The sequence below is a fragment of the Camellia sinensis genome, chromosome 8 (assembly GCF_055761805.1).
Source record: "Camellia sinensis isolate YWXY chromosome 8, ASM5576180v1, whole genome shotgun sequence".
Classification (NCBI taxonomy): Eukaryota; Viridiplantae; Streptophyta; class Magnoliopsida; order Ericales; family Theaceae; genus Camellia; species Camellia sinensis.
Window position 1 is genome coordinate 161504456 of NC_138968.1, and position 72089 is coordinate 161576544.

Genomic DNA, 72089 nt, shown 5'->3' on the forward strand with positions numbered 1-72089 from the left:
GTATGCCCAAATTATTGGGAGCTTAATGTACTTGATGAACTGCACCCGCCCAGATATAGCTTATGCAGTAAGTAAATTAAGTAGATATACCAGTAATCCGGGAGTAGAACACTGGAAAGCAATGATAAGGGTTTTAAGATATCTCCGATTTACTCGTAACATTGGGCTTAACTATACTAGATATCCAGCAGTACTTGAAGGATACTGTGATGCAAATTGGATATCGGATACTAGAGACTCGAAGTCCACCAGTGGGTATGTCTTTACTCTTGGTGGGGCGGCTGTATCTTGGAAATCTTCCAAACAGACTTGTATTGCTAGGTCTACTATGGAATCTGAATTCATAGCTTTAGACAAGTAGGGGAAGAGGTAGAATGGCTTCGCCACTTCCTTGAAGATATTCCAATATGGCCAAAACCGGTGCCTGCTATATGCATACATTGTGATAGTCAATCAACAATTGGTAGAGCACATAGTCATATGTATAACGGTAAGTCACGACACATTCGTCGTCGACATAACACCGTAAGACAACTACTCTCTAATGGAATTATTTCCATAGAATATGTTAAGTCTAAAGACAACATAGCGGATCCACTAACCAAAGGGTTAGCAAGAGAGTTAGTTGAGAATTCATCGAGGGGAATGGGACTTAAGCCTATTAAATAAGAGTTACCACAACGACAACCCAACCTAGTTGACTGGAGATCCCAAGATCTAGGTTCAAAGGGACAACCGAGTTGGGAATGACTCAGAAGGATCACTGGGGAGTCTAAACTCCTACCCATTTCTTTGATGAAATAGTGATGTCTGTAGCGATTTAGGTTAAGTAATACTTTTAATGATTCTTATATTTAGGTAAACCTAGTGGAGTATGGCAGGATACTTTTCATAAGAATCACATATGTGAGTGTGAACTGGGCCGGTTCTATAAGATTTGTGAAGGGCTACGAGTCTTTAGAGCACTCATGAAAGACTAAGTTGTTCAGGGCCAAAATGAACACAATAGTGAGAACTAAACTGTGTCTGGAAATATACTGTGTGAGTTCTATTGTCTTGGTTTACACAAACGGCTGAACAGTTCAAGACATCATGTTCACTGGTTAGCTAGTAAATTCGATAGTGTCTCACAAGGAAGGTTCAAAGCCAAAAGCTACCTATCCTTTGCAGAATATTTCTAATTTTCTGTACTCTCTGATTAGATCATGTTGTTGCATTTTCTCTCCGTCAAATTCCATTCATGTGGGGGATTGTTGAAAAAATGGTTTTAAATAGGCATATTTTTTAGCCCAAAAAAATTGAGTGGGTCCGAAGAGGTGACGTGTTCCTTGCTGCGTGGCAAGTCACACGGTGAAGACGGAACATCAAAACCATTTATGAGTGAATGGGAAGTTGATGTCGTTTTCAAGTTTAACATTAATTTCTTTGATAAAAATTCTTTTGAATTTTTTCAATAAAAAATTATTGTGGGAATTTAATTTAATTCTAAATTCAAATTTTGGATTCCTGAGTGGTTTCCTAAAGTTTGTAATTGTGGGAATTTAATTTAATTCTAAATTCAAATTTTGAGTTCCTAAGTGGTTTCTTAAAATTTGTACCTCTTACTTTATTTATTAAACTATTCAATTTGTTTAATATATATTTATATTCAATAGTTTAATTAATATAAGTTACAAACAGTTTGAAACAGTTCCTAACGGTCAACTTTTCAAATTGTTTGACCATTGGTTTTCTTTGTGCCAACGGTCTGACAAATGGTTTGAAATTAAATAGTGCATCTGTTCACTTGGGATTGCACCTTTTCGAGGCTAAGGATTTTTGCCTATATATACTGCCATGATTCCAACAATCAAGGGTCGGGAAAAAATCAGTCTAAGAAAATTTCTTTTGCTGTTCAGTTTTTTTTTAGTACATTATTCTTCATTTATATTTTTAGGAATAAATAAAAGAGAGTATAAGAACACAAGGTTTGGTTCGCCGAACAAATTGTTTGGAGTACTACTACAATTTGTGTAGATCATTGTATCCTGGGAGATAGACGCCACTCAACCGTAAGTACCGTAGCGGGGCGAATCTGTCTTAAGGACAGAGTGTCACACACTCGACTCGGTCTTAATTTTATTTCGGTTCGATAAATAAATCTGGTATGTTATTTATCTGTTTTGTTTGAATTTATTTCAGGTTATTTTATTTACACAGAAGATTGTTCCAACACCAACTTAGTGTAAATTTTCATTGAATCTTTCTCAATCCGGTCGTCCACCCGATTGACTGGTCGATCATCCACCCGGTCGTCCGCTAATGATCACTTGTGAGATTAGATGAAAGGTTAAACGATCCCTTGATTTGATGAAAAATGTATAGCTCTCTTCATTTGATACTAATTTGGTAAAATGGTTGGAACATTGTTTTTATCAAATTTTTATCAAATTTAAATTTGATAAAAGATATGAGTCCAAATTGAAAATGTTATGTTAGGGAACATACTATAATAGTAAAAAAATAAAAAATAAAAAAAAGAAGAAGACAAAAGTCAATACATAAAGTCAACTTAGTCTTTTTATTTTTATTTTTGTATTCATCTTTCGTAAAAAAAAAAAATCAATTATCAAACTAAGAAATTTTTGTAATACACACCCTTTTAGAGCATGCACAATATATAAGTTATGTCGTTTATGAGTTCGATTATCACAAATAATATAACTCAATACGATAAGAGTCATAATTATAAGGGTAAATTACACAAAAACCCCTTGAGATTTGGTTTGATTACATCACATCCCTTGACTTTATGAGAATTACATTTTCACTCATGTGCTTAATAGTATCATTTTACAAAATCCCTTACTTATATAAAAAGTAACAACTTCTAATAGAAAAGCAGATGAAATTATATTGAAAAAAAAAGTAAAGCAAATGGAAGAAAAAAAAAGAAGTAAAGCAAAGCAATAAAATAGATAGTATATGAATTTAATGTCTTTTTAATATCAACGCTAATTCCATCTAAATAATTTCGATGTCAGAGGGTCAATGCAATTTTTTAAATGTCAAAGAGTGATATTAATCAAAATCTCAAAAAATATAAATATAATTTATCCTAATTATAAAATAAAAAAATTTAATCATATCTCTTGAATCTAGTGGGAGGGTGTGTATCATAATATTTCACATCAAACCAACCGTGAGTTAAGATGGTTTGTTTGAATTTGGGACGTAGCTGGAAAAAATTATTAAGCTTTCGTTTGGGAAGTGGGTTGGCTTTTTGGCTTTTTGATTTTTTTGACTATTTTAGCCTGGGCTTAAAAGCCTGGTTTGGGAAGGACTTTTTGGCTTTTTAGAGTTTTTTTGTGAGAGAAGAATGTAATGATTCTGGGTTGGATGTAATGTTTTGTTTGTTATGGCTAAAATAGCCTATTTTATTTTTTGTGGCTAAAATAATAAAAAAAAAACCTACAAACCCACTTGCCAAACACAGGTTGATTGATTAGGGACACTACATAATAATATTCTTAGGGTTACTTTAATAAGTCAGGTAAAAGTTATTTTTTTAATTTTTTTGAGTCATATTATTTATTTAATTTTTTATATATTTTTAAAAAAATTAAAAAACTTAACTTTTAATCAATTATAAATCTGTATATATTTTTATATTTTTTAATTATTTAATATAAAATTATAAATTTTAATCCTTTCATAAGAGGGTGTTTGTTTCAGCTTTTCAGAGTCAACTTATGGCTTTTAGCTTTGAAAAAGTTATTTTAGACTGTTTGGTTAAACTTATTTCAAACAGCTTCTGATTCTAATAGTTTATTTTAACTCAAAAAAGTTGATTATGAAAAGTTACTCACCTTTTGCTTCTAATTATCAACTTCTGCTGTTGACATGTTAATTTATGGTTATACTCTTAAATTTTTTTTATTTTTTATTTTTTTAAAAATAGAAAAAGACTCAAATGAACTATAGATTATTATTATTATTTTTTATGAGAAATGTAGACAAATAAAAAATAAAAATTAATTGAAAAACTATTTTACAACTTATTTAATAAACACTACTCAGCAACTTAAATCTATAATCTAACTATTACACCAAACAAATTAACAACTTCTGATTAAAATCATAATTTATAATTTGTTAAATTATAATCTATAAACTGTTTTAACAATTACACCAAACAAGGCCGATATCACGTGATTGTACCAAAGAGCAACGAATAACTTCTCCATAATTGGGGTGTGATGTGTAAAGTGAGAATTGACAACAGCTAGGTGGGGCGGTCGTTGTGGGTCCCGACCTCGACGGAAACCTACCGTAGCAGCCACACTAGGTTTTTAAAAATAAAGATATACGTGTATATTGATATCAATTAATATAATAATAAATAATGTGATATAATTTTTAAAAAATTATATTTTTATTATTTATATAATAAGTAAGATCTAAAATTTTTAAGTAATAATATTATAATATATTAATATATTAATTGATACCTAATTTATATTATATATTAAGTAAAAGAGAGGTTTTTAACTCTAAAGGTTGTGAGAGTTTCAATATCCCAATCTGAATTTTTTAAATTTTTTATTAAAAAAAAACTCAACCTTTATTGATTTGGTCAAAATCTCCTAATCAGTATTTATTAACTTTTTTAAATCCACGTATCTGCATTTATTGATTTAGTCAAAATTCACTTATCAGCTTTTTAAATCCCCTCATACAAATAATTATATATACCCTTTTCAACTTCTCCTAGTCATTATAGTTAATGATAAAATTGTTAAATTATTTTTATAAAAAAATCTTAAAAAACATAATTTATATATTAAAAAAATCTAAAACAAATATAAATATCTATAATTATCTCGTGCATAGTACGGGTGATAGGATAGTATAATTTTTGGACAAATTACATATACCTCTCGAGATTTAGCTAAATTACAGATACTCCCTGAGCTTTGAGAAATTATAAATTCTCTCTGAGTGCTATATTTGCATAAGAAATTAAGGAATAATTTATTATAAAATATAAATCTCAGAGAGTAAATTATTATGAAAATACAAACCTCAAAAAAGTGAAATGTAATTTTCAAAACTTTAAAAAAATATTTATAATTTAACAAAACCTCGAACGAGGTATATATAATTTGCCCTATAGTTTTATAGAGGATAGGGTACTTGCCACATATCAATCCCTCACACCACGTGGGACTGACGTGGAATGAACTGTACGTGTGAGCCCTTCTCCTGTCTCCATTCGGAAAAATTATTTGGTGCTAATTGGGGCCACCCCGCCTCCCTGCTGCTCATCTTTCTCCATCGCCCGCCAAAGGGGTGTTTGGGAAGTCAAATTTGATTTGTTGATTAAAATTTATAAAAAAGATAAAATAAATTAAAATAATTAATAAGATAAAATATTATATTAAATTTATAATTATTTTATTTTTTTCCTTACAAATATCACATCTAACTATAAAAAAATTTAATTATTTTTTCAAATATAAAAATTTTAACCTACTAAAATAATTAAAAACTAAAATAACTTATTAAAATAGTCAACTTTCCAAACGAGACCAAAATTGTAGATCTATCTCTTTCACAAATCACAATATTCTTAAAACATTACCTAACGGTGTCCCCAGATCAACTAATAACTTCTTCTCCATTCTACGTGCTTTGGTCTCTCAACTCCATTAATTTTGATGACTTGTTTGACAAAGCAAAAGTTATTCAGGAAAATTACAAATCAATATTTATAAATTCATATTTTAATTATTAAAATTAGTAAAATTTATCATCAATTTTAAAAAAATTAGAAATATGCATTGAATTACAATTTTTTTAAAGTTATTCAGTGATTTGAGCATGGTTATGTAATATTTTAAGAATGTTATGATTGATAGAAAAAATAAGATATATGATTTTATATTGGACATAAAATGGAAGAACAGTAAAAAAGCTTGATATTTGAATAAATAAAAAAAATATTAATAAATATTGCATCATTTTTCTTTCCTTTTCTTTTCTCACACATATATACAGATATATATAACTTTTGATAGTTTTCAAGATCTTAATTATAAGCTCAATTGCAACTAGCGTTATAAACTATTAAGCTAGTTTTTTTTAGCTTTTTTACCTAAGTCACTACCTAAAAAGTTAACTTTTTTGATTAAAAAAAGTCAAAAATCAACTTTTTATCAACTTTTTAGAACATCACAATATGAATGGATTTCTTTGACAGATGATATGTGCACCTCAAAAATAATAAATAAATAGGAAGAAAAACAGCAAGAGGAAAATCTCTATTATTATTATCATTATTATTATCTTTTGGAGCCTAAGCCATTTATACTCATCAGAATTTGGATTTTTTTAACCATGCAACATATTATCTTTTGGAGGCTAAGCTATTTCTACTTATTTTATGCCCTATATTTATAATAATGATGTTAATGTGTCACTAACACAATAAATGGCAGGACATGAGTAATAAAGTTCTACACTACTTTCATGACAAAAAAGAATAAGGAAAAAAATTGACAAAAAGAGGAATTATTAGTGCATTTACTTTACTATATATAGTTATCACACTCCCACCACAAAATTATATTTTATCATTTTGTATACCAACCATTCAAGTTCTTATTTGCACGAGAGATTGTTAGTGAGAGTAGGTTAGACGAGTGTGTTACTATTACTACAAGAAATTAAGATTTAAAAGATAAAAATTTAGGGATAAAAATATTTTTTAGAGATAAATTATTTTATAGTTAAAAGTGTTATTATTTTATTTTTAGCAATAAAATTGAGGGTTTAATAATAAATTATTAAACTTTTAGGACCAAAAGTTGTCTCAAAAAATAAATTTTTTTGGAACTAAATTATTTTGTCCATAATAATGCATTTATTACTGACATTTCAAAATTTTGTTCCAAGAATTTTTTCTTTTTGAACTTTCGGGTTAACCTTGTAGCGACTGTTCTCGCAATAACCGAAATTAGTTTCTAAATACTTTTTACAACAAAATTTAAACTTTTAGAAACAAAAAACTTAGTCTCTTTAAACTAGGGGTGCAACTCGGGCGAGCTCAACCCGAGCAATCCGAGCCCAGCCCGAGTTTTTTTAGGGTTTTGGCAACTATATCTTGTAATCTGGACGGCCTGGGCAGATTTTTGATGCCCGAATTGTAATTCGGGCCGGGCTTGGGCAGAACCAATGGCTAACCCGAGCAACCCGAACCCGAATTGAATTTAATGTATTATATAAATTATATAATATATATATAAATTAAATAACAGAGTTATTCTTATTTTTTATTTTTTATTTTTTTTTTGGTTAATCTTTCACCGTTGGATTTGTATTTTTATGTGTACCCTCAGATTAAATTCTAAAGAAAACCCTACCTACCTATTTCATTTTTTGTTCAACTTTGAAGAATTTTGAAGAACGGCGCTAATCTGCTTTAAGTATCGTTCTTCTCCTCTTTCTTAACCTTCCTCTCTCCGCTAATCTACAAAACCCTATCGTCCCCGATCTCCACCTTCACTTCCTCCTTCTTCAGCCCTGGTAGATCCGCCTTGGGTAAGCTTCCTCATTCTTTGTTCTTGCATCAGGAATATGTAACTAATTTATATATAAATATATATATATATATATATATAATCTGGGCGGTAGTTTTGATCTTCGTTTCTTATCGATGCATGTACTACCATTGTTGTTGTTGTTTTTGACATTCGGTTTGGTTGATGATGTTTGTGGCGATTAAAAAATGGATGAGAAGGAAGGGAAATTGATGATGTTGATGCCACTGTTTTTGGGCTTTGAGAATGATGAAAGTGATTTTGGCTTTTGGGTAGTGTTGAGAGGCATGGGTTTCAGGTAGATGTATATAATATATACATAAGTTAGATTATCCATTTTATACAACCAAGCAGATTACCCATTTTACATAAGTTAATTTATATAATAATTTTACACAAGCAAGCAAATTACCCATTATATGTTGAAGTTTGTTGTGTGGAAGTTTTATATGTACTAGTGTTTGTGGTTATTGTTTGATTTATGCACCAGATGTTGAAGTTTGTTGTTTGATTCTTTCTTATGTATTCTATCTACAGCCTACAGGTTTCATTTGGTGGACACAAGCAAAGAGTTTCATTTGGTGACCAGAAAATAACTTTGAATAATTAATTACACGTATTGGTCTACCTACAGGTTTCAACACAAATGCTGCTAAATGTGGACACATCCAAATTTTGGTCTACCTACAGGTTTCTAGACTTGTGAATTTCGGGCAATTCGGGCTAACCCGAGTTCAAAATACAAAGCTTGGTCCGGGCTTAGGCAGCAATGCTCGGGTTCATAGTCGGGCTTGGGCAGGCTTGGGCACTGCCAAATACAATTCGAGTTGGGCTTGGGCAAACCCCCAACCCGACTGAACCCGCCCGAGTTGCACCTCTATCTAAAACTCTTATATGTTTAGTATATTATAAAATGGTAAATTAAACCAGCATGGGTAGTTTAATTTGCTTAATGATAACTGATAGAATTGTGTCTGATTTTAATTAATGTAACAAATTTATGAAATAAGGGATTGTCCTGTTGGTATTTAGGGTTGGATAAAGATCGACTCTAAAAGTCTTTCATAATTTAATTTGTTATAGACTTAACTATATAAGGCTCAATTTCCTTATCAATTGAGTCTCTCACTGTCACGATCCAAACCCGCCCCTAAAAGTTTGGCATCATAACTGGCCAGTAATTCGCAATTTCCAAAGGCCTAACTGGACAAATTAAACAAACGGGGCTAACGGAAGCCTAGATATAAGAAAATAAAACGTCCAACAAGCTATGAACTTATATGAGATAGAGACATAGTCATATATATATATACATGTACATCAAGGTGCCATAAGTTTGTCAAAATACAACCAAAAGAGGGAAGTCATTCCCATCAACAACAAATATAACGCCAGTGATAACTGACCATAACACATGAGTGAGTTCCAAAAGGGCGATCACCAGGTCACCCAGCGCTCCAACAGATGGGAACCTTGACGTGAGGCACAAAAGGGTACTCAACAAAACTGAGACAAAACCGTCACCACTATGTCCACTCCTGAACTGGATCACCTACAATGTATATGTAAAACGTGAGCTAGAGCCCAGTGAATAACAGTAGTGTAAAGAAGTTTTGAATGATGTCCTTAGTATAAAGCAAATCAAATCATATACATAACAGATACTTATCCCATACAGGAAGCATACAAGTATACCTGGTACATTCATAGCAAACTAAATCAGATGGTCTTAAAGACCGGATAGACGCTCATGAAGATAGGTAATCAAATGTGATGGCCATTAACATCATAAATAGGAGCTCCAGAAACTGGAACTAACAGAGATCTCTATAGCAACATAGACAGGTGCTAAGGATGCCACGAAATATAGTGTAAGTAAATAGGATCATCATTCGATAATTACAAAACAAAACATATCCCATCAAGGAATAAAATACATAGATTAAACATATCTTTATAACAGTGTTACTCACAGTTGGCTCCGTGATGCACGTGACTCGGACATGGCGTTTGACCTACATAGGCAGATGTAAGCATAGCACACTTTATTCATGATACAATTAACTATTTATTTTCATTATGCAGGAATTAGTCTTTTACTCTCTTTTCATGCCCGTGCAATGCAAATGTATGTCAAATATGGATGTAAATCACGTTAACGGAGGCCCGAGAGTGGGGTAAACGAAGTAGAAAAAATGAAACCGAGGCCGCCAAACAGCTGTATGTGCGGAGCCCCATGGTCGTACATGCGGGACTCTCACTGCACGTGTGTCAGCAAGTATAATTTATGCAGAATGCACTCCTTACCTACCCTATTTTCTGCACGTGCGGGCCTCCTCGCCGCACGTGCACCAGTGCTTCCCACACGTGCGATCACCTCTGCCGCACATACTGATCTAGGTGTCCAAAACCAAAAATTCTGCTCTGCTTTTGTGAGCTCTCCCTCTTCAAAACTCAAACCCAATTTGTCCAAATCAAAGCCCAAAAGTTATCAAACATGGTGTATAAACAAATACCAAGTTCAAACCAAGAATAGAACTTTAAGTTCAAACTCAAGTCCCATAATCACATGAACAACTTCAAAGTTGAGAAGACAACAAAACCTATGCATACGGGAATTCTATGTTTCAACAAAACCATGGAAATCTAACTTAAAATCATGCAAGACCAACTAAATGAGCTTGAGTAATGCCATTCATACTAAGATTTAGAGAATACCTCCTATTAGGATTTGTAACACAACTAACACTATCCAACCCCTCACTCTCTCCTTAAATTCCATGAGTTCAAGATGAAAATTAGTCTCATGCAAGAAATTAGGAAGAATTCTTACCTCAATAAGTTAATTTAGTGAAGTTACTTCAAGTTCTCTTCTTCTCCCTTTCTTTCTCTTCTTCTCTCCTTGTTCTCTAGAATGCTCTCTCTCCTTCTCAGATTATGTCTCTCTCTCTCTCCCTCTCCTTCTCTCTCTCTCTCTCTCTCTCTCTCTCTCTCTTATTTGAGTTCATCATAGATATAAAAAAATTACTAATTCTATTTAACATGATTTAATGAAATTAGAACCACATCACTTGAATTAATTATCTAATTAATTAAATTATTTCTTACTGACACCTAAGTTAGTTGATCCTTACTTTAAGGGAAATTAGGCTCTACCCACTTAGTCCATTAGTTACTTGGCAATCTTACAATTTAACGACTCAGACAGGTCTCTTTCACAATTAACGTATCTGTCAAACAAAACATGGTGCACATAACATATAAATAAACATGAAATGCACGTATAAATACATAATTAAGATTAACCATAAAATTAACGGCTAATTAAAAGGCGGGTGTTACACTCGCAATCTTTTTTAGGCTTAATTCTCCGTAAAATTAAAACTAATGTACAAGTGGTTGTGGTTGTGGTTGCGGTAGCGAGTAGAGGTGGTAGCGATGGTGGTTGTGTGATGACATTAGTAAGAATTAGTAGAAAATATTTATCACTTTTCAAAATAAAAAATATTTTCCATTGAAATAAGTTTATTTTTTTTGTTGACTATAAATAATAATTGTATGGGGAGCAGATATTCTTTGCATCCGGACTCCTTGCATCCAAGCTCATATTGCTCCGAATGGTGTCTTACTTCCTGAAACACAACAAGGGTGAGCTACTTGGTGGGTGGTTTACCGGAAAACCCTTTCGACAATCAAGTTAACAATCCAGAGAGAAGAAGAGTAGAGAGAGTGAGTAGTGTAAGTTGGCTTACCCTTTTTCTGAGTGAAGTGCCTTATCTAGGTTGCTACCTTGCTTTCCAAGATTGTGCACGCATTACTTGTGAGAATGTATTTGTATATATTAGGCATTGTATATATTAGGCATGTTTGTGATGTCTGTATTTCCTTTCTTGGTCCCATTCTTATATTTCTTTTTTGGTTAGTCGTTAGGGTTATATAAACTAGTCTTGATTTAATTGATACACAAGTTGAATATACAGAAAACTTACTTGGTATCAGAACCAAAAACTCTAGAAACGGTTGCCCTCTCTCAGTCGTGAGTTGTAGGTGATCTTCTCCCCCAATCGCTGCTTCAATCGAAGTGGAAATCGTGCCTCGTCTTGGCTGGTTGAAGTCGAGTGATCTGGTCTCGTATTCCTAGGTCGATCGACTCTAGTTCGTGATCATCGGTGGTTTCTCTCTCTCTCTCTCTCTCTATGGAATCATGATCGTGGTTTGGTTGACCTCTCTCTCTCCGGTTCGACTTTGGTCAATCGACTTCTGCTTCTACTCTTCGCGAGCCCTAACACTGTCGTCGTCATGTGTCCTTCTCGCGTATTTGCCGACCACAGTATCTCTCCCTCTCAGTTGCTTCGTGATTGATTCGTGTTGGTATCTCTAATTACTAGTTGTTTATAGTGATAACAATAGTGTTCTGCTTATTACTCTTTTACCCCAAGGTTCTCTAGAAATTACAATTTGATCCTAAAGTTTCTCGGTTCTTTAGTTTCATCATGTCGAAGGATAAAATTCAGGCTATCAACTGCAGGATCATTGGTGCCGACTATGGTTGTTGGTCCACCGTTATGAAGAATTTTCTTATGGGTCAAAAAAAATGGGGTTATGTGTCTAGGTCTATACCGCGTCCTTCGAATTCAAAACAGGACAATTATCTGGTTTCTTGTGACACATGAGATTGTGACAATGCCCAAATTCTAACTTGGCTTCATAATTCTATAGAAGATAGCATTGGAATGATGTTATCCAATATCCTACTGGTAAAGAGGTGTGGGAGTACTTATTTGGCGTCTATTAACAGTCTAACTTCGCCAAACGGTATGAGTTGGAGTCCGCTATTCAGAATGCTCGTCAGCAGGATAAATCTATTTAGGATTTTATGTTGAGATGATGGGTCTCTAGGATCAGCTTGCTCTTATGGAACCTCCTTGTCTTACAGCCCTCGATGCTTATGTGCAGTTTAGGGAGAAGGGTTGTCTGGTGTAATTCTTGACGGCTCTCTCTCTTCAGTACGAGGCTATCCGTGGTGGCATCCTTCACCATTCTCCTCTCCCTTTTTTGAATGCTATTATTCGTGAGCTTTTTTCCGAAGAAACTAGTCTCAATACAGCTAGTCAGACCGTGTCTCTTTCAGTCTTCTTAGTACAACCATCCTTATTGGCGACTTCATCTACTTCTCAGCTCAGTCTTCTACCAAGCCCAAAAAGGGGCCCTTAGCATCAGATGAGTGTGCTTTCTGCCATCAAAAGGGTCATTGGAAGTACAACTGTCCCAATCTCTCATTCTCTCTGCCTCTGTTCCGACGCCATTTTGGGTGAGGTAGTTCTTACCGCTACTTTCTTCCTTAATCACATGCAGACTCCCATACTCTCTGGTCAATTCCCTTATAAGGCTCTATATTCCTAACCTCCCAATTATTTCCTCCTGCGTGTCTTTTGGGTTTGTTTGTTTTGTCTTCATTTCCCGTAAAGATCGGACCAAACTCAGTGTCCGGTCTGTCTTGTGTGTCTTTTTGGGCTACAGTCTTACTTAGAAAGGCTATTGCTATTACGACCCTGTTTCTCATCGCCTCTATGTCTCCTGTCATGTTGCCTTTCTCGAACGTCTATCTTACTTTTAGCTTCCCCCTCTCATTGCTCCCGTTTCAAAAGAGAACATTGACCCATTTTCTTCTGGGGTCCCATCAGATGAGTATATCTCCACTGTTCCTCCTGAGGTCATTCCTACTTCTCCGCCTACGTCACCTATGGCTCCTTCTTCTCATTCGGCTACTTCTTCCCTTCCGTTGTTGGTCTATTCTCGTCGTAAGGCTCCCCCACCACCAGTTGTCTCTACTCCTGTTGCTGCTCCTTCTGCTTCTAACAACTGTAATCCTGCTACACACCGCTATCCTTCTCGTGAGCGTCGTCCTCTAAACAGGTTGGGTTGGTCTAATACATGTTTTTCTGCTTTCTATTGTACTTTTTTGTCTACTATTCACTCTTTTTCAGAACCTCAATCTTACAAAGAGGCTTGTCAGGATCCTCATTAGATTCAAGTTATAGAGGATGAGTTGTTTACTCTACAGAAAACTTGTACTTGGGAGTTGGTTCCTTTACCTGCTGATAAGAATCTAGTTAGTTGCAAATGGGTCTACAAAGTCAAGACTCATTCTGATGGTTCTCTTGAGTGTTACAAAGCTCGTCTGGTTGCCAAAGGTTTCTCACAGGAGTATGGTATTGATTATAAGAAGACATTCACTCCTATTGCCAAAATGACTACTGTCGGTACTTTGATTCTATCGCTGCTGTTCATTCTTGGTGTCTTTATCAGATGGATGTTAAGAATGTTTTTTTTAATGGCCATCTCACTGAGGAGGTTTACATGCGTCCTCCCCCGGCCTTCACCATTCCTCTGGACAGGTTTGTTGCCTTCGACGTGCTCTGTATGGCCTAAAGCAGTCTCCTCGTGCTTGGTATAATCACTTTCATTGGGTTTTATCCTTCTGCTTTTGAGTCTACTTTATTTTTGAGACATACCTCAATTGGTTTTGTTGCTTTCCTACTCTATGTGGATGATATGATCATTACTGGCTCTGACTCTTCTGCTATCTCTGAGGTCAAGCAACATTTCTTCTGCACCTTCGAAATAAAAGATCTAGGACCATTGAAGCATTTTCTTGGTATTGAAGTTGCTTCTTCTCCCAAGGGCTACTTTCTGTCTCAGGCCAAATATGCCAATGAGGTTATTCATCGTGCCAGTCTTACTGACACTAAGATTTCTGATACCCCCATTGAGCTTAATGTGAAGCTTGATGGTGTCCCCCTGGATGATCCTACTTTGTATCACGAGCTTGTAGGCTGCTTAGTTTATTTGATAGTTACTCGCCCTGATCTTGCTTATGCTATTCATGTGGTTAGCCAGTTCGTTTCTGCTCCCCACTCTCAGCATTGGGCTGCTTTGGTTCGGATTCTTCGCTATCTTCACGGTACTATCTTCCAAGGCTTGTTGTTGTCTTTTACTTCTTCCCTGGATTTGGTGGCTTATGCTGATGCTGATTGCGCTGTGATATGACTGATTGTAAGTCCACTTCTAGTGTCTGTCTGTTTTTTGGTGATTCCTTGATTTCTTGGAAAAGTAAGAAACAAATCATTGTTGCCCGTTTTACTACCGAAGCTGAGTACCGTGCTATGGCTCATGCTATTGATGAGGTTGTCTAGCTTTGTTGTCTCCTCTCTGACTTAGGCATTCCTCAGTCCTCTCCGACTTCTCTCTATACTGTGACAACCGAAGTGCTATTCAGATTGCCCACAACACTGTTTTCTATGAACGAACGAAGCACATTGAGATTGATTGGCACTTCATCCGTCAGTACCTACAGTCTGGCTCTATCTCGCTTTCTTTTTTCCCTTCGACTCTACAGCCTGCTGACTTCTTTACCAAGACTTACACCACTGCTCGTTTTAGGTTTCTTTTTGACAAACTCTCCTTGTTTTCGGATAAAAAACCTTGAGTTTGAGTGGGGGTGTGAGAATATATTTAGATATATTAGGCATGTTTGTGATAACTGTATTTCTTTTTTTGGTCCCATTATTGTATTTCCTTTTTGGTTAGTTGTTAGAGTTATATAAACTAGTCTTGATGTAATTGATACACAAGTTGAATATACAGAAAACTTACACTACCTTCTTTGTCCTTCGCTAGACGCGTGAATGTACTTCTCTCTATTCTCTTTACACGTGTACTCGTCAATATTGTCAAATAGTATTAGCCAAACCGCCAAACAGTATTGATGTGTACTTTGAACGGTCCTCCATACATGCATTCCATTGGGACACGTGGCTCATCCATACTTAGCTACCACTTGTGATTGAATTCTACTTCAGCTGTCCTCAACTGCGCTAACTCTGAGTGCTCTTATGTCAAGTAAACTCAACTTGGCTCTGCTAAACACCTTATAGCTCGGCGAAGCCCTTCAAGTCCCTCCGCGCTTAGTGAATATCTTCAGCTTGCCGTCTCAATAGCCTTCTGCATGCTAGCTTGGTCCACCAATTAGCTTAGCCCAACCCACGGTCCAACTCAAGATGAGATAGCTCGGTCCGAACTTATGGCCTCATCTCAGCTTTGCCCCAGCCCATTACCAAGTCACGGGCCATAACCCAAGTTTATCATCCAACTTGACTCATCATCGTAGACGAAGAATAGCTCGGTCCATTTGTTTGGCATAAATTCCCCTCTCGATATTTTTCATTGACTTTTTTTTTTTTTTTTTTTTTTTTTTACTAAAAACTATAACAGAATGCTGAAAATATTTTTCATAAAATATTATTTGAGAGCATCAAAATTATCAATAGGTCACCTACATGCCCGACTGCACCAAGCACAGAATCACACAAAACCAAAAGAAGATGGCCCATGCGAAAATGGTCTCCGTTATACAAACAAGTACATTAAAAACCAGAAAATCTCTCTAGGGTAACATTACTAACAGATAAGATGTCAAATTCCAAAAAAATCCTTCATGTGCCCCCACCCCTCTCTCTCTCTCTCTCTCCTCATTTTTTTCTCCAATCCTCTCATAAACTCGAGGCCTCTGCACCACTATATAAACCTCTCTGATTGATTTATTCTTCATCCCAAGCTCCATCCTTCATTCTCTTCTTCATTTATCTTGATTTGCTTCTATTAGTCTTTTTTTGGTGTTTCAACTATGGCCACTGTTGAGGTAACTCAAATCCCCAACCAAATTCATTTGGGAGTTTGATTAATATAAAAATTAGAATTCAATTTTGTGTAGCAATTAAACTCAACTATTCTGTTTATTTTTAGAGCTATTATTCTTTCTTCTTAGTTTTTGTTGTCTACATACTTGCTCATCTGATCGTCATATCTTATGATGTCATGGATCTCTATCTGCAATTGAAACTTCTTTTATGCAATATCATTCAGAAATATGTTTTTACAGATATTGATTAATAAATGTTTAATTTTTAATTTTTTTTTTCTCACTGGAGAACCCAATTCATTGGATCAAGAAAGGCATGCTAGTTTATAAAATCAAGAGTGCTAGCTGTTACAATAATTTCTTCTTCACTAGAGTAGTTAATATGATTTGAATCAATCCAGTAAATAGGGGGCGATTCAGTAGTTATTCTCAAATTGTTGGGCCTTGCAGGTTGTGTCAGCTACACCAGCACACCAAGAGGAGATTAAAGAAGAAACTAATAACAAGGCTGAAGAGACAACCAAAGGAGAAGAGGTAGTCACCACCTCCACCGCACCACCACCACCGGTGCCAGCGGAGGCTCCTGTAGAAGAAGCGAAGGAAACAGAGACGGCAGTAGAACCAGAGGAAACCAAAGCTCCGGCAGCTGAAGTTGAGACTAAGGAGGTGGTGGAAGAGGATAAAGTGGTGCCTGAAATAGCAGTTGTAGAGGAGAAAGAAGAGGAGAAGAGTGTTCCAAAGGTGGCACAAGAACCAGTTGAGGAGGAAGAAACTAAGGAAACTACAGAATCCACCACTGAGGCGTCGGTGCCGGAGCCGGAACCAGAAGCAGTCACTGAAACCCCAAAAGATGATAAAGTTGCTGCTGCTGCTGAAGAAGAAAAACCAGTTGAAAAAACTGAGGAATAAAAACCTATATGGAAGTTTGGCTTGGTGAAAAGTTTGTGATGTAGTTGTCAAAGTTCATTTTGAGTATTTCTATTAGGTGCAACAATAAAGATATATATATATATATATGTAGTAGTATATGGGGCTTGGAATCTAGAAAATGCATATGATCCTGGCAACTTGGATTGTCCAACGCCAACTTGCCACGGGGAAAGCATGCAATGGAGAGGGTTCATGCCACGTGGCACATGGTTATTGGTTCTAAGTGGGTAGATTTAGTTGTATTATTGTGCATGTATGGTTGAGCAAAATGGGTTATGCCAGTTTCAAATAATAATAATGTATGATGGTCTAGTGTTTAATAATAAGTACTGCTGTTCATTTTCCTTTCAAATTGGGACTTTTTTCATCGGGGAGAAAATTGAAATTGAGACCAAGTCTTTAACCAAATTACTAACCTACATTATGTTCTAACAAAAAATACAAATTGAAAAATTAAAAAATTCCTGAGATGTTTATTTGTGATTATGCATCAATTTTAACTAGTAAATAACAATCACAATCAAACAATCAAAGACGAATCGACACAACGATTTAACGTAGAAAAATCACAATTGGAGCACCTCCAATTGTGATAAAAAAACTATGGGCAAAAGTTACAAAACAATCCATCAAAAAGAAAAAAAAAGAATTAAACAAGTGTACTCTCAATTACCTAACGAATCCACATTCAAATTGAATCGACCCCACTGTGCCTCTTTCACCACCATACGTATTCACCTCGGAATTGTCTTGCTCAATGTTGAATCCGTAACGATGATGTCGAATCGACGACGATGAGCCACTTTGGAATCCACAAAAACTTCAGGCTCAAATTCTACGGAATCCACCGAAAAACAACTCTTTCTTTTTTGAATAAAATAAAATAAACAAACCTTTTGATATAATTCACTCAATTTATGATATAAACTCTCACATATATCAAAGAAAACAATCAAAGAAGCTGTCATGATCCGAACCCGTCCATATAGATTAAGCACTACCAAAAACTGGACTTTTTGCGACGGTGTCAAACGTCGCAAAAGGTCCTTATATCGTCACAAAAAACTTTTTGCGACGGAGCAGTGACGGAAAATAAGGGGTGGCAGAAAGGGGCATGACAAAAAGTATTTGTGACGGTTACAAACCGTCGCTTTCTTGTAGCGACGGCTAACTAATAGTTTTTGCGACGGTTTCGCTTGACACAAAAAAAAGGGAAAAAACGGCATTTTTAGTGATGATGTTGATTGCCGTCACAAAAAACCTTTTTTAGTGACAGTATTTGCCGTCGCAAAAAGTATTATTAGCGATGGTCTAAAACGTCGCCAAAAAAGTAGTATTAAGTTAATATCGTATTTGCAACAGTTTAAACCGTCGCAAAAGATTGGAACTAATATGTATATGCGACAGGTTAACCCGCTGCTAATAAAGTAAATGAGAATTACATTAGTGACGGTTTATTATTGTTGCAATAAAATTATTTTTTATAAAATCATATTTTATTAAATATTCCCTATGCAAATTATTAATATTTTCTAAAATACATCCACACCCACATCTATATCCACATCCAAATTCACATTCAAAAAATCATATACCAAGAATAATATATGTACCTTGTAACAATTGTCAACCAAATATTCTTTACAAAAATATATAAAACATCCTCCAACAATACTAATAATTTTTTATATTAAAGAACTTAAATTTTTGTATCGAAAACAAAACAAAAATATCGACATTACAAATAAAAAAACATATTTATTAATATCAATAGTAAACTCTAATATCGATATGCGGAGATATCATCACGTACTCAAAAGGGGTTGCATCTGCAAAAAGAAACCAAAAAAAAAATCATCATTTACAATATAATTTATTTCATGCTTGCAGAAAATGTAAAACATTTGATATTTATTTCAAAAAATAAATAAATAAATAAGATTATTGATATGCGAAGATATCATCACGTACTCGAAAGAACACACAACCAAACCATGACATATCTACACTACATTTTTTTGTATCAACTATTCTAGTATCTACATAGGTTATCTTACTCTACTTTTAGTACGTAGTAGTCACTTCAATGGTGGAATATAATTCCTAGAACACCAAATAAGAGATAAATTAAATGTCTGCTATATAAGGCAGAGATGAGAACCACGCAATATGAACATCAATCATAACAAGAACAGAGAGAGTATATTCAAGGGAAATACCCACCTGTATGAAAAGCCAGAGGGCATCCATCACAAATAATCAGATCCCCTCCAGCTCCACATGTTGCACACATATCATCACTGCTTCCAGTAGCCAGATTTTGTCCATTAGCCAATGACAGAGCTATATCATGAAGCGCCAGTCCGCTAGAAGTATAGATGTTCCGGCAGCTGGAATAAACAATGGAAAATATTAATTCAGCATAGCGTACTCACAATCACTGAACCAATGATTAGTTTTTTAAGGCTACTCATGGTGGGCGTCTAGCAGACCATCCAGCATGAGCCTCAAACTTCGAAGGACTAATCTACTCCCAAAGGAAAATAATCTCATAACTGAGACCTATAAATGTTAGGGGGAAAGGGGGCAAAGAGAAGGGGATCCTAGCACTTTATTCAGTAAGTGTTGGGCTAATAATTTACCTCAGTGTGACAACAACTACAAACTATTCCATTTTCTTGTTTGTAGCCCCCAAGTATTCTCTGCAATAAAAAATAAAATATATAAAATGAAGAAATTGAGAAAAATGTAAACACATCAGCAAAAGAAGAGAGTGCATCGAAAAAACCACCTGTCATTTGGAATAGTGAGCCAATTCAGCACCATCTAAAAGTCCATTAGGCATGAAAAGTAATCGATGTAGATCATTATCCCTGTAATCAATGTGCAAAATTTTAATAAGCATAAGACTTCAAGCCAAGCGGAAAAAACCCCAGAATTAGAAGCAGACTTCTATTAAAGTACCAAGAAAACTAAGACACTTGACCAGGGAGAGGGAGAAAAGAGAGAACAAGTTTTACCTTTTCTTGGTACGACCTTCTGCAGTTTTTTGTCTGTTTCATAACTGAACTAGAATGGTAGAAGCTTGGCCTGCACAAAAGATTGCAAAATCAGTGACAGAGAATGATGAATCTCATTTTAGTAATCAATTCAATGAAAAAGAATCTTGACTGCTTCAGAAATATGAAAATACCATTGCTACTTCTATATCTGTATCGTGACTAAGTCTGCTTAATGTGTCTTTAACGTTTACCTGGGTTAGAACATCCAATCATAAATTATTTGGCAATATTACCCATGGAAAGTAAGTATATAATCTTGCTCGACTGCAATTGAAACATTGTCAAGGTGCTCAGCTTGGCAAAAGATATCTAAGGAATTTTTTGTTATTGTAAACACATCCAAGGATTGATTACCTTAGGGTTTGATATATAGAGGAGACCAAGAGCCAAAGGAACTGCCTTTCGGATATTCTGCTCTCTATACTGTAAAAGATGCTCTAACAGCGAATAACCATTTCAAGACCCAATTCTTCAGCCATTGCTACCATAGCAATTCTAAGTACAGTCGGTCCCTGGTGGGTTTCTCCCCTCTTAAGATGTTGGGCACACTGACCCAGAAGGTATTGGACCTGTGTGAAAAAAGAACGGTCAGCTACTTTCATCAACATAACAGAGCGAACCCCAATTCGAATTGAAAGCCTTAGAGTAAGCACCTTGAGCACATCCCCAATCCCAACATAAGCACAGGAAAATAGGATCATGTCACAATGCGTCCTAATTTTCGTATTTAATGTCTTTGAAATCTCTGCAGTTCCCTCTACACTTTTCTGTTAAAAAACAGGATGGGATTTCAAAAAAAAGAAAAGAAAAAAGAACGATAGAAATAACAATTAAGTCCCAAGTCTATAAGGCGCAATCTGTTGTCACTAAATAATAACATTTCATAGACAACACCAAAATAAAAAGGAAAAATATCATGCAAATCAGAAATGGGGAAACTACTTCCAAATCAATGGAGTGCAAGTGACAGTTGTGTGTGCATGTTTCTGACTTGCACTCCATTGATTTAAAAATGAACAAACTATGATACACTACCAATAAAATTATAGTATTAATTAAAAACATTCTTAGCTTGTGATTTCAAGTTACCTGCTTCCCAAGATATAGAAGGTCGAGTCCAAGAGGCAAAAGACAAGTGAGGGGCTGCCCCAATTTAGACAAATTTTGGTGTTTTAATGCAGATATAATTGTCTGAGAAATATCTTCATCACAGGAACCAACATACACCAAACCCAATGAAATTGCAGTAAATACAATCACATCCAAAGGCATTTTCTTATCTTCAAGGACACGAGAGAATTTACTACGGATCTGACAAATAATGTATAATTAGTCAGCTTCAATTGAAAATAAACATATCATACAAAAAAAGTGGACAAACAAGTAAATAGGTGTTTTTGTATTCCAAAGATAGGAGACCATTTACTATGGATCTGAGAAACAGTAGTTTAAACAACTTTAACCAAATTTAACATACAAAGAAAAGGAAATGAATAGATGCTCATCAAATTTCTCTCTCTCTCTCTCTCTCTCTTTCACACACACACACACACACACAGAGTTATATATGTATATATAATTTCAAACTTCCACAACCTAAGACCATCATTTTATGGAAAAATAAATAGAATAATTCCGTTGATGTGCCTCGTGAATCATAAATGATGACAAAAGGTGGCCCATGTATACCACACATAGTATTATTTTCATGGGCTTCCAAATAGCGCCAAAAAAAAAAAAAAAAAAAAAAAAAGAGCAAGGAATCTCACTTGTGGACATTGGGCACCAGCATAAGCAAGGCCCAGACCTTAGTTGCAGGAATCGCGCAATCAGGTGACGAATCTCCGTGAGAAACGCGATTCCGCGTTTCTTAGAAAGAAACGTGTAAGAGTCGCGTTTCTGTAGAGAGAGAAACGCGATCCTGTCCTAGATAGGATCGTTGGTGGCTATAAACAAAAACCCTAACTGAGAGAAAGAGGAGAAAGAAGGTGAAGAACCTGAAAGTCGTCTGGGTATGTCCTGCTTCTTCGCTTCGTTTTTCTTCTCTCTCTGGCAGATTGTCTCTCTCTCTCGCTCTCGCAGATCGTGTCTGGCAGATCGTCTCTCGCAGTTCGCCTCTCTCTCTCGATCTCGCAGATCTGCTCCTTCTTGTCGATCGTCATCGTCTCCTTCGTCTTTTGCCTTCTCGCAGTTCGTCTCTCACTCTCTCTCTGGCCACCGTTATCTGACTCTAAGTAATATACTAATATATAAATAAGATAAAACATATATAATATATAAAACATATATAATATATATCATATATATAAATAATATATATAATATATTATATGATTATATATATTAATATATATATTTAAAAATAAAAAAATATATATTAACACATTATTATTTTATATATATCATATATATACATATAAATATAAAATATATATTTATGAGTATATATTATACATATTAATAAAAAAACACAAACAAATATATATAAAATAAAAAAAAAATTAACAATAACACATTATTTAAAAATATAATAAATAAAAAAATAATTAATGTGTATTAAAATAAAAATATTTATAAAAAAAATTCTAATGTGTATTAAAAAAATATATATATATATATATATAGTACCGCTCCCCGAGGCGCTCCCAACCTAAGAAACTTCTATCGGCTCACGCTTCCCCGCTCCCGCTCCCGCTTCGTGCAACTAAGGCCCAGACCCATTATTGCACCAATTTTGATAGAAAAATCTTCTTTATCTACATAATCAGCAAGAAGTGGCAATGCCTCAAAAAAGAAAACTTAGATTTCAAATTAAATATAACAATCATAGGTCTTTTTTGCAGAAAACATGACATAGAACTCACAAGATCGCATTCATGCTCGACACCGCAAGTTAAGATACCAACTGCTAACGATGCACTAGCAATGACATTCTTGTCATCACTGTGCAAATACTTATCAATTTGGGCAAGTCCAGAATCAACATCCCACAGAGCAGAATCATGCCCTACAATGCGTGAAAATGATAATCCTACAATAAAAGAATTTGCAACAACAAATAGACTGGTAGTAGAGAACACAATACCAAACTTGCTGCAGCACTGGCTTTTCCATGTGCTTTATTCTTAAAGACCCAATTTCCTGAAGAACCACCACTTGAAGCTTCAGATGGAACTGTCATTATGTAACAACCCACATTCATGTCCTAGTCATGTTTGCATGCATTTATATGTTTTGCCATGTTAAGTTTGCATTCATGAATCTTGTCTTGTTTTGCTTAAGTGTTGCTTACATGCTTTGTCCCTTCCCTGCTATGCCAAGCTTAGGTCATGCCAAGCCTAGGTCATGTTAAGCCTAGATCATTCCAAGCCGAGGTCATCTTCAGCCTAGAATTATTTTGGAACCACTTTGTTTGACCTCCACCTTCGCCCTGACATATTGGCCGAGATGTCATTATCTAGGCCGAGGTGTTCATCACCAAGGCCGAGATGTTACCTTTGCACCTAAGTGATCTTGTCCTGGAGTGGTATGACCTAGACCAAGGTGTGGCGCATCTAGGCCAAGGTGTGGCACAGCTTAGTCAAGTGTTGTCCTTCCTAGCCGAGGTCATTGTCACCTTAGTTGCCGAAGCTTTGCCCTTAGCCGATGTCATCATTTGCCGGAGTGCCTTGCCGGGTTGCTTGTTAGATACACTTTGTCATAGTCTTGTCTTGTCAATCTATCACCTTTTGAGGAGAACCAACCAGCCGTTGCCACGTGTCCAAGCTGAGTGTTAAGTCAGCCGGCAGAGGGAGAAAACCTATCATTTCTATATCTTTGTTTTGAAGAGGAGAGAGAAGCTCTAGGTGAGGAAAAGGAGTTCTTGAGAGGAGGTAGATTTCCAAGCTTGATCCCTAGAGATCGAACCATTAGATCCGTGTTTTAAAGTTAGATTCTTGATCTGCTCATGTTATTCTTTATGTTCATGTTATTGCATTGCATCATTGAATATGATTTGTAAGCCATGCATTGCTTTGAAGTTCGGTTTTAGAAAGAGAAAATAGTATTCATGTGTTCTTCAAGAAAAGTCATGTTTTGATCCGAAAGTTCATGCCAAGATCCATGTTTTTGTGTTTGTTTCCTTATGATCTTCAAGTATGGGTACCCAGGTCCATGTTTTCGAACTCATAGCATGAAATCCCAGATTTTGTAATAAAGAAGTTATGATTTTAGCATTCATATTCTTCATGTTCTTCACGGGTGGAAACCCAGACCTCCAGACCTCACTTCCCTAAGTGTAGTTGCCGAGATCACTCTTGCCTAGATCACACACCTAGGCCAAGCTTCGTATCTCACCTTGGCCTATCTTGCATGATCACTTACACCTTTAGTTTGTCTTGTACGCACCTCGACATGCAGCCGCACGCCGAAGCCTAGGTAACCACACCTCGGCCAGGAGGTGTGAGACCTCGGTAAAGACCTGGTTGGTACCCAGCATGTCTTCCTGACATGTAAAGCAGTGTTTTAACTTCCAGCATATTTTCCCGAGATCACTTGCATGCATGTAAGACTTATTTTGAGAAGTACATTCAGTAGACTTTGCCATGTGTTTGTAGGACTTGGACTTTTGCCTTGATCCCGACGTCCCAAGAACTATGTGAGTGGTATTTTTAATAAAGTTATGTTATAAAGATTTGATAAAGCCTTGTTTCGTTTTGATAAAAGCATTTGATCAAGCATGAATGATTACCCCTATTTTTATGTATCAAGTAAGCTTTGTTTTGATGACATTCTCGGAAAGTCCTTAGTGCCAGGGGACTATAATGCAACTGCACATCTTGTTTTGAAAGTCCTTAGTGCCAGGGGACTATAATGCAACTGCACATCTTGTTTTGAGAGTCCTTCCGTGCTAGGGGACTTTAAGCCTAGGTAGCACCGTCCTTTCGTGCTAGGGGACTTTAAGCCTAGGTAGCACCGTCCTTTCGTGCTAGGGGACGTTAAGCCTAAGTAGCACCCTTGTTAAGATATCGGCCACCGACGGACTATGAACGGGTGTACTCGATGCTGAGGTTATGTTTTTGTTTTGCCCGGAATGTCATCATCCCTTGTATTATGTAGATGCTATTAACATCCAAAGTAAGTAAGTAAGTAAGTTTTGTAAGATCAAGGTTGATGAACTAGATTCATCCCATGTTTTGAACAAGCTATGATATATGTATTGTTTTGACAAGGACCTCGGGAATCATTCATCTAACCCCTTTATTATTTATACCATTCACTGAGTATTCAAGCTCACCCTCCCTATGTATATGTAGGTAACAAGCAAGAAGTCGGCTTCGCCGAGATGTGTGTTTTGTATGTATGTCATGTTGGCAGTGAGGATGTCGGCAATCTGGAAGATTATGTTCCTTGACCTGTAGTTCATGTATTTTGTTTATGTCGGCTTGTGGAGCCCTTTTGTTAAGATGTAATATGTATTTTTGTACTTTATTTCATTTGTATTCAAGTTGTAAAGTTATGTAAAGATGTATGCCATTCCATTTGACTTATGCATGGCTCTTATGGACCACTTGTATTGTAAATTATTGCTTCCGCACTTGTGAGCCCCATATATTTATACTCTGATTGTGTGTGAATTTTTGAAAGTTGGCCTTCAGTAATCTCGGATTACTGGCTTTCACGGCACCATTTTACTAGGGGCGGAATGGGGTCGTGACACATTAACTTGTCCTGTGACGATAAAACCAGTAAATGATACATGAACCTGCCCCTAAATATTTGCCTCTAAAATTTCCTATGTAAATGAACCACACTTTTACATGACCAAAGCCAACATTCAAAAATGCATTAACAAATGTAGCTGCCAAGTTCTGGCTGGTTGAATTAACACTTAAACCAGCACTAGCCCGGCCGTGAAGCAAATGTGCCTGGTTAAATAATACCAGGCTTAATGAAGAAAACAACTTAGGAATAACATGTGCTTAGAAATTCCTTTTAAAAATGCAACAATTACTTCAACTATCAAAATCAAAGGTGATATCAAGAGCTAGTATGGATATCTTAGAAATCTCAACCTTATAAATATCCTCCGAAGATTTGGGCTCCATGACCTCTATATCACAAGCAAGCATAAGATAACCTTCACTTAACTTGCCATTGTTGTTAATTCCTTGCAATGTCTCCCTGCATTCATCATCTCCAGACATCTCTTCATCGAGAACAAAAGTTATACGCTGTATGAAAGAAATTCAATGAGCAAACAACCATTTAAATTCAATCAAAAAGGAAATTAACTAGATGTCATGCAAAAAGGGTAAATAGCGCAAGCCCAACTTCTAATAAGGCATTTGTTATCTTTACATTTGCCTTTCTACTTGCCGTAATGACTTTAACTGTGATTTAGGTGAGATGTTAGCTCCTAACCAAGCACCTAACTACATAGATTTTGTGTGTATCATACAACCTATCCTTTTTTTTCTTTTTTTTTCTTCTTTTTTTAAAAGGCATGTATAACACACCCTATCTATACAATAACTTTACCATCAACATCTCACCCAAAAAGAATATAAAAAATATGGCATGCCATATTATTTCAAAGCAATAGACAAGACTCCATATTGAGATATCATGTCTAACAGATGAAGCACAATAAAAATTACATGACTAGAGTCTATACAACACCTCATTCTACAACAATCAAGCTGAAATTTAAGAACAGGGAAAGATACCATTTCCATGAATAAACTAGTAGCTTATAGTATTTTCATGGGAGAGGCAATCTTGAGAGTTACAGACAAGAAGAAATCAAAATGGATACATGATTCATTAAGGAAATATATGAGTTCTACAAATCTTGAACCCACCACTATAATAATATTGGGAAATGAAACAGCAAAAGAAAGATTAAAATGGATAACAAGATTCCAAGGAGAGAGAGAGGGGAGGAGAGAGGGAATAGCACAAGTTAGAAAACAAGACTTACACATGTTGACCAAGAATGTAACAAAATTGCTTCTTCAATAGCAGATCATCACAAGTTGTAAAAATTTGCCAATAAATAAATAGTGTTAGATAAACAACAGAAAAGTGCATCCCAGGAACACTGATGTGACGTCTCTGCTCAGTTTTAACCATATGACTGTTTTCTTGGAGACTTTCTGAGGGTAAAAGTGAACGTCAAAATCAATTCAATAACTAAAAAGAAGAGCTTTTGCAAAATGAACAGCTGATGCCTAAAGCACTAAAAAGTAAATTAAAAGCTTGGAATCAGCATCACCTTTCCAAGCCTGGAAAGACTCTTCATTGACACTATGTGGTGCAGTCTTGAGTTCTTGGATTACACTATATATTGGCTTCCCATTCTCCAAGTATATGTGGTTACTCGGGTGTCTAGTTTTGCCACCAGCATGCAACTCAAACTCATAGGCACTGAGTATCTGCTTATACCATTCAATTGTATGGTAAACCAAACAAAATGCAAAAAACCAGCCAAATGACCACAAAAAAATAAATAAAAAAAAAAATTGAGATAAAACAACTTACCTTGGAAAAAAAAAGCATAATGAGCAGCCACACAAATATCCACAGCCTTTTACAATTCCAGGAAGCTTTCTCTACAATCATTTGAAATAGAATAAGAGTTCCACATATTTTAAAGATTGAGTGAAATTTTACCAAAATAAAAATGGAACTACCACATACCTCCTATGAAGTAGTAACATACTTGACCCGACCTCTTTCTAAAATCCCAGTAGATAAAAGCTTTTTAACAGTTGTGGGATAACTATCGGGAAGAACCTTCTTAGACATTTTCAGTTCCATATTAGGTTGACATCAAAAAGTTTTGCTGCTCTCATCAACAACCTTCCCATATGAACTTATTTCTGTATTCATATCATCTGATGCTGAATGATTCCACTGGGAAATTCCATCAGACCCAGATCCCACTGCTATTGCAGATAACTGATTACCATAGATCTCCTTACACTTGCTGAATTTGAAGATAATTTTCCTAATACCAGTGGAGCTGAAATCTTTTGGAATCTCACATACAAAAAGGGACGTCGATACTGCTCCAGAAGTATCATTTTTACTCTCCTCTTCTTCATTCAGGCTCTCCTCGGTACTTAAATTCCTAGAACAAGTGGACGAATTCTCACCAGAAACAACTTGGTTATTGCTCACCAACTTGGCCAGTTGACTACTAACAGTCTGAATGCTGCAAGCATTATCTGTTGGAGACAAATTTGGGTTTGAAATTTCTGAGAATATTTCATCGTTTGAAGCTTCCTTAACCTGCTTGTTAGCACAAGACTCCAATTCAGTATCACTTAAAGCATCCTTTGTCTGCTTCTTTGCCCAACCAGACTCCAATTCATGCTTGTTAGCACAAGACTCCAATTCAGTATCACTTAAAGCATCCTTTGCTTGCTTTTTTGTGCAAGGCTCAACTTCAGTATCGTCCCCTAACCATTCATGACCGCGCTTCGATTCAATTCTTGATGAATTCTCGTTTTTCCATTCCTCCATTGTCTAACACTGCCACCAAGACTTCCCCTTCCCCTTCCCCTTCCCCCATCCAAACACACCACCTTTATTTTTTTTCAAATCTATAAGATATTAACAGTTCCAGACTTCAGACTCCTCCACAACAGCACTCAAATTGCCCAATCGAACTAAGAAACAAAACCCTAATCCAAATATGATTGAAATTGCACACACACACACATACGCACACTGATTGAATTAGGATTTGAACTAGCCTGCAAATGAATTTGAACAAATCTACAATTAAGTGGCACCCTCTTTATCATTCAAGCAACAAAACCCTAGCCCAGCCACAAACCAACGTATCACACAATGAAACAACCTATTCAAACCAATCAACTACCACCCAAACCTTTTCAAACTCAAATTGGTGGAGAAAAGAATTGAAATTTGATTCAACATACCTATTACGTACCCCTGATTCCAAATTGACAGTGAAAAATCTGAATAAACAATAACAGTTCTTCGAGATCCAAAGGTATGAGCACGAACCACCTTTCGAAAAAGAAAACTTCAATACGTACATATATCGAATTCACAAAGAAGACTGGGACATGTATATGTATATGTACTGTTGGAGTGAGATCGAATTGAAGGGAATGAAAGTTAGGGTTTTCTTTGCATTTCTAATTGGTCTGTAAGAATAGCGAACGAAGAGAGCGCCAACAAGGCGAACTGAAATTTTGGGTTTGCTGTTGACATTTTATAGAGAGGGAGAGAGAGAGAGAGGAATAGAAGATTGGCGACAGTGAGAGCGAAAGCAAGAGAGAGATATTGTGAGGGTCTGTGCGAGTGAGAGGAAAGAAAATGAGAGAAGAGAAGGGTAACCTGGAACTCTTCCACGCTGGTACTGTTGGGGCTGCGAGATAGACGACTGGGAGCGAGAGAGATAGAGTGACGACTAGGTTTTTTCTTTGATCTAATGGAAGAGAATACTGAGAGAGTAGAAGAGAAGGAAAGAGGCAGGGTGCGGGAAGGAAAAAAAAAAAATCTTTTGCGACAGTGGAATGGATGGCGTCGCAAAAGCAATTAAACAATCGCAAAAAAAAAATGACGGGTAACAAATCGTCGCAAAAGGTACTAATTTTTGCCACGGTCTTCGATTTTCCGTCGCAAAAAATTACTTTTGAGATAACTTCGTTTGCTGTAGCAAAAACATGGTATTTGCGACGATTTTCAGACCGTCGCAAAAGGTTCCATGGCTAAAGCTCCATTTTTTAGTAGTGAAGGTCATAATCGGTCAGTAATCATGAGATTACCTATAGCCTCAAATAAGAATAAACGTATCTTATTAGCAATAAAGGGGCCAAAGCGGAAGCAGACTTAAAAATTTTGTTTAATGAGCTGTGTTTACATGACATATCAAAAACATTTTTCATATACATGATAATAACTCACACCACATATTAATAGTTAACATCTTGTACACTCAGGATCATTCAAACATATAGTCAAGTATACTAAAAACTTATACACATAAATGGTGTATCATGACCAATGGAAATAAGAAAAGAAAATACAAAAGGTTATAAACAAAGCTTCTTGCGTGAAGCACGTGGGTTGACTCGACAAAACTCGGGTTCCCTTCTCAAGCTCCACTAAGGCTGGGGTTGAACGTCCCTTTCCTCACTTACATACATATAAATAAGAGTGAGCTAATGCTCAGTGAATAATACCTAAGTAAAGGGATTATATGAATGAGGTTCATATTGAATACATCAAACCTGTAATTTCATATACAAACGACCTTAAGCTCATTTTGTGTTTTTGTTGTATACGTCAAACGGCCTCGGGCCCATTTTGGATTCTTATCGAACATATCAGATAGCCTCGGGCCATTGCATAACTTTGTCAGATTTATCAGACAGCCTGGGCCCAATTCAAATACTTCAAACATATTAAACGGTCCCGGGTCTATTATTTTCCATATTCATATTTATGCACATTTCATGTTCATGATAATGATCACTTTTTTATTCAAACGGCCTTTGTCCCATTACATTCATATTCAAACGGTCTTTGGCCCATTAAAATATTCAACGTAGCAAACGACCTCAGGCCTAATTCATGCATATCAAACGTATCAAACGGCCTCAGGCCCAATTCATACATATCAAACGTATCAAACTGTCTCAGGCCCAATTTATACATATCAAACGGCCTTAGGCCCAAATCATGTTCTTCGCAGAGCCTTATACAAAAATTAGGCATATCGAATACTCATTCATAATTCAAATCAACAAATCCATGAAGTTTATACAAAAGTAGCATTTGAAAAATAACATACTTGAAAATATTTTTACTAAGATATTACTCACAATGTTCCGTCGATGGATTTGCCGTCGCGTTTGACCCTACACATTTCATAACACATTGGGTCACAAGGAATTTAATCCATTCTTAAGTTGTTTATTTCTCTTAGGCCTCTTTCTTATTCCTTTAGTTCATTTACAATGCGCAATGCATGCCTAAGAGTACTTAGAAATGAAAGAAATTGAAAATCGGAACATGAAACAACTTTTCAAAATTCCTGAAACAGGGCACTCCGCTCGAGCACAGCTTTGGTCACTTGAGTGGTTTGTAAAACTATGTGAAAATACTAGTTGCATGAATTTTACGCTCGAGCGAGATTTCTGTCGCTCGAGCGAGGCGTCTCACAAAATAGGGTTCGCTCGAGCGTAAGGTTTGTCGCTCAAGCTACCGTGCAATTCTTTGTAAAACTTCTGGAAGCTTGATTTTTACGCTCGAGCGAGACTTTTTTCGCTCAAATGGACAGGCCAAATTTTGGAATTTCCAGCATACATTTTGAGCTTCAAAACACAACTCTACATGATGTAACTTGCATTTTATGGCCTATATGTCAACCACACAACTTCTATCATGATATAAATGTCAATTTCACCAGATTTGAAGCTCAAATTCTCATAAATTCGTTACTTAAGTTCAAATTTCTCCTTTATTTCATAGCTTCAAACTCATGCAAACAAATCTTATTTCTTGGATCTTTCATGCATGTGAAGTGTAGCTTCTATATTCATCTTAAATGGTACAATTGATGTTCAAACTCATGAGACTCAACAAAATTATGCATGTATGTATGATTTGGTGCCATATTCTTCATGTTCCAAAAATCACCTTCCAAACACAAATATGAATCCTTAGAATTGAGTTTCATACCATGGTAATTCTTACATGCATGTATCAAATGACTCTCAAATCAACATGAATTACATGTTTCATGCTCAAATATGCAAATTCATGGCAATCTCAATACATATTAATTTCAAATTCATTATAATCAACTCAATTCTTGTTTTTAATTACATATTATGCTTGAATTCACTTAGTTATGAACTTAAACTCATGAATTTGAGTTCGATTACTCACCTAGAAGCTCCAACCTTTCCAATTATAGCCAATTCTTGAGCTAATCCTCCTAGTTCTTGAATTCTCTTGCAAAAATGTTCAAGGATGAACCCTCTCTCTAAAGTCGGCTCAATTTCTCTCTAGAGTGTATATTTTAGATTTTGAGCTCATCCTATGACCTTAAGTGTGTTTAGCACATATATATACTCGATGATTAGCTTGAGTTAATCAAACTCAATTATGACTAACTAATTGTATTTAATTTAATCGATTCAATCTAGTTATTTTGATCCGAATCAATTTTTGATTAAATCTCATCGTAGGCTCTAAAAATCATGCTAATCGCAAAAATACGGTCAATTCCATTTTCTGCTGCCTCTACGGCCTTCAATTTAATCTTATAGCAGAAAATCAAATAGATTTTCCTACGGTGAACAGATAGAAATTCAAAAAAGCATATAATCATATAATTGGCATTCAAAATCATGTTAGGCACATAATCACAATCATAATTAAGATTAATTAACATAACACAGAACATGGTTATCACAAAAGCTCCAAAAGAAAACCCCAATACTCAAGAAGAAGATCTGAAAGCCGTATCCTAAATTCTGACTCAAATGTAGCTTTATAGCAAACGGGGCCACAGCGGTCGCTCGAGCGACAAGACTGATATGCTTGAATTACTTAAGTGTCTTCGCTCGAGCGATGAAAAGTTCGTTCGAGCATAAAAATCTCAACTCCGAATACTTTTGTAGGTGAGTGAAACTTTCGAAAGGATTTCATCTTCGCTTGAGCGCACAATCGGCTGCTCAAGCGGTCAAACAATTTCTACTACAATTTTGCTTTTTGCTTCCGGGACGCTGCCCCCTAAACCCCTGCGAGCTGACTGGGCAGCTCGATCCCCAATATAGTCAGCGAAGTGGCAAACATGATAGGATTAAGATCACAAACTCTTCTGCATAAGCACAATTCGGTTTATATTCGCAACTAAATACTCATAGCCTCACTGAAATAAAAGATCAAATAAAATTACAACTGAAAAGAGTTTTGTCAAACGGGATTGTCAAAAACAAAAACTTAACACAAATCTATGTAACAAAATAGAAATCACAATTCACGGGCCCAAATCTTTAACAAAATACAAGCTCACCAAGTCTTTATTGAAGTACTCGATACAGTACAAAAAAGAAAAAAAAAGAAAAAGAAAAAGAAAAGTTGTTAAGTGTTAGATACATTGGTCGATTTTGGTGCCATTCGATTTTAAAAAGTTGAACAATGTTACTGAATCTGCAGATAGTGTTTTTCTCAAACCAAAACCAAATAGAGTATTCAATGAAAAAACCGATTAATTAAAATCAGCCAGTTCAATCCGGTTTTAATCGGTTAAATTGGCTCATCTAGTTTTGTCCTCGCAATAGAATTTCAAAAAGAGGCCTCATATGAGCAGCCAGAGTTGAAACCAAGACTAATCTTTGTGATTGATTCCTAGCCCAACTATATTCGAAATAAAGCAGGGCTCATCTAATTTGGCAGCCCAATTCATGGCAAAGAGTATCATGCATTCCATCCACACCTTTTGAGTATAGATAAAAATACAATAATGTTATCACCAACATAAAAATAAATTAAAAAATAAATTATTATAGATTTAAATGTGAGGTAATAATATTCACATGTAGTATAAATTTTGTCTACACAATTTTATTTTAGGAAATTTTTGATTCTTTTACAGTCTGTTTTGGCAAACTTAGATATGAAATAACATTTGTAGGCTGTATATGGAAATTTTTTAAATATTTATCTAAATTCATAAAAAAAATTATTTATTTATGAGTGTAACAAACTCTTCCCCAACAGATAGTCATTCGATGAACTGATATCTCAGTAATTGAATGCTCAAAAATGGTGTGTATGCTGAGCAGTGCCACAAAATCAGCAACCGTGACAGAAAGAAGAAGCAGAGACCAGGTGTATGTAGCAGCAGTGCCATTAAGAGCAGCAAAGGGACCTGCCCACCTGATTATGTCTTCTGCTTACTCCCTAAACCTTTGGGATTTGCAGCACTTCATGGTCCTCATCAAACCCCCCTCCTCCTCCTCACCTCCTCTCTCTCAGGTTCTCTCTCCTCCTCCATATTCCCCACTAGGGTTTATCATATTTTCCCCGACTTTTTCAACTTTGTTTCTCAAAATTCTCATGCTTATTTACATATTCACAACTATATATTAATGGGTTTTGCGGTTTTCTCATCTAGTCATCTGATGGAGGATTTGATTGATTCATATTCTCATGGGAATTTCATAATTTTTGTTGGGTTTTGGGATTTGAGTTCCTTCCCCTTTTACTTTCCCTCCATCCAAACAGAGTCTTACTATCCAATAGGCCAATTTGAACACGCATTTATTTATTCTAACATAATTTTCTCATCACATTTCTTTCTTTTCTAGGCCTTTGTTTTTGATTTTCAACCTCAAGATCCTGAAAATATATATGTAGCACTTGCAGCTCTATCTGGCAGAAAAATACCAGGTATGCCCCTTGATGTTTTTAAATTTTTTGTTTCGTTTTTCGTTTTGGTATTGATTTTATATATATATATTCATTTTAGTTGCTAACCTTCAATTATGGTTCTCAATTCTGCATAAATTGAACTGTAGATGCTAAATGACAATCAAGTCTCTCAACTTTGAACCATGTATAATGCAAAAACCATAATTCATGAATGAACTTTTTTTTCTTATGCTAAATCATAAAACTAGCAAAATTTCATTGCATTGCAAACGATTACAGAAAGAAAAAGAAGAGTAGTTACTAAACGCAAGCATGTATCTTTTGCACTCAAACACAAAGGATTATCTAATCTCTGTGAGACATAGAGTAATGTATCTCTTGCACTCTGCACCTTTGTTAGGAGTTATTCTTACAAGGAAGTTGACAAAGCCGCCAGCCCGTAAATGTTGGTTTGTTGGATACTCCAGAGTGGATGCTATAGATGCAACATATAAATTCAATGGGAATTGGGATACTGGTTTGAGGATAGGCCATCACGACTGTCGAAATTACACAAATGGTAATCATTAATGTATTAGAGATCTACATAATCTTTCTCTTAATATTCTTCAATTCTTACCTTTTTCCTTGCCTCTTATTTCTTTATTTCTTTTATCACTTGAAGAATTGGTTGAGTATCTTACTGGTGAAAAATATGTACTGGAGCACTTGAGAAGGAAGCAGGATAGTTGGAGGTAAGCCATCTGCTTACTCAGAACCAGAAAATGGAACCTTGGAATCATTTTATAGATTTTTTTTTTTGTTTTTTTGGTGCTTGCCAAGCTTTGTCTGCTTCCTATGTTTTACTAGATAAAATTCAACAAGAGTATGAGGATTGGATATTTATTAGTATCATTAGCACAAGGAGAAGCAAAAAAAAGGTCAACTTCACCTTGAATTCTGAGAACTCAATTCTTGAAATTGATATCAAGCTGCAGAATGGGATGCCACCTTCGATGTTGGCTACGGACGGAATCAAGAATTTATTTGCAGGGACGCCATGACATGAATTTAGATTCAACACATAAATAATACTAAAAAATTTAAGTGCAAATGGCATGCTTAACTTAGGAAGTTTATTAAAATGATCAATATTATTATTTATCATCTTTTAGTATTATATTCACCCAAAAATCTTTTAGTATTATAAAGCCATGTCTTTTATTGCCAAAAAAGGTCAATCTTTGTTAGTGTTTTTAGAAAGATAAAGGTTTTGTTTAGTTTGAATTTAAAAAATTATTTTTTAAAACTTTTAAAAAAATAAAAATTAAATTGATCTTAATAGTTCAATTTAATTTTCATCAAGTCCTATTGAAAATAGTCTTGGTAAAATCGTTGCTAAAAATAATTTTTTATGACGATTTTTTACGTATGTCGTTAAAAATTGACAATTAGCGACTTTTTTTGGTCATGATTTTTTTAAATTATTACTAAAAGTGACGTTTTCCTTTGACGAATTTTTCAAACTGTCGCTAAAAGTTGTCAATTAGTGACATTTTTTTATGATAATTTTTTTTAAACTGTCGCTAAAGTTTATAATTAGTGATATTTTTTTATGATAAAATTGGCATAATGTCACTAAAAATTAACAATTAGTAGCGTTTTTTAATAGTGTTTAATGAAAACGTCATTAATTATCATAAGACTTATTAGACAATCAATTCATTTTAATTTTGAATTTATAACACTTAATTTGAATAAAATTAAAATTTTCCAAATATGATTAAAAAACCCTAATAATGGAAATCATACGTCTTAATTCATGATTTTTTCTTAATTTGTAAAATTAAAAAAAAATTATAATTGTATCAACATGACAATGAAAAAAAAGGATAATAAAAGTATTACAAATTAAAAACAATAATAAAAGAGAATATGAATCACATATTTGTGATAATAAGAAGATTAAAATAACATTTTTTTTCCAATAATGATAGAGACTCTTTTTTTTTTTTGGACCTTCACAACTCTCTTTTGAAACTCAATCGTAGATGGTGTGGCTCTCATAAAAGGAAGTCCCCAGCATTTTTTTTTTTTTTTCTTCTATGTTCCTAAGTTGATTTGACTAAAAAAAATAAAAAATCCTACACTTCCAATAAACAAAACGGCATGGAGCAAGTCAAAACCCTTCTTCGATATTTTTTTTCTTTATGCTTTCGGTCGGTTTCTCGTCAAGAAAAAGAAGTGGATTTTTAATTATACTAGTGGGTGGTACACACGATGTGTGTGCAATTTAAATAAGTATGAATAAAAAATAATAATAATGAAATTAATATTATAATGTGTACTTAGCTTAAGTGGTATGAGTTCTCGTACTTAAATCCATGGTCATGGGTTCAAGCCTTGCCCATCTCTTTGTTTACATTTTTTTAAAAAAATACTGTCACATGGCATGAAGAGAGTAAAGTTTCAGGACACCAAAGTTTCTGTTCACTTTATAATAGTATAGATTTTATTTTTTATTCTGATGTTCAACCCTTTCTTTTTAACATAATGTTTTTTTTTTGAACACCCTTTTAACATAATGTTTGGGGCTCCTATTGGAGAGACTCTCAGCACTCTAAGGCCATATTTGTTTGGGCGAACTGGATTAATATTCCTATGACTAATAGTCCTAGGACTACGAATCCGTTGGATTATGTATTCTATCTTAACTAATAGTCAAGTTTAAAATAATTAGTCCGTACTTCAATTGTTTAACCAAATATCGGATTAATAATTTTATTGGACTATTAGTCCAATCCCAAGCTCATGTCTACCCAAACAAACATGGCCTTAGGGTGTATTTGTTTAGACAGACTGAATAAAGGGGATTATAATCTATCAAACTGTTAGTCGCAGGATAAATTGTCCTTGGACTATTTGGTTAGATTGGATTTGTATCCTATATTTGTTTAGTCATGGGATTAGATGTCTGAATTGGACTATTTTTAGTGAATTCAATGTTTGGTTAGACGGACTAGATAAGGATAAATGTTCAAAAGACTATTTTACCCTTATAATTTATAATTTTTATTTAATATATAATTTTAAATTTGTAATCTATAATTTATAATTTATAATTTAACAATACTAAAAAAATTTAATTTATAATGCCATAATTTTTAATTTATTATTTTCAATTAAATTAAATTTATAATTTATATTTTTTATTTAATATATAATTTTAAATTAACGACAATAAAAAATTATTTTATTTAATATATAAATTAAATTTTCAACAACACTAAAAAAATTTAATTTATAAGGCCATAATTTATAATTTATTATTTTAAAATAAATTTAATTTATCATTTATATTTTTTATTTAATATATAATTTTAAATTAACAACACTAAAAAAATAATTTAATTTAACATGTAAATTTAATTTTATAACAACGCTAAAAAAATTTTAATTTATAAGGCCATAATTTATAATTTATTATTTTTAATTAAATTTAATTTATAATTTATAATTTATAATTTGTAATTAAAATTTTTTATTTAATATATAATTTTAAATTAACAACACTAAAAAAATAATTTATAAATGTTCAAAAGACTATTTTACCATTTTCTAATTGTTTGCTAAGTAATAGCATGGGGATAAAATGGACATTTCAGAGCCTAATCCCATGGGATTCCAATCCCATGGAAACAATCCCACCTCCCCATGAGATAGGATAGTCCCACAAATATGAGATTAATAGTCCGGGGGGACTATTAGTCCGGAGCAAAAGAAATGAAACAAACAATGGACTATTAGTCCAGTGGGACTAATAGTCTAATCCCACACCTTAATCCTTCAAAACAAACACACCATCGGTGGATTGTCGTTGGTCATTTTTTTTTTTCTCCAGTCACTAACCCCCACGTGTATGTGGGAGTGGAAGATAGTGGGGGTCTTTTATTCTGTTTATTTAGTGGAAAGAAAAGACCTGGGCCATCTAATGAATAGGTGGGGTCGATTGGACAACGATAAAATCAATAGCGGGGGGCGGGGAAGGGGCGGCGGGGCATCTTTGCCTAAATAATTACACCTTTTATTCCACAATATTAATTTCTTGTTCTATTTTTTATTATTCTAAAATATTAGTCTCTTTTTAATTTTTAATTTTTTTTTTGTTACAGGGAAATCCTCCCTACTATCCCGCAGATCCAAGGCAGCGCCCCTTGTGTTGATTAGACAACTTAAGGTCCAACCTTCTAACCAACTGTGCTTCGCCCAGGAGATTGGCCCAAATGGGAGGGAATTGAACCTGTGACCTTGGGGCTTACACCCCAAGCCTTAACCACAATGCCACCCACCCTTGGGTTGTCTTTTTAAAAATTAATGACTAAAATAATATAAATTTCTTATTTTATCCTTTTTTTCAATTCATTAACAAACACAAAAAGTACAATCATGACAATTAATATTCCTAAAAAAAATATAGGGCAAATTACCCACAAGTTCTTTTTGAAAGTGTGTATTCTATTTAATCCCAAAACTTGTTCGATAGATCCAAAAGTCCTATACCCATTTATCTTCTCCTCTTTCTTTACACATTGCTTCTTCTCTGTATCTCTCTTTCTTTGATATCGGCAATGACTATGACCGCGACCACGTCTTCCTTTTTTTCTTTCTCTTTCTAATCTACAGTCATTGGCGACCAGCGACCACCATTGATTGGGGTTCATGGGCAACCACCGAACACCAACTTCTTGTTTTGCGCTCACCAATGACGAAAGAGATGAGTTTCTGACGAAGAAAATGAGTAGATCTACTCAGATCTGATGCAGATCTGAGTAAATCTATGTTAGATTCGGCTAGATCTAAACCAAAAAATAGTTGTCAGAGTACAAGGATCTCTCTATATCTGTCTCTTTCCTTTGATCTCTCAGTTTTAATACTTGTTTTTTGTACTATACACTTCTATTTTCGTGTTATAATAGAGAAAATTTTCCAATTCTAAACAAGTTATTTTCGAGTTTTAATTACAGGCGATAAAAGTTGTTAAATTTTACAGTTTCAATTTTTTTGGTACTGAATTGAATCATTCTTTAGAATTGTAAAATTTTACAATTTCATAACATGTTTTTCAGTTTGATTAATAAGGATAAATACTTAATAGAATCATATTTTGAAACTATAACATTTTACAGTTTCAAAGCTTACTTTTCAGTTTGATCAATATTAGGAATTATTTGCTTAAACCTTACAAAAATTAAAAATAACGTATGTTTTTTTTCTTTGTTACTGTTTGTTGTTCTTAAGTTTTTTTTTTCTTCTGTGAAAACCCATATTTAATTATTCTTAAAAGAAAATAAATAAATAAATAAATTAATTAATTTTATTCAGAGTTTACCTAAAATATATAATAGTGTAAAAGTTAGTTTTAAATTAACCCAATTTAATCACTAACAAAGACAATATTAAGAATAATAATTTTGTAGATATTCAATATTTATTGTTTATAAATTATTTTAATTAGGATTCAACATGATAATTATTCTTACTAAAGACCTTAATTAAAAATTTTAGTGTATCAATTTTAAGCAACTCAAAAAAAAAAAAAAAGACTTTCGGTGGCAACTTTGCCACATGTTTGTTTGCATGTAACTGTAGGAACCCTAATCTCATTATGCATCATTGGAATTGAGGGGCACGTTGGACTTCATGGAATGAAGAGAAAGAGAAAGAAAAGAAAGAGAGAGAGAGAGAGAGAGAGAGAGAGAGAGAGAGAATCTTCTATATATTCATATACACACAGTGTTCGTACACACTATGTTCATGTTTTCTAAAGGCTAATCGGAGAGAGTAAGAAAAAAAGAAGTAGAGGGAATTCTTGTGGAAGAAGAGGAGGAGGTTGAGGTTGCATATTTTCCTACCATTTCACTATTCCATTTCAATCCTACAACTAAGTAAGAAAACCCTCTCAACCCTCTCATTTTTTTTAATTGTTGAAATTTTCAGATTAGACTCATCTGATAAAATGACTAATTTTTAGATAGAAATTTTTTTATATATGTATATAAATATTGTGATGTGTATATCAAATATTGAAGATATTGATAGTTTTAAAGTCATGGTATTATTGTGGAAATAGGCTGGCATGTATAGTTTATACCATTAAAGAGAGGATTGAAGATTTTCTTTGGTCCTTGAATCTGTCAGAAAATTTGTACAAATTTTTAGACAATTTTATACTCAAAATTTGAAGATTATTTCTTCTACAAAGTTGTTTATAATGATTTTTAATTCATCCATGAATTGTTTCAACAATTATGGAGTTTTGTATGAATTTATACAGATTTTTAACCAAATTTGGAGCTATAGGCAGATTTTACCATGTGTTTGAAAAATCAATTAAAATTTTATATTAAACTAAATCCGGTAATTTCTAAGCAAAAAATGAAATTGGAGAAGTTTAGTTTCATAATAAAATTTTAGATTGTGGAATTGATTTATAAATTTAAGTATGGAATTAATTTAAGAAAATGTGATAAATCTGTGTCATAAACTTTCTTAAAATTTTTAAGAATTGTTTATAAATTATTTTTGGAAAATGCTTTCTGAAAAATTACCATAACATATTTATTGAGTATTCTGTAGATTTATATGAATTTTAGAGTTGTATAAGTAATTTATTTATAATTTTATTTGCAAGATATACATTCTGAAAATTTTGGCAGATTAAGGAGGAATAAAAAATTATCTCTTTAATTGTTTATTTGGACTAAAAATTTAATATTGTGGTAGTCTAGTCTTGTAGATTAAAATCCATGCATGTGTGTAATTATGATTTATTAGTATCTAAATTATTATTTCATATTATGATTTAAATAAATTGTTTATTTAAATTTTGTACAATTATTTATTATTGTGTGACATATATAATATTTTATGTTGGGAATTTTAATGAGTGAGTATAACATTATTTGTAATTAAAAATTAGAATTATTTGTGATTAATATTAAAACTAAATAAAATAATTAACGGCATATACAAAGTTAACAATTGACGGTTAATACCAGTTGTTCAGGGTGAGTCCTGGTTTTAAAGAGTGTACGAATTAAGGGTTGACGGTTAATACTGGTTATTCAGGATGGGTCTTGGTTTTGAGAATTCTCACGTAAATTGTGTCGCGAAACCCTAAGATGGCACGAGACTTATTTGAACCCTTTTCGGTATTCAGTTTTGAAATAAGAGTGGATGTGCAGGTGGCACACAGGGAGGTTACGTACCATTGGCAGACCGTTTCCTTGGGGCCGACCACGGATGCTACTACTTGGGTATATAACTCCGAACGTGGGCATGCCTGGTAGTTACGGTTGGTAACACTTGAATATTTGACCAATGGGGGGTTTCAAATTAATCGTTGCCATGCTTAGTGGTTGTTAAGTTAAATATCTTTGGTGAGATTTTGAGTGTCACCTAAAATATTAAAATTGTCAAAATTATTATAATGGTAGTTACATGTATCATGCCATTGAATTTTATTATTATTTTAATTGTCATTAGTTTGATTATGTAACAACCTAAATTTTTAATTATTCTGTAAAATTTATACAAATATTATTTAATTATAGTTGGAAAATATATGATCTATTTTGTATTATTATGTATAATTTTATAAAATAATATAATTATTAAAAATTGAGGGGTCAAAGTATAATTAATAATAATAATAATAGATATGGTAGTAAAATAAATAAATAATTTTCTATTAGTATAAGATAGAGTGTAATTTAATTAGGAATTAATTAATTTATATAATTATATTAAAATATTAGGTTAAAATGTAATTATTTTAAATATCTATTAAGGATAAGAATGAATTTATGAATTTATTATCGAATCTGCCACGTATGCGCCTTATCTCCCTATAAAAAGGGAGGCGTGTCACACCGAGAGAAGAAAAGAAAGAAAGGAATGAGAGAAAGAAAGGAAGGGAGAAAGAAAGAAAAGAAAAGAAGAAAAAATAGTAGAAATTAAGATGGTCTTTGATAGTGAAAAAAAAGGTGAGGTATTAAAGTTAATGTGAGTTATATTATACCTTGAGATACTAAAATGTATTTTACTTATATTTTGACTTACTATTACTTATTTTATACAAGTTATGTTTTATAAATTATTATAAATTATATTAATATTTCAGTTACGTGGTTTAATTTCCGAACTCTATTTGTTAAAAGGAAACCCATGAATATGTTTGTTTTACTTTTAAAGAATATTTGGCTATGACCTTATATACAATTATGTTTTGTAAGTACCACCACGAGAGTCCCACGCCTTGGGAGACTTAAATAACCATTGACCTCTGTTTAACCACTTTGTAGTCTTCTGTTTGTCATGGATCCATTGACATCTGTTCTGTGCGGAGCTAAGTGTTACACTATTATGGGAGCCACCTCTAGAATCCGTACGAGCCACTTCTTGAATTCATACCTCTGTTCTGACTGTCACTTCTGTGACCTCTGTTCTGTTCTATTCTGTACTGTGGTTATGGTCATTTACTTACATAATTTTTGTATTTCAGTTTTTGCCACTTAAATGATTTGTTTACCAAATTACCGTGGTTATGGTTATTTATTTACATAATCTCAGTTTTGCTACTTAAAGGATTATTTGTTCCGACTAAGTTATCTTAAATGTTTTGGCTACATAACTATCCATAGTTATTTCGTGTCCCTTATACTCTTGGTATAATATTTCTCACTCTGCCAAGTGCTTATAGTTGTTTACCAATTTTCAGGAAACAATGCAATTCAGAAATAACTTTTGGAAAGTCTTAGATGCAGGGCTGCGGAGTAGACACACACAACACTTTTATGATATTTTTCTATGTAAATATCGGCATTTTTGGTCAATATATTTTGTAATAAAAATAGAAGCTCCAATGATTATTTTGGTACCCTTACTTAAATATTACTTCTGCTCGCGTTTATTGATTTGTTTAAGAATTGGCCGTAGGCAACTTCAGTTACTGGCCATCACGATGCTTAACCCTTAGGTACGGAGAGCGGGTCGTGACATATTATTTTCTCTTAAAATAAATGGTAGGTTGGTTACGTTTTCTTACTGTGTTGCAAAACTCATGTCATATATTTTGTTGCCCTGGTGTTTCATGCCAGATTATGTCGAATAAGAGACTGAAGCTGAATTTGGAGCTACTGCTAATATTGAACCTTGGCTAACTTAAAGTCAAGACTCTATCGAAATAAAATTTTATTATCCTTGATATTAGTAATTACATATGTTATGAAGTTATTGTAATATTGTATGTGGACTCGTAATTTAGTTATTAAGCTTTGACTATGTAAGAATTTAAATTTCCCTAATTAGTTGTTAAAATTTTATTTAGCAAGTTATTTGTTATTTAAATTTTATAATATTTCAAAAAAAAAAAAAATTTTGGGGCATCTCATCTTCTTCTTTTAATTTATCAACATTTAGCACATTTTGTTATGTTTTTTCACTTTAATTTCTCAGTTTATTCTTCTTTTTTTCGGAAAATATTCTAGATATTTTGGTGAGTCTCCGGCGATATTCTTGACGTCTAGCATATATTTTAGAAATTCTGACAACTTCCAGTGACGTTCAGAACATTTCGGCAATACTCCGGCGAATTTTCAATGATATTCGGGCGACTTCCCAGTGATGTTGAATATTTCAGCGAGCCTTCGATTATCGTCTGACGGAAATCCGACAGAGGTGAATGTAGGAGCGTCTTTAATTTATTTTTTTTAAATATAGAATTTTTTGGTAACAATTAAAAATATATAGGACTAATTAGTGCAAGTATTTTATTTTGGGACTAGATGGATTTTGAACTTTGTGTATAAGACTTATCAGTAAGATTTCCAAAAATATACTATCAAATGATAATTTTGAAAAATTAAGTATTTTTAAAGTGTAATAATTGTACTAACAAAAAAAATTCAATTCTTTAAAAGAAACTATTATTTTAGGATAGAGAAAATATTATTATTAATATTAAATTCAAAAATAATATATATTAATAATTTTGGTCTCTGCGTCAGTCCGTCCCTGGTGCTGGCAGTGTCCAAACTATTTGTTTTTTTGGTCATGTTCAAAAAAAACTATTCAGCTTGCTTTGTTTTCATTTTTTAGAAAATATTTTTCAGAAAATTTTACTTTCTTATTTTTTATGTTTTTTTATTTTTACTGAATTTTTTTAATATTTTATGCAATTTTTTTACTTTTTAGACACACCTAACATAAATACACCTAAAAAGTAAAAAAATTGTAAAAAAAATCTTTTACAAATTCACTAAATACCAAAAATATAAAAAAAAAATACAAAAATTCAGTACATTTTTTATATTTTTATGTATTTATTAATTTTTTAAAATATTTTTTCACGAATTTTTTACTTTTTAGATACATCTAACTAAGGTGCATCTAAAAAAGTAAAAAAAAAGTTTAAAATTTAAAAAATATTCACTAAAAACAAAAGAATACGAAAACTAAAAAACTCAATTTTCAAAAAACTTAATCTAGAAAATTCAAATCAAACACACTGATTCGTTTTTGGTTATTTCTTATTTCTCTTTCTTTTAGCCTGGAGGTTATAAAGGATGGATTAGGCATTGAAAATTGCCCCAGACCCCCACCACTCCCACTGGTTTTTGATTGGCTCATTTTTTTTTATTTTTTTTTTCCAAGTCTTGTTCTCATAGCAAGACAAATGGCACTGGGGGTGCTGGGGTCGCCCCCCACTGGGGATCCCTAGCACGGTTGCTTGTTTTATTGGACTATAAAACCTATTTTATTTTTTTGTGACTATTTTAACCAAAAAAACCACAACCTCAACTTTCCAAACAAAGGCAATATAACTTGGACATCAGGCCTAAACTTTTGACAAGAGTGTGCATACTGAGACCTTGTTTGTTATAACTTAAAAAAGTTAAAAAGTCAAAAAGTCACTATCCTATTTAAGTCACATCATCCTATTTAAGTCACATCACCTCTCTACCACATCACTTCAAATCCAACTCATACCTAATCCATATTTTATAAAAAGTCAAAAGTACACTTATTTAGATTATCCCAAACCACCCTGAATAATAAGTGCATACCTGTTGGCTTTTGTGGCTTTCGAAGGTTATTTTTGTAATTGCGAGCATGCCAGCAAGGATCAATCAGTCCTTACAGAAATTTAATTGCCAACCAATTATCAGATGATTGTGTTTTAGTTCTCTCAGTCTCAATGAAGAGAACTTTTACTAGTGGCTTGATTTAGGAGAATTAAGCAAAATAACAATTAAATGAAGAACCGTTGAAGTATTTCATTAACATGAAAAAAACTTACAATGATTCAAACTCAGCATCGTAGAGGTTTACAGCAACAATCTACTTGAAACTACTCCTATGAACGAAGTGCAGTGCAGAAATTTAAAGTACTGGAATGTAAAGAACAGGAAATGTAAAATTGGGGAAAGAAACTAAGTAAAGTAGAATAAGACTGGTTTTTTGGATCTGAGTCAGGGGGCTTTTTCTGGGGCCTTCTCAGCTATTTATACTGCTCAAGGATGACCATCGAATTGCATTTCTAATCGTCGAATTGCTCCTTCATGATCGCTGATCATGTTACCTCAAGATTAGCTCCATTACGCCATTACTTGCAGTTAGGCTTCCCTCCTAAATTTGAATTTGAAATGTAAGTAACTGTTGAAGCCACATTACCTTGCATCTCTTTGTTGATCCACTGCTACTCAGATCTCGTAATAACCAATACTAATTGCCACGTACGATCAGGATCGAAGACTTGAATAGTCTTCCTATATTATCCTTACTTTGCCATGCGTCGAATTGTAATTGGCTTGTACAAAATATGTAACCAACATTACCCCCCGCACTAATATACCCAATACTGGTGATATTAGTGGATCAAGGTCTCTTTCCCACGTCTTAGAACGTGCATGGGTTTTGCATTCTCCCAGAAATGCAACTGTCATTCATCATCTGCATTAAACTCTCCTCCAATCTTTTGAACACCCCCACCACCTTAGTATTCGAACAGACTGATACATTTTTTTATGGCCGAATCAATTTTTCCCTCAATTGATCGAGCACACGAAGAGTCATATGATGATGCTGTTCTTCCTCGAAAGAATCTCCATGCATTAATTAGCCACCTTTACCCACCTTTCTATATTCAGGTCATGGATGCCTTTGCAAATTATCAACCCTTGGACTTCGAACATATTGCCCTTAATCCTTCGATTCAGAAACTCACAAATATGGTCATGGGAAGTTCTTCTTTTGACTCACCCTTGGACTACGAACAAACTGCTCTCAATCCTTTGATTCAGAAAGTTGCAAATATGGACATGGGAAGTTCTTCTTCACAAACCTCTGCATGGGACAAGGCTGCGACTTCTTCCTCTTCTGGGGCTTCTGACTGGACAAGCTGGTCAAAACCTGAGGCTTGTGATTTAAGGGAACGAATCAATCATCACTTTGTCGAATTTACTGACCCTTTAGAGTTCCCTTCTTATGCGCGAAGCTCGGTAGTCTATCCCTACGTACCCATTGACCATCGACGCAGTTTGGAGGAGAATCTGCTTGTGGCATGGTATACATCCTCCATACCTACAAAGATAGTGCATGCCGCCCGACGCCTAGAAGAGGCACAAGGGTACAATCCATCATTCTTAGCCCAGAAGGCGAAGATTTGTTCTTCTGACTGGCTCGATTATATTAATGCCCTTGTTCCTTCTGTCCTTGTTCCATCTCCTAAAATAGAAGCATCCACACCTTCCCCTCCGCCAAATCCTTGCTGGACAGAGAGATTGAGGCTTGCCCTCTCCGCAGATAAGATCTTTCCACTTTACAAGCCTCCACCTTCCCTTACTCTAGCTAAGCGGAAGCAAGCTCAACTTCTGCTCGCAGCTTTCTCTCACTTGCCTTTCAATGTTCTTGAGGACGAAGTCCCTCTCAAGAACCTTCGATGGGCTTGTGATATTCTGACTCGGGGTCACGTCCTCAATCCCCTCGCCCAAGCAGAGCTTCACATGTTTTTAGACCAACTTCCATTGCTTTTCCACTGGCATCGGACCTCCATAGCTACCACACAATCTTTAGACCAACTCTCGGCCCTTCGAGTTCATGCCCAGTACAAAGTAGAAAACTTCATTGAAGAATTTAATGATTTCAAGAATAAAGATTCTGCGTACTGGGATGACTTGGATATAGACGAATTGGAACAAGGATTGAGAGAAACAGCATTCGAAATAAAGGCTGAAGAGCTCTTTTACGAAGTGAGAGCACATAAACTCATGCAGCCAATGTTAGAAGAAATAGAGGATAGAATAAAGAAAGAACAGAAATTCAATGATCATAGTTGGACTAAATTTCATGATCTTGTTATTTATTCCATTCCCTATTTTTATGAGCTTGAGTTTGTACCCAAATAGGGCCATTCGATGTAATTGCTCTTGTTTTAATACCACAAAGACTTTTTCTTTATTTGGCATTGTTTGATCTTGTCTTCATTTGTCTTTAAAAGCAAATTCAGGGCTTCGAACTGAAAACCTTATCCTTTGAATCTGGACTCGATTGTTTAAAATGAAACACTAAAAACCACCATGAACTTTTCCAATTTATGGAATAATAGTTGACAATTTTTGCTGATTTTCATTTAGAATCAGTGCTTCGAATTTGACAGTCCTACCCCTTAAAGTTTATTTCGATCATAACCAACATATGGTCATGGTCAGCATGATCAATCAGTTTTAAATTGACCATTTTTCCTTAGAATAACAGTCCATACTTTCAAAAATATAGAAGCTCCTTTTTAGGGCTGCACTGTTTTAGTCTGGAAAGAGAATCTTTTTTTTTTTTTAAATACAAACCAATTATTGGTTTTGATGTTTCAAACAACAATTCCCATCCTTAAGGGATCTCAAGTCTTGCTTCGAAGGACATTACTTTTCTTGAGAAACCTAAAACAGGTCTTTAATTTCTTTGAAGTAAACTAATACTTGAGCATTCTTTCATCCATAAGTATGAAATGTACTTCGAAGCTGGCTTTTTAGTTTCGAAGCCGTTTATTATTTGACTTTTGGCGCCAAAATTTGGTTTCGAAGCCAAATACTATATTTCGGAGCTGGCTTCAACATCTGGGATGTGTTTTTCTCTCCAAAAGTATCAATATTGGAGGAAGCTCTTCGTGTTTATACTTTTAGTACTTAACGAATTATACAACATATCTTCCAGACACAAAGGTTTTTTTTCTTTTTAAAACCCTTTTTATTTCGTGCTCTGAAATCACTCGCTTGCTTAAAACACAAACCCTTTTCCTCTGTTAACCTCCTCTTCCTTACCTCTTCCTTGCTGCTTGCTACCAATGGACTCTTCTTCTTTAAAAGTGCTTGTTGGTGATCGTATAAGCCCAACCATGGCTTTGAAAAGATGTATCGATGAAGAGATCGCCAAGTTAACTTCTGATGAATCAAGCGCCATAGACGCCTGCCTCTTCGTTCCTCGTCACAGTAACAAACAAGAATACGTCTTGGGTCCCATCTTTCGAGAGGCTCCTGCTCAACTTCCAGCTTTATACCCTCGTCTGGAGGACCATTTTCTTCTCTATGAAGGAGGGCTCGACTAGGGAAATTGGAGGGTGACCCGACCTCATCGCTGCTGGCCGACATTGAGAGCTGAATGAGAAGAATGGTATGACAGAGTTATACCCGCATGAGAAGACGACTTGCAAGAGCTCTGTATTCTCGATGCCCTCCGTCTTTCCAGGTTTATTATTCCTGAAGACCCTTTATTGATTCCCGCTGTTCTTTGTTTTTGGAACATGGCTTTTAATTTTTTCCAATTTCGGTGTGGCACGATGGCCTCCACCATTCTTGATATTTGCCATCTTTTAGGGCTTTCACCCATTAGCTCTCCCTTCACTCTCGACTATCCAGACCTTCCTGTCAAGTTCTCCCTTCCACCCTTAAACTCCTCTTACAGTGATTTTGTAAAGGCCGAGAATAAAAGGGTAGGTCCCGTAAGAGATAGAGAACTTTTTTCCTTCATTTTGTACTGGTTGTGCAAATTTTTCTTTTGTACATCATCTCAGAGGATTATGCCTGAGTTCGCTCCACTTGCGAAGGCACTTGTTTTGAAAAAACGCATAGACCTGGCTCCTTATCTTTTAGGCCATGTTTATAGAGCATGTTCCCAATTTTGCGAGAAACCTCTTGATGTGAACCAAGGGGGTCCCTTTAGGTGCTCAAACTCTGGCTCTTTGCTTACTTCACTGATTTGCATCCTAAATGCTTAAGATTCCTTGTTCAGGACCCTAGCACTTATGGAGAAAAATATGCCAGAGTTGTTCTTTATCATGCCTCCTTTGCCTACTGTAATAACCCTCACCATTGATTACTGATTAAGCTACTAATTACTGCTAAACTGAGACTGATCATGATAAGTAATTGAATCGACTGAAACACTGAACTGATCGATTGAATGTGCTAGTTTAAATGCATATCTATCTGTTGATTGTTAGATTATCTGTTTATGTTTTATGCTTTAAACTGCAAATTGAAGGCCTTATCGGCGGCCGAATCTGAAATTGATTGATGATTTATGATCATTAGAATTTATGTGATTTTATGGCATGTTTAATTAAAGTGTGATTTGGTATGTTTAAATTAGATTAATTATTGATAAATTGCAAACTTGGACTTAATCACAACTTTGCCATGCCTAGTGACCCACTAACTAAACACTTTGAGCCCCATACACACTTGACCAAAACATTTCATCAGCCTCTTTCCTTGTTATTGCCGACTAGAGAGAGAGAGAGAGGTAGAGGAACTTGGATTCATCTTGTATTGCTTGGAAATTGAGAAGATTGGAAGAGTTTGTGATCAATTGAGCTTCTAGACTTGTATTTGAGAACTTAGGTAAGGAGTTCATCCTTTTAATTTTGAATTTAAGTTAGTCCTTGCATGTTTCATGCTAATTTGAAGAGTTGAGCCTAGAATTGGTTTAAATTGTTACATTAGAGCTTGAATCATGCATGCATGTGTGCATTGTTGAGTTTGGAGGTTTGATTCCATGGAAATCTTGCATGCATGTTCATGTTTATGTTAAAGTTCATGATTTCATCTTGCTTTTGGAACAATTGGCTCATTAGAGCAATTAATTGAAGCTAGAAAGTTGTTTAAAGTTATGCATGTCCATTTGAAGTTATGTTCATGAAATGTTGTTTGAATTTGGGTTTAATTCCCTCACCTTTGGGCCTTGATTTTACAAATTGAGCTTTAAATCATGTCATACTATGCATTTACAAGTGTTTTCCAGGAAATGGGCCCAAAGGAATCGAATTTGTTACATTTGAAGTTGAATTTGAGCTTGAGGTTCAAATCTAGGAATTCCAGATTTTGAACTCACGCTCGAGCGGGGTGACTGGCGCTCGAGCATGAAATTCGTGCTCCCAGCACTTTACACTGTTTTGAAGTTCGCTCGAGCGGGGTAAGTTACGCTCGAGCGGGACCTTGTGTCTTAAGCTCGAGCGGGTGTCGAGCGCCCAATCGAGCGTGATTTTCACCTATCCAGCACTTTTGACTGTTTTGCATTACGCTCGAGCGGGTAATTCTACGCTCGAGCGGAAACCTTTGTCTGCATGTCCGCTCGAGCGGCGTAACCTACGCTCGAGCGTGAACCCTGTTTTCTGAAAATTCTGAAAATGCTTTTCAAGTGCATCTTTGCATCCTCATTTCATCGTAGGCATTCCTAGGCCTAGTTTAAGGCATCTTATGAGGATATAGATGTAGAACCACACCGAGGCAAATTAGGGATTAAGTTACTATTTTCCCAACTGTATAGCTTAGTGTGTGTTCATTCTGTAACTGTGTAGGGTTGGCATCTGAGGACGCGTTCTAGCTTAACTGTAGCCCAGAACTCTATGAGTAACAACTGTGTAAAGATATGTTCAAATATGATTATCTTCTGAGCAATTGAACTGTACTGTTTTCTGAAATGATATTGTTACTGAATGAATGATGTCCTAATTGTGAATTGTATTGTGGCATCCTTAGCAACTATTGTTACTGTTACTGCTACTGTTACAGAGATCTCTGTCGGTTCCAATGTTGGAACCACTACTGTTTACTGATATGATGGCCATTAACTGACCGTTCGGTCTGATAAGACCTACTGTACTATTTTGCTACTGGATATACCACATATGACTGTAATGACTGAATAACTGACATACTGATTGAAATGATTGTTTTCAATACTGTAAGGGCATTCATTCTTAACCTCTTTACGCATTATGTTATTCATTGGGCTTTAGCTCACTGTTCATAAATATATGTAGGTGTACAGGCACCGGACCGTTGGTAGAAGCGTCGGGGTAAACTCCAGTTTTGTCAAGCCAACATATGTGCCTCACTGCGAGGTTCCGAGTCCGTTCAAGCTAAGGCTACGGGGTGTTTTAGTTTTCCCCTCTCTGTTCTGTTTTTGTATACACTGTTACTATACTGTTTTAATAGGGATTAAGTCCCTGTCCTGAACGATTGTAAATGTTGTACATACTATTTTGCATTGATTGTATATATATATGAAAAGTCTTTTTGCATACAGACTGTCACAGCTCATTGGACATTGTCTATTTACTGTTTTGCCTTCCGCCATGCCCCTATACTCTGTTTTATTGTTTGACTGTTAAGCAGGCCTTCAGTAATCACGGATTACTGGCCGGTTACGGTGCTAAACCCATAGGGACGGGTTTGGGTCGTGATAGAGTGGTATCAGAGCGATACTTAACCATGAGTTATACCGCACACACGTGTCCAAATGAGCTATAGGGTGTCCTAGAAGAGCAATTAGGGCATCACTTGAGCATGAAAAGTGTATGTGGACATGACATGAATATGTGTTAATGTGTTGAAACATATAACTGCTTATGTTTAAATAGTTAAAGTATGCAACTTCCTATGTTTATTATTACTATGTTGCATATAGTGTAATGGATAATGCAAACACTGCTAATGAAACTGAAACCTCTGAGGCAAGAATGGCGAGGTTGGAGAGAATGGTGGAACTATTAACTACAAGACTAGAACAACAACAGAACCAACAGCCCCCACCTCCTCCAGTACAACCAGAGCCACCTGTTAATGATGATATCATAGCTTTGACACAGAAATTTAGCAAGATGAAACCGCCATCCTTTCAGGGAGGCCTTGAACCCTTAAAGGGTGAAGCTTGGGTTCTTGAAACAGAAAAATTGTTTGAAGTGTTTCCCTGCTTTGAAGCACATAAAGTGTTGCTAGCTACATTCACCTTACAAGAAGAAGCTAGAAGGTGGTGGATGTTAATCCGTGATCCAAATGCTGTCATGACCTGGGCTCAATTTAAAGAGTCCTTCTTCGAAAAGTACTTCCCTCAGTGTGTCAGGGACAGAAAGGTGACTGAATTTGAACAGCTGAAACAAGGTACCATGTCCGTAGGAGAGTATGAAACAAAGTTCACCGAACTTGCTAGATATGCACCACACATGGTTGATACAGATTACAAAAAGGCCAGGAAGTTTGAAGGCGGCCTGAATGTGGAAATTCTTGATAGAATAAATGTACTGAAACTGTTGAAATATGTAGATGTTCTTGACAGAGCCATCATGGTCGAAGCAAATATCGAAGCTTTGAAACAGATTGAAACACCCACAACTGAGTGACGCGGGAAGAAACGGGGTTTTAAATTCAAGAAAGGCAGGAACAACTCACTGAACAAAAAACAAAACTCAAGGTCAACCACCAGCTCCAGTCAAGGAAGTGGTTCCATACTGCCCTGTCCTGAATATGGTAAGAAACACAAAGGGGTTTGTTATAAATTATCTGGTGCTTGTTACAGGTGTGGCAAGGTGGGCCACATGGTAAAAGATTGCCCCTCTGCTCTTCAGGGCAATAGTAAAGCTGCAGCCAGCAGCGCAGCATCAACTGCTCTACCGAAACCCAACCCCAAAGCTACTGGGAAAGAGCCCATGAGGCAAGGCCGAGTGTTCGCACTCGTACCAGGAGACGTACAAAATACCGAGACCGTCGTGTCAGGTATCCTCTCTATTTGTACCCAAAATGCTTATGTACTGATTGATTCGAAGTCTACGCATTCATATGTATCGCATGCTTTTTCGCAAAAATTGAATAGACCATTAGAACCCATGAACTATCTGTTAACTGTATTTTCACCTATTGAGGGATCTATGACTTGTGCTTATATGTACCCTGCATGTGAAATTATTGTTGGGGATATGCATCTGTATATTGATTTACTGCCATTGAACATTGACCATTTTGACGTAATATTGGGGATGGACTGGTTAACAAAGTATCATGTTACCATAGACTGTGTAACGAAACAAGTAGTTTTTCGTCCACCTGGTTTGCCTGAAATTGTGTTTAATGGAGTAGGAGTAATACCTCTCCCGTATCTGATTTCCTCCATGAAAGCCTTTAAATTGATTAAGAAGGGGTGTAAGGGACATCTGTGTTCTGTATTGACTGTATCTACTGATGATAATGCTAATGTGAACAGTATTCCTATAGTAAGAGAATTCCCAGATGTTTTTCCAGATAATCTACTAGGGGATTTGATTGATAGGGAGATTGAGTTCACCGTTGATGTGATTCTGGGTACACAGCCAGTATCTAAAGCTCCTTACCGAATGGCTCCGACTGAATTGAAAGAATTGAAAGTGCAACTGCAAGAACTACTAGATAATAAGTTCATCAGGCCCAGTACTTCACCGTGGGGCGCACCTGTCTTGTTTGTGAAAAAGAAAGACGGCTCACTGAGGCTTTGTATTAACTACCGCGAACTGAACAAGGTAACTGTGAAATAAATATCCATTGCCGTGTATTGATGACTTATTTGATCAGTTACAGGGTGCTCAAGTTTTCTCTAAGATTGATCTCAGATCTGGTTATCATCAGCTGAAAGTTAAACCGGAAGACATTGATAAAACTGCTTTTCGAACGAGGTATGGACATTACGAATTCCTAGTTATACCTTTCGGAGTTACCAATGCACCTGCTGCATTTATGGACCTCATGAACAGAATCTTTAAACCATTCCTCGATGACTTTATTGTTGTATTCATAGATGACATTCTGATTTATTCCAAGAGTAGAGAAGAACATGAACATCATTTGAGACTTGCCTTACAGACCCTAAGAGAACAGAAACTTTTTGCTAAACTGTCTAAATGTGAATTTTGGCTTGATCATGTTATGTTTTTGGGACATGTTATTAGCAAGGATGGAATTTCAGTTGATCCACAGAAAGTTGAAGCAGTAGTGAATTGGCCTAGACCAACAAATGTTACGGAAATCCGAAGCTTTTTGGGATTAGCTGGATATTACAGGAGATTTGTTAAAGATTTCTCCAAAATTGCCCTACCACTGACACAGTTGACTTAGAAAGGGATATCATTTGATTGGACTGACCGAAAGGAATCAGCATTCCAAGAGTTGAAAACTCGACTTGTGATTGCACCGGTTCTTACCCTACCTTTAAGTACGGATGGTTTTACCATTTTTAGTGATGCTTCTCATAAGGGTTTGGGATGTGTTTTAATGCAGAATGGGAGAGTTATTGCCTATGCTTCCTGACAACTGAGACCGCATGAAAAGAACTACCCGACCTATGACTTGGAACTTGTTGCAGTAGTATTTGCATTGAAAATCTGGCGACACTACCTTTATGGGGCGACATGTGAAGTATATACCGACCACAAGAGTTTGAAATATTTCTTCACACAGAAAGAACTGAACATGAAACAGCAGAGATGGCTAGAATTGATTAAAGATTATGACCTACAGATTTTGTACCATCCGGGAAAAGCCAACATCGTTGCCAATGCATTGAGTCGAAAATCGATTGGGAACTTAGCCTGTTTACTCACCGAATAGAAAGAGTTGCTTTGTGACCTTGAAAAGTCTAAAATTGAGATTGTTTTGCGAGAACAAAATGGAACAATGGCTGCTATTTCTGCTCAACCGGTACTGATTGAAGAGATTAAAGAGAGGCAACAATAGGATGACTTCTTGAAGAAGACCATCGATGAACGGGACTCTAAACCGAGGCCGGAATTCAAATTTGAGAATAATGTATTGAAATTCCAGGGAAGACTGTGTGTACCGAATGATTCTGAACTGAAAAGAAGAATTCTGTAAGAGGGCCACAATTCAAAACTGTCTATCCATCCAGTGAATACAAAAATGTATCAAGATTTGAAACTGAATTTCTGGTGGCCGGGAATGAAGAAAGAAATTGCTGATTTTGTATCGAAATGTCTTCATTGCCAACAAGCCAAAGCCGAACATCAACGACCCGCAGGCTTACTGCAGCCCTTACCTATACCGGAGTGGAAATGAGAACATATCACCATGAATTTCATTGTTGGTTTACCTCGCTCCAGTAAAGGTATGGACTCAATTTGGGTTATAGTTGATAGACTGACTAAATCTGCTCACTTCTTACCTGTCAAAACAATTTATAATGCGGACAAATTGGCTATACTTTATATTGATGAGATTGTTAGACTGGATGGAGTGCCTGTGTCCATTGTTTCTGATAGGGACTCAAAATTTACATCGAGATTCTGGCAAAGCTTACAGACTGCATTGGGTACTGAACTGAGACTGAGTAGTGCCTATCATCCTCAGACAGATGGCCAGTCAGAAAGGACCATCCAGACTCTGGAGGATTTACTGAGAATGTGTGTTCTTGATTTTCAGGGAAATTGGGAAAGCCATTTGCCATTGGCTGAATTCGCCTACAACAATAGTTATCACTCAAGTATTGGTATGGCGCCTTTCGAGGCTTGGTATGTCAGGAAATGTCGATCTTCGATTTGCTGGGCAGAAGTTGGAGATGGGCCTTTGCTTGGGCCCGAGATTGTATATGAAACGACTGAGAAAGTAAAACTGATACAACAGAGATTGAAAACTGCACAGAGCAGACAGAAAAGTTATGCAGATGTCCGAAGGCGAGACAGAGAGTATGATGTAGGTGATCACATTTTTGTGAAAGTGACACCGATGAAAGGCTAGACTCGTTTTGGAGTCAAGGGCAAACTGGCGCCGAGATATGTCGGACCGTATGAGATTATTGAGAAAATCAATCTGGTGGCGTATCAAGTAGCGCTTCCTCCTGAAATGGAGCATATGCACAACGTGTTCCATATTTCTATGTTGAGGGACTACCTCCGAGATCCTTTTCATGTGATAGAGCCGACTCGTGTAGTACTGAGTGATGACTACACTTATGAAGAAGGGCCCATTCAGATTGTAAACAGACGGATCAAAAAGTTGAGAAACAAAGAGATTCCGTTAGTGAAAATGGACTGGCAAAACCATGGTGGCGTGTATGCCACTTGGGAAATGGAAGATGACATGGCCAAGAGATATCCTGAACTGTTCCCTCTGAATCCTGTTTTCTTCCAGAATGAAGGTAACTCGAGTTTAGAGGACTAAACTCTTTTTAAGGAGGGGAGACTGTAATAACCCTCACCACTGATTACTGATTAAGCTACTGATTACTGCTAAACTGAGATTGATCATGATAAGTAATTGAATCGACTGAAATACTGAACTGATCGATTGAATGTGCTAGTTTAAATGCATATCTATCTATTGATTGTTAGATTATCTGTTTATGTTTTATGCTTTAAACTGCAAATTGAAGGCATTATTGGCGGCTGAATCTGAAATTGATTGATGATTTATGATCATTAGAATTTATGTGGTTTTATGGCATGTTTAATTAAAATGTGATTTGGTATGTTTAAATTAGATTAATTATTGATAAATTGTAAACTTGGACTTAATCACAACTTTGCCATGCCTAGTGACCCACTAACTAAACACTTTGAGCCTCATACACACTTGACCAAAACATTTCATCAGCCTCTTTCCTTGTTATTGCCGACTAGAGAGAGAGAGAGAGGTAGAGGAACTTGGATTCATCTTGTATTGCTTGGAAATTGAGAAGATTGGAAGAGTTTGTGATCAATTGAGCTTCTAGACTTGTATTTGAGAACTTAGGTAAGGAGTTCATCCTTTTAATTGTGAATTTAAGTTAGTCCTTGCATGTTTCATGCTAATTTGACGAGTTGAGCCTAGAATTGGTTTAAATTGTTGCATTAGAGCTTGAATCATGCATGCATGTGTGCATTGTTGAGTTTGGAGGTTTGATTCCATGGAAATCTTGCATGCATGTTCATGTTTATGTTAAAGTTCATGATTTCATCTTGTTTTTGGAACAATTGGCTCATTAGAGCAATTAATTGAAGCTTGAAAGTTGTTTAAAGTTATGCATGTCCATTTGAAGTCATGTTCATGAAATGTTGTTTGAATTTGGGTTTAATTCCCTCACCTTTGGGCCTTGATTTTACAAATAGAGCTTTAAATCATGTCATACTATGCATTTACAAGTGTTTTCCAGGAAATGGGCCCAAAGGAATCGAATTTGTTACATTTGAAGTTGAATTTGAGCTTGAGGTTCAAATCTAGGAATTCCAGATTTTGAACTCACGCTCGAGCGGGGTGACTGGCGCTCGAGCGTGAAATTCGTGCTCCCAGCACTTTACACTGTTTTGAAGTCCGATCGAGCGGGGTAATTTACGCTCGAGCGGGACCTTGTATCTTAAGCTCGAGCGGGTGTCGAGCGCCCAATCGAGCGTGATTTTCACCTATCCAGCACTTTTGACTGTTTTGCAGTACGCTCGAGCGGGTAATTCTACGCTCGAGTGGAAACCTTTGTCTGCATGTCCGCTCGAGCGGCGTAACCTATGCTCGAGCATGAACCCTGTTTTCTGAAAATTCTGAAAATTCTTTTCAAGTGCATCTTTGCATCCTCATTTCATCCTAGGCATTCCTAGGCCTAGTTTAAGGCATCTTATGAGGATATAGATGTAGAATCACACCGAGGCAAATTAGGGATTAAGTTACTATTTTTCCAACTGTATAGCTTAGTGTGTGTTCATTCTGTAACTGTGTAGGGTTGGCATCTGAGGACGCGCTCTAGCTTAACTGTAGCCCAGAACTCTGTGAGTAACAACTGTGTAAAGATATGTTCAAATATGATTATCTTCTGAGCAATTGAACTGTACTGTTTTCTGAAATGATATTGTTACTGAATGAATGATGTCCTAATTGTGAACTGTATTGTGGCATCCTTAGTAACTACTGTTACTGTCACTGCTACTGTTACAGAGATCTCTGTCGGTTCCCATGTTGGAACCACTACTGTTTACTGATATAATGGCCATCAACTGACTGTTCGGTCTGATAAGACCTACTGTACTGTTTTGCTACTGGATGTACCACATATGACTGTAATGACTGAATAACTGACATACTGATTGAAATGATTGTTTTTAATACTGTAAGGGCATTCATTCCTAACCTCTTTACGCATTATATTATTCACTGGGCTTTAGCCCACTGCTCATTTATATATGTAGGTGTACAGTCACCGGACCGTTGCTAGAAGCGTCGGGGTAAACTCCAGTTTTGTCAAGCCAACCTATGTGCCTCACTGTGAGGTTCCGAGTCCGTTCAAGCTAAGGCTACGGGGTGTTTTAGTTTTCCCCTCTCTGTTCTGTTTTTGTATACACTGTTACTGTACTGTTTTAATAGGGATTAAATCTCTGTCCTGAACGATTGTAAATGTTGTACATACTATTTTGCACTGATTGTATATGTATGAAAAGTCTTTTTGCATACAGACTGTCACAACTCATTAGACATTGTCTATTTACTATTTTGGCTTCCGCCATGCCCCTGTACTCTGTTTTATTGTTTGATTGTTAAGCAGGCCTTCGGTAATCACGGATTACTGGCCAGTTACGGTGCTAAACCCGTAGGGGTGGGTTTGGGTCGTGACACCTACTACTTTACCTTTTTCTACCAACTTCCTATTTCTTCACTTGCTACCTTCTTATGCCCCTTTGATGCCAACAAAGGACCTGCTTAGCTACAAACATTCTTAGCTGATAAAGAGTGCTCTTCCCCACCCCACAAAGGCATGTGGGCTTCTATTTTGCTGCCAAGAGAGCTGTTCATTGGCACTTTAAACCCTTGAGCTTATAAGTGTATAGCTGAGGTGTATTGTCCTTCTCAATTTGCCAGGCAATTTGGGTTAACTCAGGGGATTCCCATTCCACTCTGTAGTCTCTCGAATGTCCATCTTATAACCGGAGACCTGAGAATACCCAAATCAAGACTGGAAGAAGCAACATTCAAACTGTTGAAAGAAATGAACGAGTTCAAATTTATCCCCTTTCTCCCTTTTGGCCTAGCTCTGAAAAGATTTCAAAACTGGTGGACAGCCAATATGGAAGTGCGCCTATCTGTACACCCTTATGACTTACTGATAGGGTTAGGATTGCCTTCGAAGGCCAAATCAACAACATTTAAGAACATCTCCTCTCTTTCCACAGCTGCCAAAAACTGCTCCTGTAGCCTCATCCTCTCCTGCTGGAGTTACCAGAGCTGCTTCAAAGAGAGGTAAGTATTTTCAGGTTTCCCCTTAGACTCTTTTGTTTGCTTCTTTTACATTCATACCTCTTGGTGCAGGGTCTCCACAAGAAGAATCTCCTAAGAAGGCTAAAATCCTAGCTGCTCTCAAGGATAAACAATAGCAGAAAAAGAAAAGGAAGCTGATACTCACCCCTGAGGAATCTGAATCCCAGGTTGAAGAAGAAGAGGTTGAGAAAGAACAGGAAGTGCCATTACAGAGGAGAAAGAGGGAACAGATGATTGTCTCTCTTTCGATTGAAGATCCCACTGATGAGACATCAGTACAAAGAAAAAAGAGAAAGAAGACGACTGTCTCTCCTTCTGAGTTGGTCGAAGACCCTGTTCATAAAGCAGCTGCTAAGGCAGTAGAACAAGAGCATTCTAAGGCCATAATTGTCTTTGAGAGAGCTGAGAAGAGACGGCAGCAACAACTTCTGAGAGACAAAGTTGCTGCTGCTGATGCATTACGAAGGGAAACTGCAAGAAGACAACAAATTGCCGAACATTATTCCCTTCGTAGCTCTCCTATCATTGCCAACACTTCTGAAACAAGTAATTTCTTTTATGCTTCTATTGTTTTTTTCCTTGTCAAATTTTGGTATTGAAACTTGGCATTACTTTGCATTTCTTCCTTTTGCAGCAACAACTACTGAGCCTATTCTTCCAATGAGGACTCCCTCAGTTTCAGTTGAGGTTGATCAGCTGCAGAACGTGAGGACTATTCAAATCATCCTTCCACTTCCCAAGCCTGCATTTGACGTACCCTCCTTGAGACCAAGCATTCTTAAATTTCTGTCTTTTGGTTTGACTCCATATCTTCTCCATCTGACTTTTAACCCACCTCAATTCGGTTATCTTTCGAACCTTGCTTTTCCTCCTTCTTCCAAGGAAATTCTAACAGCTACTCCATCTCTGATGGCAGTTGATTCTCCTATAAAGGGTACTGGCAGCTCTCCAACTCATGGTTTATTACCTCTGCCTTGTTCCAGCTCCTCTTCCCTTGACTTATTGGTGACTAGGACCATAGAGACTGCTAAAGATGCTCCACCCATTTCTCCTATCCCTATGCAGTCCTCTGTGCCTTCCACCACAGCTCTCTCTGTGCCTTCCACCACAGCTCTCTCTGTGCCCCTCATGTCTACAGATGAGGTAGATATGTTCGAAGCAAGACTAGCTAGTCTATTCGACATACCCTCTACCTCTACAATAGCCAATGATGAAGTAGAACCATTAGTCTTGGCTAACTCCTTGCTAGAAATTCTTGAAAGCTCCTCGTCCTTCAGTTGCAAGCCTTCTGACCCCCTAATGGACTTGGACACTTGCTTGGAATTATTAATCTCTTTTTCGAGGATCCCTTTTGAGGCTTTACAAAGACCTATAATAAGAAATGGGTTCCTTCAGTGCTGCAAAGTTGCTGAGCAGTCCGACATGAATGTCTCGAATCATTTATCTCAGGCAACAGCTACCATCAACTTCTACATCAACATTTGCCATGCTGCCAAGGCTGCAGAGGAGAAATTAGTGAGAGATCAGAGCTTTGTTTCCACAGTACATGCTGAAGTCTCAGGACTAAAGGAACAACATTCCTCTGTCTCCCATTTTCGAACTCAACCACTAGAGAGGAAAGCTCAACTTGAGGAAGAGCTATCTGCAGTGAACCAGGCCTTAATCCGAACTGACACCAAACTGCAAATCACCAACCAAGGATTGGCCGATCGAAATGAAGAAATGAATGCAGCTATTTAGTTGTTTTCATCATTTAACAATAGGAAATTTGTTGTAAAAGAACAATTAAGACATTGTAATGATTTTTGGGCCAATTTATGGCAAAATATACTCAACTCTTTATGAAAAAACAAATTCTGATTTATCATTTGAGTACTCTTATATTCTTTTGCTTGACATTTATTCTATTCCTTGTGTTTCCCAAATAGTTGAAAAATAAGGCTTTAAATATCTGCCATTAATCTTTTTGGGATGTATGTATCCATTCAAATTTCTCAAATGGTATGCTCCGAAAGGCAAGACTCTATGAATTTGATATGGTCCTTCCCAATTAGGTGACCATTTACTAAACTTATGGCTTTTAATTCCTATTGGGAGTATTGTCTTCCATACCAAATCACCTTCATCGAAGCCAATGTGTTTGACTTTCTTATTGTAATTTTTGGCTGCTTTCTTCTTTTGAAAGAGAATGCTATTTAATGCTAAAATTTTGGCTTCATCTATTCCTTCTAATTCCAAGCACATACTCTGATGGTATTGCTCAGGATTTAGCTGGTCTTGGCATCTTACCCTTAAAGACTTAACATTAATTTCCATAAGCAACACAACATCATGCCCATACACCAAGGCATAAGGAGTAACTCCTGTGCTTGACCTTGGGGAAGTTCTATAAGCCCACAATACATCCAACAATAAGTTATGCCAATCCCTAGGATTGTCTTCCACAACCTTTTGTATTCTTTTCTTCAAGGACTTATTGGATGATTCAGCCTGGCCGTTGGCTTGTGCATAATAGGGGGTGGAATTAACAAGGCTAATTCCAAACTCTGCCATAAAAGACTTCACCATTTTCCTATCGAACACAGTCCCATTATCAACAGTTATAGTTTGTGGGATACCAAACCTATGGATTAAATCCTTGATGATTCCAATGACCTCAGTCTGGTCTACAGCCTTGTATGGCTTAGCTTCGACCCACTTGGTGAAGTAATCAGTAGCCATTAAAATGAAACAATGATGCTTCGAAGAGGGTGGGTGTATTTTTCCCATCATATCCATGGCCCATCCTCTGAATGGCCAAGGTTTTACTACTGCATGCAGGTCAGTTATGGGCACATGCCTTATTGTGCCATGCTTTTGACATGCCTGGCAACTTTTTGCATATTCTATGCAGTCTTTAAGGATAGTTGGCCAATAGTAGGAATGCCTTCGAAGCAACCATCTCATTTTCACACTAGGCTGATGAGCACCACAGATGCCTTCATGAACCTCAGCCATAGCTGCTAATGCTTCTTTTGGGCCTAAACATTCCAGCAATAAACCATCTCCCCTCCTTTTGTAGAGAGCATTGCTATATATGATGTATTGCAGAGATTGCAATTTAATTTTTCTGCTGGCCTTCGAGGATGGGCCAGCCAAGTGCTGCATTATTGGATGCCTCCAATCTTGTTCCTGTAAGTCATTATGATTGACTTCCAAGACCACATTCCTTTTATTTAAGGATGGTATAGATTTCTGGTATGTTGTTTGGCTTATGTCCCTTTGGATATTATCCTCCTCTTGAAATTCGAAGCTTTCTGAGCCACATCATTAGCTCTATTATTCAAGAATCTTGGGATATGAGTTACATTTGCTATTTGAAATTGAGAAAGCAGATGTAATGCAACAACATAGTATGGCAACATGCTTATACTTTGACATTTGAAAATCCCTTTCATTTGGTTAACCACCAATTGAGAATCTCCAAATATGTTAACTGCATGAACTTGTAATCCAATAAGGATTTCCAATCCCACTATTAAGGCTTCATATTCAGCTTGATTATTAGAACAAGTAATTTCATCCACTCTGAAACCATGTGTGGTTTCTATTCCTTGTGGTGACTTAATCACTATACCAATTCCAGTTAGGCCATTGGCTTTCGATCCATCGAACCACATTTGCCATGGCTCAACATTAGCCATACCAAGTTCCATTATCTCTTGGTTCTCTGTTTGAGATGGATGGTCTGCCAAAAAATTGGCTAAAACTTGTCCTTTCACTGCCTTTTGGGGAACATATTCTAAATGAAATTCTGACAAGGCTAATACCCATTTGCCAATTCTTCCCCTCAACATAGGTCTAGATAACATATACTTAACCAAATCTGTGGTTGTTATTACCAAGACAGTTGTAGGCAAAAGATAATATCTTAATTTCATTGCAACAAAATATAATGCAAGGAACCACTTTTCTACAGCTGAATATTTACATTCACAAGAATTTAAAAACCTACTAAGGTAATAAACAGCTTGCTCCTTGTCTTCTTCATTGTCTTGGGCTAAGAAAGCTCCCAATGAATCTTCTGCTGTAGCTATGTACAACTTCAAGGGCTTATTGCCCTTTGGTGGCATTAGCACTGGAGGGTTGGCCAAGTAGGCTTTGATTTCTTCGATAGCAATTTGATGCTTTGCTGTCCATACAAATTCCTCTTCATCTCTTAACCTTAGCAAGGAAAAAAATACTTTAGTTTTCCCTGCAGTGTTAGAAATGAATCTTCGAAGAAAATTAACATGTCCAAGGAATTTTTGTAATTCCTTCTTACTTGATGGGGGTCTGGCTTCAATGATGGCTTTGGCTTTATTCTGGTCAATCTGTATTCCTTTCTTGTGTACTACATAGCCCAAGAAATTTTCAGATGATACGCCAAAAGCACACTTAAGAGGATTGAGTTTCAACTTGAACTTTTTCATTCTTTCGAAAGCTGCTTTTAAGTGAAACAGATGCTCCTCTATGGATTGGGATTTAACTATAATATCATCAATATAACACTTTAAATACCCTCCAATGAGGTCATGAAAGATAGTGTTCATAGCCCTCTGATATGTAGCCCTAGCATTCTTCAGACCAAATGGCATTTTAACCCATTCGAAGGTGCCAATATTTCCATGCATATTTGGTTATAACCAGAGTGCCCATCCATCATTGATAAAATTTGATGCCCTGCTGAACTGTCTACCAGTAAATCTACTATAGGCATAGGATACTCATCTTTTGGAGTTGCTAGATTTAAGTTTCTAAAATCAATGCATACCCTCATTTTACCATTTTTCTTAACTGCAGGCACAATATTAGATAGCCATTCAACATACCTGGCTGTCCTAATAAAGCCTACCTTGAGAGTCTAAGAATTTCCTCCTTAACTTTCTGAATCACTTCTGGACCCATTCTTCTTGGTTTTTGCTTGTATGGCTTGAAGTTAGGCTTCATAGGGAGCCTATGTTCCACTAATGACCTATCCAATCCTAGTAGTTCATTATAAGAGCATGCAAAACAATCTTTATATCTCCTCAGAATAACCAACAACTGGTTCTTGTTAAGAGCATTTAACCAAGCACTTATATAAATGGGTTGTTGTACAGAACCTTCCCCTAAATTTATTTCTTTTAAGGGGTCTTGTATCTGAGAACTTACTGAAGCTCCTTCTTTGACTCCTTCTGGCTTCGAAGCAATCTCCTTGCTGTGTTCTGTTTCCAGGTTCTTTGATTCAACCTCTTTACCTTCTTCCTCATAGACAAAGTCTGTCCACAAGGCTTCTTCTTCCTGTATTTCCCAAACTTTTGTTTCAATGTCCAATGCACAGTATTTATCAAGGGCCAAAACTCTGGCTTGTTGTTGCTTTTGCTTGTAGCCAATTATCATGGCTTCTTTCTCTTGCTCCTGCACTTTCTGGATTATTGACTTTACATCCAATATTGAAAACTTGATTATAGCCAAAGACTTGGCTTCTGGTGCTTCATCTCTTTGCTTACAACCAGGCATCATTGTTATCTTTAACGACAACCTCTTCATTAGCACTCTCCTAGACTAAGTGCTTCAGGTGTGTCACTTCCTCATCAGCTGTCACTTCGGCTGAGCCATCAGATTTCCTCAGTATACTGAGTGGCGTCACTCCCTCAATATATAACTTGGCCTCTGCGAAGTCTGCGCAGGCTATGAAAGGTTGAGGATCTGCATCAATTTCCTCTATCTTTCCATTGCGCAAGGCCATCATTATTTTCTGATGCAAAGAGGAAGGCACACATTTGTTAGTGTGGATCCAATCTCTACCAAGTAAAACATTGTACTTAGCATTACTGCCTATCACGAAGAGCGCCGTCATGCAGTCTCTAGTTCCCACACTCAGGTTGATGGGTAGAATTCCCTGAGCCATCTGTCTGTCTCTAGCGAAACCAGCAATGGTTGTACTGGTTGGGATTAACCTGGGATTCCTTTTCCCTAATTTATTCAAGGAAGATTTCGATAGTAAGTTCACCGCTGCCCCATTATCCACCAAGACTCGGTTCAATTGTATCCCATCGAAAAAGGCCTTAATATACAAAGGCTTGACATGCTGTGTCATAGAATTTGAGGGATACTCAAAAGGATATGAGAGGTTAATACTCACCACTTCTTCACTCTCATATTCAATTTCCATTGGGGTAACCATTCCGGAATTATCTTGCACCATACTCACTTGTGAGTCTTCACTAGAGATTGGAATTGGGCCAATTTCTTGCCCCTCTTGATTCTCATCTCCAGCTTGGAATTCATGCGGTAGTATGTGTACCATATTCACTGACACTGAGCCAAATTGGATGGCTGGCTGTGTCTGTTTCTCCTTTCGGCCACCTTGTTCAGTTACTCCAGAAGCATCCTCGACGCTGCTCTCTGGCACTTTATCCTTCGAATGGTTTGTCACGACTGGTTTTTCAACCAGAAATGTTTGTTCGGCCATGAAGGCTTCAAACATTTCTTCCTCAACCATTTCTTTCTTTTGACCCAAGCCAACTTCTTTATCCGTCTCGCTATCACTCTCCATCAATGCCTTCTCCAATCCCGCTAAACTGGACTTCTCTCTGGCTTTTAGTTTAGAGTGAACTTGGGCCAACTGTTCTCTACTGTAACCCATTTTGCCTTGTAGAGTTGGTTTTGGAGTATGGTCTGACTTTGGATTCTTGTTTCCTTCTGTCTGTACCAATGAAGAACTCTCTCCATTCTCTTTTAGGTCTCGCTGGTATTGAGTGTACCTACACTGAATTTTTCTCCTTTGTAATCTAGAAATTACGGGGACCATATCTGGTTCCTTTGTTTTTGGGTGCTTAAGCAACACCCAATTGTTTAGAGCCACCAAAGGAGGCTTAACCATCCTGCCTTGGTTTCCAATTACATCTCTTTAGGCAAACACTTCCCTAGGTTTATTCTGAATCACAAACCAATCTGGGACCCCAGGTACCCATGAACCTACTGACCCTGCCGTTGAACTGCTTCTTTCTTCCTTCGAAGCCATCTTCGAAGCTAGCTGCGAAGGCCACTGCTTGGTCCTGACTTCATGCTTTGGGCCTAACTCAAGCCTTCGATGAAGGTGTCCACTTTCTGTCTTGCGTGAGGCTGGTCTAGGGGGCCAATCTCTGGCTTTGATCCCATAAACTGAACCTCTCTCCAATCTCCTCTCAGAATGACTGCTCTCCATTCTGTAATAATTAGGCGGCCTGGATTCATGTAAAGGCCTCTTGCCTTTGGAATGCATCCTATCAGCTATTGGTTCAACCCTCAATGGCTGCTGCCTGACACCAGATGGATACGGCCTTTTATTGTAAGCATTGGTTGGTTTAGGACGTCTCTGCACATCCTTATAGTATTGCTTCCCATCTATTGGAAGTCCTTTCAACCACTTGTAGTTTAGTCTACACCTAGGACACATCCTCTGCATTACAGCTGCTTCTAAGGAATCGTCATCCAGTGCTTCTTCCTCAGAGTCTTCCCTCTGGTGTGAGAAACCTTGTCCAATAGCTGGTAGATTTCCAGTGTCTTTCTTGATAGTTGTCTGGTTGGCCACATGCATCTGCACATTGACTTCTTCCAATTCTTTCAAAGATAGGTTCTGAAAATCCGGCATAATGACATTAGCTGCCACCTCTCCAATTTCTGGAAATGGATTACTGTCGATCCCCATGGCCTTTTCAGCTTTGGCTGGGAATTTCAAACTTCCTTTCCGAATTTGTTCTTGGATCCTATCTCAAAAAAACAATACAGTTCTTAGTCGAGTGAGACCAAGAATTATGTCATTTATAATATACTTTTCCTTTAAGTTCATCAAGAGATGGAATTTTAACCCCTTTTGGTAACTTAAGGAAGTTGGCCGCAAGCAAATGATCAAAAATGTCATCTGCCTTAGCCAAATCGAAAGAGTATTTCCTGTGAAGGTCTTTCTTTTTAAACTGCTAGTCAATTGTTGTATCCTTATGAATTAATGCTTCACAGATCACAGGTTCTTTCCCTACAATCTCTGCTGCATCAATCTCATAGTTAGGATCTTTATAGTATGTCTTGTATGATGCATTATTTCGATCTTGTTCTTCTTCTAGTAATGCTTCATGCCTAGATACCTTATAAGTCAGTTCCACTAAGTCCCTGAACTCTGTTGAGTCAAACTTCTTTCGAAGCCTAAACTCTAAGCCATTTTGAGCCAATCTTATGAATTTTGGCTCTGGCAAGATAACTCTACATTTATTTCGAGCCCTTTTAAATCTGGCAATAAACTGAGTAGCATTCTCTTCAGGCCTTTGACTCAACCTTGCCAGGTCTGCCATGGAAACCTCTAGCTCCGATTGGAAGAATTGGCATGAAATGCCTCTTCCATTTGTTGCCAAGTTTGGATTGAGCTAGGTGTAAGGTTAATGTACCATACAAATGCTCCCCCAGTTAGAGAGTTTGGGAACAGTCTCAACTTCATATAGTCATTATTAGTAAATTCACCGCATTGAGTAGCAAACCTAGCAATATGCTCTACTGTTGGTTGGTTTCCATTCCCTTAAAAAAGGGCGAAATCTGGTATCCTGAAACCTCTTGGGTATTCATGTACCCTATCTACCCATTCTGGGTGTGGTTTTCTGTACACAGGAGTCTGGACCCTCGAGCCATCGGTCCACATATCTCCCTAACGATGTCAGCAATTTGGTCCGGAGGGACCATATTTTGTGCCTGCTGAACCACTATTGGAGGAACAAGCACAGGATTTGGTGGAAAAACTTGTGCTTGTGGTCCTTTTGGTCCATAAGGTGGTATGTTTGGGATTGGTTGTCCCTATGGTGCAGGTTGCTGTTGGGGGTGTGGGTAACCCCTTTGAATCTGTCCTGCGAAAGGACCTGCGAAAGGTGCTGGAACTAGTGTTGTGTCTCTTCCATTTGTAGGAAAACTTTCCAACCCCCTAGGTATAAATTCGAATAAGGGATTTGTGAACCCCCTTGTGCCAGGTATGGCTTCGAACATGGGATTTGGAACCATTCTTACGCCATTTTCTTGTACTGGGCCAGATCCACCAAATTGCATGGCTTCACTGTTAAGTACTGAGACATTTTGACCTGCTACAGGCCTTGGAATAGGTTCGTACAAAGACTGAGGTGATGGTCTTTCATAGTTCTGATTACTAGTTTGACCATTAGAATGTCCATCAACTTGCATAGGTTGTTTATCTCTAGCCAATCTTTGCTGAGGGACATTCGAAATTTCCTCCATGTGTCTTACGTTTGTTAGTTGGTGGTTATTCATTCGATCCAAAAAGGATACTGCCCACCTTTCCATTGTGTTCATTAATTGCTGCCCCATAGCATCTACTAGGCCACCCCATGGATTTATTGGCTGAGTAGATGGAACAGTGGATGGTCCAATTCCTTGGTCTCGTCCAATATTATGAACATGTGGTACTTGTTCTGAAGTGCTGGTCTGTTCGACCATAGGTTCTGATGAACTGGGTGCCTCCACAGGATGTGTTATCACATTATCCTCTGGATTAGGTACTTCTACCTCTCCTTCTATGCCTTCTTCCAGGTGTTCATTTTCTCCTTGTCTCCTACGTCTAGCCATTTCAATTGGTCCCACCGAGCGTGCCAAAAATATATGTTGGCTTTTTTGGCTTTCGAAGGTTATTTTTGTAATTGCGAGCGTGCTAGCAAAGATCAATCAGTCCTTACAGAAATTTAATTTCCAACCAATTATCAGACGATTGTGTTTTAGTTCTCTCAGCCTCAAGGAAGAGGACTTTTACTAGTGGCTTGATTTAGGAGAATTAAGCAAAATAACAATTAAATGAAGAACAGTTGAAGTATTTCATTAACATGAAAAAACTTACAATGATTCAAATTCAGCCTCATAGAGGTTTACAGCAACAATCTACTTGAAACTACTCCTATGAACGAAGTGCAGTGCAGGAATTTAAAGTACTGGAATGTAAAGAATAAGAAATGTAAAAGTGGGAAAAGAAACTAAGTAAAGTAGAATAAGACTGGTTTTTTGGATCTGAGTCAGGGGGCTTTTTCTGGGGCCTTCTCAGCTATTTATACTGCTCAAGGATGACCATCGAACTGCATTTCTAACAGTCGAACTGCTCCTTCATGATCCCTGATCATGTTACCTCAAGATTAGCTCCATTACGCCATTACTTGCAGTTAGGCTTCCCTCCTAAATTTGAATTTGAAATGTGAGTAACTGTTGAAGCCACATCACCTTGCATCTCTTTGTTGGTCCACTGCTAGTCAGATCTCGTAATAACCAATACTAATTGCCATGTGTACGATCATGATTGAAGACTTAAATAGTCTTCCTATATTATCCTTGCTTTGCCACGCGTCGAATTGTAATTGGCTTGTTCAAAATATGTAGCCAACAATACCATAACTCATCTCATGGTATCACAAAACAAAACGTTCAATGTATTTGTCCTGGGAGTAGAAAATAATTTACTTCCCAAACACCCCCAACTAAGAGCAGCACATGTATTTGTCCTAGGAGTAGAAAATAATTTCTCCATCTCTGCTGCCTAAAATCGTGACATGGATTTCACATTGAGGGTTTTTCATGAGTTTTTTTTTTTTTTTTGACGATTTTAATCACAAAAAGATAAAATAAGTTAAAAAGTTAATAAAATAAAATATTATATTTAAATCATAATCATTTTATTTTTTTTCTCACAAAAGTAAAAGGGTATGGCTTCTATCCAGTCCGGGATCGGACTGGACCGTGCTGTTGGGCCCGTGGAGGCCTACCACGGGTCCCTTTTTGATAATCTGAACCGTCAATGTATAGAACTCGTCGAGTACTATATGCCTATATAAAATCACGTTGATCGGATATCGATAGCTATATGATTAAATCAGTTTCGTATTAAAAAAATTGGACGGTGAACAAATTAACGGTTGACAAAAAAACTATTTTGATCACATAGCTATCGATATCCAATCAACGTGATTTTTTACAGGCATATAGTACTCGACGAGTTATACACATTGAACGGTTCAGATTATCAAAACGGGACCGTAGTGGGCCCCCACAGGCCCAACAGCACGGTCCAGTCCGGACCGATCCCGGACTGGACAGAAGCCATACCCAAAGTAAAAAAAGCCAACGAAAGTCATTCTAAACGAGATTTTTAAATCCCAGACTAAAATAGTCAAAAAAACTAAAAAGTCAAAAGCTAATGCACATCTCAAACGAAGGCTGATGATGTAAACTTGGCTTTGCCTGGCTTGGCCCGACCCACTTGGACCCGGGCTAGGGTCAGCCCATGTCGGGCCTCGCAGGCTCCCGCCAAAATTTAGGTTGACCCACGGGCTAGAAAATTAGACTCAAGGGGTATTCGATCCTTGGGCGGACCAAGCTTGGGCAAGATTTGAACAATTTATTTTATTTTTTTCTATTCTTTTCACTAAAATTTTAATTTTTTTTTACAAAAAATGACACAGAACTTTAGGTCGGATTTGAGTGGGCCATGAACTTTAGGTCGGTTTGGTTTACTAACAAAAAATTGATCTAGCGTGAATAATAAGTGCATACTGAATAACAAGTGCATACCATAACTCATGGTATCACAAAACGAAACTTTTAGTGTATTTGTCCTGGGAGTAGAAAATAACCTCTCCATCTCTTATGCCCAAAATCCTGAAATGGATTTGACATTGATATTGAAATGCTGACATGAATTTCACATCGAGGGTTTGCCATGAGTTTTTTTTTAATCATAAAAAAATAAAAGAAGTTAAAAAGTTAATAAAATAAAATGTTACATTTAAATCATAATTATTTTTTTTTTTATAAAAGTCAAAAAAGCCAA

At 36.3% G+C, this 72089-nt stretch overlaps 4 protein-coding genes across 13 annotated transcripts; 2 read left to right on the forward strand and 2 right to left on the reverse strand.

The window, feature by feature from the left end:
• The first annotated feature begins 15981 nt into the window (after positions 1 to 15981).
• Positions 15982 to 17563, forward strand: LOC114286944 (uncharacterized). The gene is made up of 2 exons (XM_028230172.2): positions 15982 to 16281; positions 16732 to 17563. Exons 1-2 carry the CDS (start codon positions 16267 to 16269, stop codon positions 17188 to 17190), a joined length of 474 nt encoding a protein of 157 aa, XP_028085973.2. The 5' UTR covers positions 15982 to 16266; the 3' UTR covers positions 17191 to 17563.
• Positions 17564 to 18783: 1220 nt separating this feature from the next.
• On the reverse strand, positions 18784 to 28093 carry LOC114286991 (26S proteasome non-ATPase regulatory subunit 2 homolog A). Of its 8 annotated transcripts, none has more exons than XM_082884001.1 (14): positions 27954 to 28093; positions 27795 to 27865; positions 27529 to 27688; positions 27235 to 27266; positions 26327 to 26485; positions 21363 to 21584; positions 20927 to 21040; positions 20628 to 20842; positions 20405 to 20464; positions 20232 to 20301; positions 20003 to 20084; positions 19854 to 19913; positions 19435 to 19601; positions 18784 to 19040 (listed from the first exon to the last, which is right to left on the reverse strand). In XM_082884001.1, the coding sequence occupies exons 2-8, from the start codon at positions 27810 to 27812 to the stop codon at positions 20711 to 20713; spliced, it is 837 nt and encodes a 278-aa protein (XP_082740127.1). In that variant the 5' UTR covers positions 27813 to 27865; positions 27954 to 28093; the 3' UTR covers positions 18784 to 19040; positions 19435 to 19601; positions 19854 to 19913; positions 20003 to 20084; positions 20232 to 20301; positions 20405 to 20464; positions 20628 to 20710. The 8 variants fall into 8 exon arrangements, with proteins under 8 accessions (XP_082740127.1, XP_082740124.1, XP_082740125.1 ...); XM_082883998.1 differs by having other exon boundaries at positions 27237 to 27409; XM_082883999.1 differs by lacking the exon at positions 20405 to 20464 and adding an exon at positions 20465 to 20537 and having other exon boundaries at positions 27237 to 27409.
• On the reverse strand, positions 28067 to 28781 carry LOC114286992 (uncharacterized). Its single transcript, XM_028230221.2, has one exon. The coding sequence runs from the start codon at positions 28779 to 28781 to the stop codon at positions 28086 to 28088; it is 696 nt and encodes a 231-aa protein (XP_028086022.2). The 3' UTR covers positions 28067 to 28085.
• Positions 28782 to 33876: 5095 nt separating this feature from the next.
• Positions 33877 to 43538, forward strand: LOC114286994 (PTB domain engulfment adapter). 3 transcript variants are annotated; one of them, XM_028230223.2, is made up of 5 exons: positions 33877 to 34283; positions 34616 to 34697; positions 35080 to 35238; positions 35344 to 35413; positions 38831 to 39229. In XM_028230223.2, exons 1-5 carry the CDS (start codon positions 34071 to 34073, stop codon positions 38883 to 38885), a joined length of 579 nt encoding a protein of 192 aa, XP_028086024.1. In that variant the 5' UTR covers positions 33877 to 34070; the 3' UTR covers positions 38886 to 39229. The 3 variants fall into 3 exon arrangements, with proteins under 3 accessions (XP_028086024.1, XP_082740132.1, XP_028086023.1); XM_082884006.1 differs by lacking the exon at positions 38831 to 39229 and adding an exon at positions 43438 to 43538 and having other exon boundaries at positions 33938 to 34283; XM_028230222.2 differs by lacking the exon at positions 38831 to 39229 and adding an exon at positions 39342 to 39608 and having other exon boundaries at positions 33938 to 34283.
• Positions 43539 to 72089: the final 28551 nt, after the last annotated feature.

Excerpts from the sequence above, each read along its gene's own strand:
- LOC114286991 (XM_082883998.1), bottom strand. Across the intron at positions 26,486-27,236 it reads GTTACATTCTTGGTCAACAT|CGTATAACTTTTGTTCTCGA; the intron begins GTGTAAGTCTTG and ends TCTTTCATACAG. Across the intron at positions 21,041-21,362 it reads TTCTATATCTTGGGAAGCAG|AAAAGTGTAGAGGGAACTGC; the intron begins GTAACTTGAAAT and ends GTTTTTTAACAG.
- LOC114286992 (XM_028230221.2), bottom strand. The coding sequence starts at position 28,781 with ATGGAGGAATGGAAAAACGAGAATTCATCAAGAATTGAATCGAAGCGC.
- LOC114286994 (XM_028230222.2), top strand. The coding sequence starts at position 34,071 with ATGGTGTGTATGCTGAGCAGTGCCACAAAATCAGCAACCGTGACAGAA. Across the intron at positions 34,284-34,615 it reads CCTCACCTCCTCTCTCTCAG|GCCTTTGTTTTTGATTTTCA; the intron begins GTTCTCTCTCCT and ends TTTCTTTTCTAG. Across the intron at positions 35,414-39,341 it reads AGGAAGCAGGATAGTTGGAG|TCATTGGCGACCAGCGACCA; the intron begins GTAAGCCATCTG and ends TCTAATCTACAG.